At 35.7% G+C, this 72089-nt stretch overlaps 1 protein-coding gene across 1 annotated transcript; it reads left to right on the top strand.

Annotated features, from left to right (window-relative positions):
- Nucleotides 1-35031: 35031 nt before the first annotated feature.
- Nucleotides 35032-38767, top strand: LOC146170401 (uncharacterized). The gene is made up of 7 exons (XM_083388691.1): nt 35032-35065; nt 36282-36412; nt 36711-36875; nt 37187-37311; nt 37487-37560; nt 37836-37969; nt 38592-38767. The coding sequence occupies exons 1-7, from the start codon at nt 35058-35060 to the stop codon at nt 38765-38767; spliced, it is 813 nt and encodes a 270-aa protein (XP_083244817.1). The 5' UTR covers nt 35032-35057.
- The last annotated feature ends 33322 nt before the right edge of the window (nt 38768-72089 follow it).

Here is a 72089-nt window from a genome sequence, read left to right as displayed (position 1 = left end):
CATCCACAATATTGAGAAGCTGGAACTTGAGGATTGTGAGCTTTCAAATGCTGCGATACAAACGTTGGCCAAGTCAATCAAGAAACTAAAACAACCGGTTGGTGACATTTCCTTGTAACCATATATTTTACATTTACCTTATAACAATGGCGTCTATTCCTTGGGAACGAGGGGTCACGCCACCTGCGTTTAAAAACATGGGGCAACTACATTGACCCTGGCGATTATTACGTCATAACTAATATACTGCAACTGGTTCCAAGCACCGCATAACGTGCTACACTAAGCAATTGTTACGTCATAACAGTTAATTCTTGGTTATTGCACTCCAATCGTATACATACATTTGTATGAAGAGGATTAACAATATGCGAAAATTAACAACTAAAAATACCAAATATCTCTCGACAGCCTTGAGCATTAGAAAGGGCAAGCCATGTTACGCTACAAACTTGCTAGTTGCACGCCTTCTTTTTGTTGTAGCACATTAACAGTCGCTAGTCACTCTGTCACTCTGTGGTTTCGTTGTGCTTTGCTACAATCCGCAGCCCCGGCCCCGTCGCCACTCTCGGCGGCTTTGTGGGTAGCTGTCACAAGTGCATCGGCTCCCATCCTTTTCATTCACGCACATTTTATTGTGGAATTGGCGCAAAGGCGTAAAACATGTGGTATATTGTAAATATTTGCGGTGTGGAACCCGCAGCAAGCACAGGCCCAACCTCCCTGTAACCCTGACCTTTGTGGTTAATGCTTAACTGGGAACAACAAGTTTCGATTTGTTGCCTGAATCATGTTGCTCACTCCACACTTTACATCAGGCGCCGACTAACTTCTCGCATTGTGTTGCAATCTAGTAATGACGTAACACAATACAAACAGTGTTTTATTGAGCAGAACACTAAGGGACGCCCATACATTTAATAACTTAAACCAGGGGTTCCCAACCTGTGGTACGCGGAGGTTTTTTAGGTGGTACGCAAGTAGCTTCCGTTGGATTCACAACTTTATACTTTGTTTATCTGGTTTTGTTTACAAAACAATAATACCGAAGCCTATTATAATTGTTACGTAACTAATTCTGTTGTTTTAGTTGTTCTGCAAAAATTGGTACGCGTGGCAATACAGAGCGTCCAAGTGGTGCGAGGTCGCAAAAAGTTTGGAAACCCCTGACTTACGCATAATTTAGCTGTCACAAAATGTTTATTAAATCCAAAGTTTCATCTCACCCACAGATCAAATCACTCGTTCTTAGCTGTAACGAAGTTGATGATGAGAGCGCTCGTGCAATATCTGCTGCCATCCACAATATTGAGGAGCTGGAACTTGAGTATTGTCAGCTTTCAAATGCTGCGATGCAAACGTTGGCCAATTCAATCATGGAACTAAAACAACCGGTTTGTGACATTTCCTTGTAACCATATATTTTTTATTTACCTTAAAACACTGGCGTCTATTCCTGGGGAACGAGGGGTCACGCCCCATGCGTTTGAAAACAAGGGGTAACTACATTTTTAACCCCTAAGTAATATGTGTTATACAGGTCCGCGCAGGAAGAAATACGTATAGGATGCAAAGTGGTAAGAATTCGTCCGCGCCAATAACGTATAAAATACAGGTTGTTATGTGCGCAATATATGGCTTATATTTATAGTGCTGCAAATCGTGCAAGCATTTCGCAATTGTTTCTTATTAATTGTAATAAGATGTCACTGAATTTGTTTCTTATAAAACCAATGTAGCGTCGATATTTAATATTCGAATTTGATCTCCATTGAAATTTGTCGCACGTCCTGGTTTACAACAAATAATGAGGTTTACTGTTAATATATTAAAAAAATATTACAAAACAAAACTAACCTGTTTAAACACAACCACTTAATACCGCGGTAGTTTGCTACGAGATGGTAAAATTTATTATTGCGATTATTTTAGCGCTGAATTATAAAATAACTTGCGACTTCCAAACTATTTGAATTTCCACAAATTTTGGTAACATTAAAAAAAGCCGTCCTGGGCATATTTCCTGTTAAGTTTGGTTAATATTGAATTTTTGCCGTTTATTATTCTTTGAACGAATATTAATTCCCCACTCCCGAATAACTGGCGGTCGAGTCATGGCTTTTTTTGAAGACTAGGTTTTATTTTATGTGATTAACTTTCAACACACATTATGTTCAAGCAAGATTCTGACTAAATATTAATTAATGTGTAAATCAAATGATTTTTAAAAAGTTTAGTTTGCTAAATAGGTTAATTTAATATCAGCAATGTGTGAAACATTTCAGCTGGGTAGCTTTTTTACACCAAGTTCCAAGCACCGCATCACGTGCTACACTAAGTTATTGTTACGTCATAACAGTTAATTGTTAATTATTGCACTCCCATCGTATAAATACATTTGTATGAAGAGGATTAACAGTATTCGAAAATTAACAACTAAAAATACAAAATATCCCTCGACACCCTTGAGTATTAGAAAGGGCAAACCATGTTACGCTAAAAATTTGCTAGTTGCACGCCTGCTCTTTGCACATTAACAGTCGCTAGTCACTCTGTGGTTTCGTTGTGCTTTGCTACAATCCGCAGCCCCGGGCCCCGTCGCCACTCTCGGCGGCTTTGTGGGTAGCTGTCACAAGTGCATCGGCTCCCATCCTTTTCATTCACGCACATTTTATTGTGGAATTGGCGCAACGGCGTAAAACATGTGGTATATTGTAAATAGTTGTGGTGTGGAGCCCGCAGCAAGCACAAGCCCAACTAGCGATGTTCAAGACTGTAGAATATAATCGAGACCTCGAACAAAAATACGCAATGGGGTTACTTAAGGGTAAACTTAGCTAATATCCTGCAAGGTTACAAAGTAATTGCAAGCAATAATTACTCTCTACGGATAGAAGTAAGGTTGTATTTTTACAACATATTTTACTATTTAGCTGATCACGTGATACTCACCAAAAAATAAGATTTGACAGTAACCTGTTGTTTTTTTCATGTTTTTTTTAATGCAACTAGGGATGTTCAAAGTAGAATATAGGATCCTTGGTGTCAAATCCAATTTTGTTGTTGGTAAGTGGAACCAATATAAATAAGTACGATTTTCAGAAGTCCGTGTATGACGTATTTGGACTGACCGCGCGGTTGGACTTTGGACTCACGGTAGTTGTAAAATACGTTGACTTTGTTTGTATGTTAAGGTTTCGCGTTGGTGCTAAGGCATGCATCATCATTTGTTGTCAGTTCGGTTAAGAAGCACAGACAAAGTATTGACTAAGGAGAAAGAAATGCCATGTGCAAGGTTTTCAGTTGTTTGGGAACATTTTACTGCGCTGGACCAACAAAGTGATGTCACATGCCAAAAATGTGTTCAGTTTGCGTATTGCAATAGCACTGGCAGTTCATAGGGTGTTGGTCTAGAATACTACAACATTGTTGTCTACAGTAACAAAATGAGTTGTCAAAATTGAAATTGCAAAAAAGAAAACTATGGGACTGTACAAATATTTTAATAATATTTGACCCACCCAAACCCGAACGCTAACTCGCACCCTGACCCAAATACTAACCACCCGACAAAAATGTGGTAGGATTCTAGACCAGCGCCGTTTATTAAAGCCCTTTTAAAAAAACATTCACTGTTGGCTTTATCTAGCACAGCGGTTCTGTGGGCCATGAAAGCATCCTGAGGTTGGCCACAGACCAATTTAAAAAAGCTAGATATATTGAAAAATTTAGTTTTTGTGTTGCTATACTTAATTCTAAAGGATTAATGGCTTGGGGAGGAATTGAGAAGGAATGTAAATTTATTGTTCAGCAGCAAGTTTCTCACTAATCCAAAAATGAATAAATATTTTTTTTAGTATGTTCTTCTGTTTGTTGTTCCAAACCTATTTTATAGTTTTTTTCTTTCATAAAAATTTATTTTTGTGCAACAAAAATGGGCCACCAAAGATAAAAGGTTGATAACCACTGATCTAGCATAATAAAGTAGGTTAAGTTTGTGTTAATTTTGTTAAAGTGTAAGAAAATCATTGTTCTGACTTCACAGTTCAGAAGAATCAATTCAAACAACAAGTAGACAAACCAGATTGGTCCATATGTTCGCCCCAAAGTCACCCCTAAGCCCTAATCAAAGCAATGAAAATACCAAATTGATAATAAATGTGATTGTTGGAGATTTACGACCAATAAACCTTGTAGCAGGGGAGCATTTTAACATTTTGATAAAAAAATGATGGCTCCTGGTTTTGAGTTGCCCAGTAGAGCCACCTTTACCAGAAGGATAACTGATATATATTTTTTTCTTTTTCTCTTTCGATAATATTCAAATATTCCAAATAAAATGTTGTCTGTAAATTGTTGTGTTGTCATGCAGATGTCTGATATTCATAAATGGTTAAAATTCCTCAACATGGTACATAAGGAATCTATATTCTGGATTCGTTATTCTAGATCGGAAACGTATTATTCTAGAATACGTTGAGATTCTACTTTGAACATTCTAGTAGTTACTTATTACAATATCTGCAAAACTGCTTCAAACAGCCGATGATTTTTAATCTCAACCTTTGTTGTTTTTACAATATAGTTCTGTTAGGAAGCTGTTTTCAAACATATTTTTTATCACTAAATGGTACGTTATGATTAAATTCCATATAAAATAAGAATTAAATAAATTAACCAAAATATATTTGGATTCCTATTTCATATTGGAAACCTACTAACCTATAATACCCACGTATTGTACCGTGAACATCTTTACCCCAACCGTGACCTTCGTGTAAAAAAATATTCATTAAACCCAAAGTTTCATCTCACCCACAGATCAAATCACTCGATCTTAGCCGCAATAAAGTTGATGATGAGAGTTCTCGTGCAATATCTGCTGCCATCCACAATATTGAGAAGCTGGAACTTGAGGGTTGTAAGCTTTCAAATGCTGCGATGCAAACGTTGGCCAAGTCAATCATGGAACTAAAACAACCGGTTTGTAACATTTCCTTGTAACCATATATTTTATATTTACCTTAAAACACTGGCGTCTATTCCTGGGGAACGGGGGGTCACGCCCCTGCGTTTGGAAACAAGGGACAACTATATTTTATACTGACTATTATTACGTCATAACTATAAAACACGACCCCGCATAAATAAATACATATAGAATGCAAAGTGGTAAGAACTCGTCCGCTCCAGTAACGTATAGAATACAGGTTTTTATTTGCGCAATATATGGCTTATATTTATAGTGCTGCAAATCATGCAAGTATTTCGCAATTTCGTGCTCTTCATTAACTACCATCAGATTGTCACTGAATTTGGATCTTGTAAAACTAATGTGGCGTCCACATTTTGTATTGGCATTTTGCCGACTTATTACCTCGATAGTTGCCACGAGATTGTAAACGTTATTATTGCGATTATTTTAACGCCGATTATAAAATCGCTTGCGTTTTCCAAAAGATTTAAATTCCTGCAAATTCTTTGAACGAATATTAATTCCTCACCCCCGAACAACTGGCGGTCGAGTCATGTATCTTTTTGAAGACTAATATGTTTTTTTAAAAATAGTTTATTTTACAATGACTAATGTAAGAAACATTTAAGCTGGGTAGCGCTTATACTACCGGACATCGTTAAACTTGAAAGTCGCTTGCTTAGTTTGCCTGAACTTACGCTTGTTACGTCACAATGGCGCGTATATTACGTCACTGCTCCTTTTTTACACCAAGTTCCAAGCACCGCATCACGTGCTACAAAGGGCAAACCATGTTACGCTACAAACTTGCTAGTTGCACGCCTGCTCTTTGTGGTAGCACATTAACAGTCGCTAGTCACTCTGTCACTCTATGGTTTCGTTGTGCTTTGCTACAATCCGCAGCCCCGGGCCCCGTCGCCACTCTCGGAGGCTTTGTGGGTAGCTGTCACTGGTGCATCGGCTCCCATCCTTTTCATTCAAGCACATTTTATTGTGGAATTGGCGCAAAGGCGTAAAACTTGTGGTATGTTGTAAATATTTGTGGTGTGGAGCCCGCAGCAAGCACAAGCCCAACTAGCGATGTTCAAAGTAAAATATAATCGAGACCTCGAACAAAATACGCTATGGGGTTACTTAAGGTCAAACTTAGCTAATATCCAGCAAGGTTACATACAACGTAATTGCAAGCAATAATTACGCTCTACTGATAGAACTAAAGTTGTATTCTTTACAAGATATTTTACTACTTAAAAGATCACGTAATAATCACCAAAAAAGAAGATTTGACATTAACCTGTTATTTTTATCATGTTTTTGTTTATTTTTATGTATGATTTTGAGTTCACCCTTTTCTTGTTTTTGCAATGTAAATGTTGTAGAAATCTGTTTTGTGAATAAATGATTGAAAGATTTTATCACTGAAGGGTGCGATATAATTAATTTCCCTATAAAATAAAAATAAATAAATAAATAAAACTTGGATTTGGTGTTTTAGATTGGAAACCTACTAACCTATAATCCCCAGGTATTATACTGTGAACATCCTAAGCCTGACCTTTGTGGTAAAATTGTTTATTAAATCCAAAGTTTCATCTCACCCACAGATCAAATCACTTGATCTTAGCTACAACGAAGTTGATGATGAGAGTGCTCGTGCAATATCTGCTGCAATCCACAATATTGAGAAGCTAGTACTTCGGGATTGTAAGCTTTCAAATGCTGCGATGCAAACGTTGGCCAAGTCAATCATGGAACTAAAACAACCGGTTTGTGACATTTCCTTGTAACCATATATTTTATATTTACCTTAAAACACTGGCGTCAATTCCTGGGGAACAAGGGGTCACGCCCTCTGCGTTTCAAAACAAGGGGCACCAAGTGTTTGCCCGGGCTATTATTACGTTATAACCAGTGGCGTATCCAAGGGGGGGTTTGGTGGTACGGACACCCCTTTGGTAAGTAATATTAACGTTTCTTTGCTCGTTTTTGTCAGGGTTTAATAAACGTTTGGAAGCGGTAATGCTTTCAATGTAAATGGGTCACGCGTCTTAAGCTAAAGCGAAACTGAAATCAAACGCAAAACGCTGTTTTTCGTCTTTTTTTGGTCGACCGTAAACGCAAGATGTTTTATTTCTTTCGTTATTCGTTCAGGTTGGCTGATTAGCAAGTGCGTACTCGACAATTAACCACGTAAGTCAAACCTTCTTTCTTTTTTTTCTCGCTAAAATCACCAAGTTAGACGCTTTTATTGTTTCTCGCTGTTTGCAATCTATGCTAATAACCGATATTGGTGTAACGGCATTTTTTTAACGGAAGCAGATTCTTAAAAGGAGGTATAATGGAGACTGTCGTTCGCGTTTCAAAGTCGCTATTGTTAAGTTATTATAGTTGACGCAAAACTAATCTCTATAGGCGTATTCTAAAACCACGTGTTTAGTGTAAAGTTGACGCAACTTATTTTCCTCGACAGCAGCTTGTATTTTGCTGACTTGGCGCACGGCTCGGCGCAGATGTTGCGCTAATCGTGGCATACAAACTTGCTAGTTGCACGCCTGCTCTTTGTTGTAGCACATAACAGTCGCTAGTCACTCTGTCACTCTGTGGTTTCGTTGTGCTTTGCTACAATCCGCAGCCCCGGGTCCCGTCGCCACTCTCGGCGGATTTGTGGGTAGCTGTCACAAGTGCATCGGCTCCCATCCTTTTCATTCAAGCACATTTTATTGTGGAATTGGCGCAAAGGCGTAAAACATGTGGTGTATTGTAAATAGTTGTGGTGTGGAACCCGAAGCAAGCACAAGCCCAACCTCCCCGTAACCCTGAGCATGTTGCACACCAACACTCTAACACCATCAGGCGCCGACTCCCTTCTCGAATTGTGTTGCAATCTAGTAATGACGTAACACAATACAAACAGTGTTATATTGAGCAGAACACTAAGGGACGCCCATACATTTAATAACTTTAACCAGGGGCTCCCAACCTGTAGTACACGGAGGTTTTTTAGGTGGTACGCAAATAGCTTCCGTTTTTTTTTCACAAAAAATGGATTCACAACTTTATACTTTGTTTATCTGGTTTTGTTTACAAAACAATAATACCGAAGCCTATTATAATTGTTACGTAACTAATTCTGTTGTTTTAGTTGTTTTGCAAAAATTGGTACGCGTGGCAATACAGAACGTCCAAGTTGTTTTGGAAACCCCTGACTTACGCGTAATTTAGCTGTCACAAAATGTTTATTAAATCCAAAGTTTCATCTCACCCACAGATCAAATCACTTGATCTTAGCTACAACAAAGTTAATGATGAGAGTGCTCGTGCAATATCTGCTGCCATCCACAATATTGAGGAGCTGATACTTCGGCGTTGTCAGCTTTCAAATGCTGCGATGCAAACGTTGGCCAAGTCAATCATGGAACTAAAACAACCGGTTTGTGACATTTCCTTGTAACCATTTATTTTATATTTACCTTAAAACACTGGCGTCTATTCCTGGGGAACGAGGGGTCACGCCACCCGCGTTTGAAAACAAGGGACAACTATATTTTTTACCCCTATGTGATATGTGTTATACCGGTCTGCGCAGGAAGAAATGCGTATAGGATGCAAAGTGGTAAGAACTCGTCCGCGCCAATAACGTATAAAATACAGGTTGTTGTGCGCAATATATGGCTCATATTTATAGTGCTGCAAATCGTGCAAGCATTTCGCAATTGTTTCTTCATTAATTGTAATAAGATGTCACTGAATTTGTTTCTTATAAAACCAATGTAGCGTCGATTTTTCATATTCTAATTTGATCTCCATTTGAATTTGTCGCACGTCCTGGTTTACAAAAATAATATGGTTTACAGTTAATATATTAAAAAAATCTTTCAAAACAAAACTAACCTGTTTAAACACAACCACTTAATTACGCGATAGTTTGCTACGAGATGGTAAAATTTAATATTTCGATTATTTTAGCGCTGAATTATAAAATAACTTGCGACTTCCAAAAGATTTAAACCCGTACAAAATCTTTAAGCGAACATTAATTCCCCACTCCTGAATAACTGGCGGTCGAGTCGTGACTCTTTTTAAAGACTAAGTTTTATTTTATGTGATTAACTTTCAACACACTTTATGTTCAAGCAAGATTCTGACTAAATATTAATTAATGTGTATATCAAATGATTTTTAAAAAGTTTAGTTTGCTAAATAGGTTAATTTACTATAAGCAATGTATGAAACATTTCAGCTGGGTAGCCCTTATACTACCGGACAACGTTCAACTTGAAAGTCGCTTGCTTAGTTTTGCCTGAACTTAAGCGTGTACGTCACAATGGCGCATATATTACGTCACTGCTGCTTTTTTACACCAAGTTCCAAGCACCGCATCACGCGCTACACTAAGTTATTGTTACGTCATAACAGTTAATTGTTGATTATTGCACTCCGATCGTATACATACATTTGTATGAAGAGGATTAACAATATGCGGAAATTAACAATTAAAAACTAGACGGGGGTGCGGTTGTTGTATATTTTGTCAGGGGGTATATTTTCAGGGCTTGGTGTTTATTTTCAATTTTTACTTTATTTTAATGTTTTTTTTTTGTTTTTTTAATTTTTTTTTTTTTTAATATTTTGTATTGTGTACTTTATATTATATATTTTGTTTTTCATTTTCCTTAACTTGTTTCTGCAAGCAAAAACAGATATGGGCCGAAAACTTCCCCACTTAACTTATGCCTTTGATGCGAAAGGGGTTCAAATATGGCGTAGAATTTGGGGAATGTTCGAAACATATATTTGATAAATAGAATTTACGTAGATAATGCGTATGGCCATTTTATTACATTTTGACCAGCGTACGTGTTTGAAAATCAAATATTATCATTCTCTTAAAGACTAAAAATGGTTTAACGTCTATGGTTTGCTATACTTTTGCAAACTTTCACTAGGTAATTTTTTACCATGGCTTGGTCCGAGCAATCACTGTTAAAACAGGCTTTAAATCTGTCGTTTCAAACAATATGAAAAACACTATTATGTGCCTAATACGCAAACTATTAAATCGAAAGTTTTGCTAGTTGTTTAGGTCTGATATTGGTATGTTGGTTGGAGCATCATGCACAACAGGTGCTAACAGAGAGGCATACATTGCCTTAAGATTTCGCATTTAAATTTGCGGCGGTAAATACACCCTATTGACACTTGGTTATTAGGCGAAGATTATCGCAAAGTAATTGGTCGCCCCGAAAAATGCTGACGTCGCATTTAAAGCAAGGATTATAAATGAGTCGCCGATATTCTGCCTTGAACATCCCTACTCGAAATGCTTCCCTGCGTTAATTGTACGGTGGGTGAAACTTTATTCACGGCCTTACCTCTTTGTGTATTACCGCGACAATACGATGAAATACGATTTGGAGAATATTGGAAACATCGTATTTGGAGAATATTTGCTATTTGCACCTGTTCTGTATGTTACTCCAATCCAACATATCTACACACAATTATAAGTTGTGTATAATAATATAATAACTTATGGCTTTGAAGCGAAGGGGGTTCAAGTCGTAGATTTTGGCAAATGATCGAAACATACATTTGATCAATAAAAATTTACATAGATAATGCTTACGGCCATGTTATTACATTTTGGTCAGCTAGCATGTTTAAAAAGTCAATATTTTCATTCTCTCTAAATGATTTAACGTCTATGGTTTGCTATACATTTTCCAACTTTTACTGGGTAAATTTTTACCATGCCTTGGTCTGAGCAATCACTGTTGAAACAGACTTTAAATCTGCAGTTTTGAGCAATATGCAAACACGTTTATGTGCCTAATAAGCCACGTTTTATATTGAAAGTTTTGCCAATTTAAATCCAATAAACGCAAGATTTATTTATTTATGACGTTATGTTATGACGTAGCTTTGTAATGTCGTCGTTAAGAATGCGTTAAACTTAAGCTTTTTGTTGTTGCGGCCCTTGTATAATTATATTTGTTTAGGCCTGGTGTTGATATGTTTGAATGGTGCAACAATTACAACAGGTCCTAACAAAGATGTGTCCACTGCCTCAAGGATTCGCATTTAAATTTGCGGCGGTAAAATATTTTGTGTTGTAAGAGCAATAGGTTTTTTTACTTAGAGAGGCCTCTTTATGAAAGGCAAGTCGCATGCGCCTAGTTTTACTAGGCAAGCCACTTCGAACAAAAACGTTGCACGCGCAGGACAATGAGGCACAGCAGGGATGCCAGCAGCCGCCTCATCGCGACGCGAGCTGAATAAAGCAAGTGAATGAAAGCATTCTGTATTGAAGTTTTTCTGCCGCTAGATAGTAGTAGATAGCTGTTATGAACTATAACGATAACGTAACACTTTTGTTTTTGTCCCTCAATTGGAGGTGCCTAGGGGTGCAGCCTCATAAACCTCTACATAGCACCTTCATACCACTCTACGCCATGTCTGAAAATTTGAAAGTTCTACGATGTTCACTTTTTCTATAATGCTCTGGACAAAAATCGGTCTGAAACATGCCATAGCAAACCATAGCAAACCATAGCAAACCATAGCAAACCATAGCAAACCATAGCAAACCATATGAAACCAAAAAAAACAACGGCAAAAACAAGATACGTCCCGAAAATAAACTTTCTATAACGTTTCAGCTTTCTACACTTGATGTTACTGGAAACATTATCGGCAAGTCAGGAATAGACGCTTTGTCCAAGTGCAACATTGATCAGCTTGTCTTGACTTCATATGTGATCCATGAAGGCAAAATATCCAAATATGATAATGTCGTGATTGAAAATCATGAAACTGATCCGATGGAAAAACTGGTTGTGAACAAATCTAAGGTGACAATAAGCGCAATAAAGTGCAAAATCTAACTGAATTTACGTGGTTAAACAAAATACAACAATTCCACACTACTTTAAAAAGCAACTATGGGTGTAGTCTTGCCATGGTATTAATTAGAGCTAGACCGATATTTATTATTTATTAACTAAAAAAGTCGGATATAGAAATTTTTGTCCTAAAAATTAAACAATTTTCCTTTTTTTTGTCTAGCATCATGCCACGTTAATAAGCAAATGAAACTTAAATAAATATAGGTAAATTATTGAAATGTTATTTAAACTTTGTTTCAATTTTTTTCTAATTTTAACTGTATTCCATTAAATCGGTAGCGGTATCAAGTATCGACTGACAAAAGCGTTCAAAATCTTGGGCCCTGTTTGTGGTTAGTGGTGGGTAATGGGTGGATTTAAAATTATGGTTAGTATTGAAATTATTATATTAAGAGGATTTAGTGATGTTCTTTGAGGTAGGGTTTGGTGTTAGTTAAAGTAGGCCTGATTTTACCAATTAGGTATTATTCCGACGGATTTAGGACTTATTCCAATTAGGTATTATTCCGACGATTAGGTATTGGTCGTATTTTAGTCTTATTCCGAACTGTGTTTTATTCCGACGTTGACATTTTCATTCTTTTGACTGGATCCATCATGCTGTGGGCTCTTCATCACTATTGTATAATACGTCGTAACATGTCCGTGTAAATTTGCTCGTGTGATAGCCCAGGGGGTTAAGCAAATAATGGGTCGCTTGCAATCCAACACAGTTTTTGGCCATTACCGACTTACCAAACTGATTTGCTTAACCGAAATCTGAGTATACTTCCCAGTATGTGTTTTTGTAACCAAAGCGTTGTGAGCACCTTGCATTATAAAATTAAAATGTGCCAACTTAAATTTATAAAATGTTTAGATAAATGTTTGTTTGCTTAACGCGATATGTAATGAGCATTATTGTCTCTATTAATATCACATTTTTTGCAAACATAATAAACTACTTAACAAGGTTATGGCATGTTTCACAAACATTTACGATATAAACGAGCTATTATAAAACGCTTTACGCGAATCTTTGTGGTCAATGCGTTTCCTCGCCTAAAACTCCAGGCTTCTTTTCGGTGGGTCTGCAACCCCAGGAACATATATTCGTTGAAAAGGAAAGTCTAAGGTTTTTCTTTTTCTTAATAAACGTGGCGCTACACGTTACATGGATGGAATGCCATAAAATGTGATGTGTTTTTCATTTCGCGTTAATCGTGGAGCGTGTAGCCTACATTTTCAAACCTCAAAAGGCGCTGGTCGTTCCTTGACTGTTTGCCGCTGGTTGTGTCCGAATTTATCACAATTATCTGAGTGATCATAAAAATCAAAGTATTTTTTTTCTTTTGTAAAACATAATTTGTTATGAAGCAAAATAAGTGAAAAATCTGTTGGCGTAACAGCGTAAAACTTTGTAAACAAAATGATCGCAGTCCTTTGAATGACCTGGCAGTTTACAATTCAAAATTAACATATAAAGAAAACGCAATGTTTAATGTTGTGTCTGAAATGGATCAAATAATTACTCGCTATAGCGCGTCACACCTGGCTAAGCAAGTTACACACATACTTGCCCCTGAAATCGCCTGTTTGTTTTATCTGGCATCAAGTAATTCTCGTTTACTTTATGGAATTGCGAGGCTAAATATTTATGTTATTCATGTCCTATATTTATGTACAAATCTTGTCAGGCATATTTCTAGAGGTGTATATTGTGACATTTTATCTGGCATCAAGTAATTCTCGTTTATTATTTGGAATAGTGAAGCAAAATATTTACGTCCAGGTTAGAAACTCTGTCAAACATATTTGTAGAGGTACAAGTGTAACATTTTAATATTGCTTTTAGTCAAGGACTTTCAACTTTAATGAATTTGTTGTGTTGGAATCAAATCTACCAAGATCTGATGTTGTGGCAATCCTCTCTCTTTGCTTGCAACATTTTGATGAAGTAAATCTAAGTTCATCAAAAATACAAAGTGATGATTTACAAGAACTTGCTTACGCCATTGCTCGACTTCATAAACCAGTGAGTCAATAATGTTACTATAATTTATTGGCAGCTCTAATCTTTTATTCAAATTTTAAGACAACAAGTTAGCAGTCACACAACTTGATTTGCTTGTTCTTTCTTAAACATGCCTAAAGTTTTCTTCTTAAACATTAGTTAGTCGCCATATTGTGTCCTATTTAATTTATTGAAGTGTCTTGTGTCACTTCCCTGCCGTTCGTCAACCAACATGACACGAGTTCACTTGTAAAGCACACATTAGTTCGGTTTACATTTCAATATATAATAATATTTCACTTGTCTTAATTGAATGGAAATGTTTGCTACTATTCTACGCATCCTCTTAAACTGTCTTCTAAACCCCAGGTTATCCCCTAAGGTTAAGGGTTAAGTTGTGTGGTAAAATACTTTGGAAAGTGTTTCCAATGCGTTTGGTCGCTACAGTAATTTGAATATTCGCCTCATGGATCCTGGTAAGCCGCTGGCATATTCAAGTTAAAGTAGAAAAGAAAAAATCTAACAGAAAACAGGTTAAGTTAAAAAACATAAAAAAATTAAAAATACTGCAACAATTGCCTCTTTATCGCCACCCAAAGGCACCACGATGGGTGTGTCGGGGGTGTCCAACAATGGGCGCGACATTTTAAACAATTACTTGCTTTATTTGTTATAGGGGATGTCCGCCACCAGTGGGCGCTGGTGATTGTTTAAAATGTTTATTAAATCCAAAGTTTCATCTCACCCACAGATCAAATCACTCGATCTTAGCCGCAACAAAGTTGATGATGAGGGTGTTCGTGCAGTGTCTGCTGCCATTCACAATATTGAGCAGCTGGGACTTTTTAATTGCAAGCTTTCAAATGCTGCGATACAAACGTTGGCCAAGTCAATCAAGGAACTAAAACAACCGGTTTGTGACATTTCCTTGTAACTATATATTTTATATTTACCTTATAACAATGGCGTCTATTCCTTGGGAACGAGGGGTCACGCCCCCTGCGTTTAACAACAAGAGGCAACTACATTGATCCTGGCTATTATTACGTCATAACTAATATACTGCAACTGGTTCCAAGCACCGCATAACGTGCTACACTAAGCCATTGTTACGTCATAACAGTTAATTCTTGGTTATTGCACTCCAATCGTATACATACATTTGTAGGAAGAGGATTAACAGTATGCGAAAATTAACAACTAAAAATACCAAATATCTCTCGACAGCCTTAAGCATTAGAAAGGGCAAGCCATGTTACGCTTCAAACTTGCTAGTTGCACGCCTGCTCTTTGCTGTAGCACATTAACGGTCGCTAGTCACTCTGTCACTCTGTGGTTTCGTTGTGCTTTGCTAAAATCCGCAGCCCCGGGTCCCGTCGCCACTCTCGGCGGATTTGTGGGTAGCTGTCACAAGTGCATAGGCTCCCATCCTTTTCATTCACGCACATTTTATTGTGGAATTGGCGTAAAGGCGTAAAACATGTGGTATATTGTAAATAGCTGTGGTGTGGAGCCCGCAGCATACACAAGCCCAACTAGCGATGTTCAAAGTAGAATATAATCGAGACCTCGAACAAAATACGCTATGGGGTTACTTAAGGTCAAAGTTAATCTAATATCCAACAAGGTTACAGGCAACGTAATTGCAAGTAATAATTACGCTCTACTGATAAAAGTAATGATGTATTCTTAACAAACTTATTTGATTACCCTTTATTCTTAACAACTTGTTTGATTACAGATCACGTAATACTTAACAAAAAAGTGCGTTTAAAATCTGTTGTTTTATCATGTTTTATTTTTTTATGTAGTTTAGTTACCCATTAGAATTTTAGCCAAGTTGTATTTCAACAATTTGTTATTTTATTACAGTATAGTTGTGCTAGGAAGCTGTTTTGCGAATAAATGATTTTATCACTAAATGGTACCGTATAATTAATTTTCATGTAAATAAAACAAATTAAATAAAGAAAAAAATATACATGAATTCGTATTTTAAATTGGAAACCTACTAACCTATAATCCCCAGGTGTTATACTGTTAACATCCTCACCCCAACCCTGACCTTTGTGGTAAAAATGTTAAATCCAAAGTTTCATCTCACCCACAGATCAAATCACTCGATCTTACCGGCAACGAAGTTAATGATGAGAGTGCTCGTGCAATATCTGCTGCCATCCACAATATTGAGGAGCTGGAACTTGAGTATTGTGAGCTTTCAAATGCTGCGATGCAAACGTTGGCCAAGTCAATTGAGGAACTAAAACAACCGGTTTGTGACATTTCCTTGTAACCATATATTTTATATTTACCTTAAAACACCGGCGTCTATTTCTGGGGAACGAGGGGTCACGCACCCTGCGTTTGAAAACAAGGGGCAACTACCTTGACCCTTGCTATTATTACCTCATAACTATTATACAGGTCCGCGCATAAAGAAAAACGTATAGAATGCAGGTTGCTGTGTGTAATATGTGGCTCATATTTATAGTGCTGCAAATCGTGCAAGCATTTCGCAATTGTTTTCTTCGGTAATTGCAATTTAAATTGTCACTGAAATCGTTTTTTATAAAACTAATTTGGCGTCAACATTTTGTATTGGCATTTTGCCGACTTATTACCTCAATAGTTTGCCACGAGATTGTAAAGTTATTATTGCGATTATATTAACGCTGAGTTATAAAATAACTTGCGGCTTCCAAAAGATTTAAATTCCTGCAAATTTGAATAACAACAAAAATGCTGTCCTAAATATATTCCCTGCTTATTTTTTTCTACTGAAAATATTTGTTAATATTTAAATGTTTCCTTTTATTAATTTTAAACGAATGTTAATTCCCCACTCCCGAATAACTGGCGGTCGAGTCATGGATCTTTAAAGACTAGGATGTTATTCTATTTGATTAACTTTCAATACACTTAATATTTTTTATAAAGTTTAGTTTGATAAATAGGTTAATTTACTATAAGCAACGTAAGAAACATTTCAGCTGGGTATACCTTATACTACCAGACAGCGTTAAACTTTAAAGTCACTTGCTTAATTTTGCCTGAACCTACGCGTGATAATTAACAACTAAAAATACAAAACATCGCTCGACAGCCTTGAGCATTAGAAAGGGCAAGCCATGTTGCGCTACAAACTTGCTAGTTGCACGCCTGCTCTTTGTGGTAGCACATTAACAGTCGCTCGTCACTCTGTTACTCTATGGTTTCGTTGTGCTTTGCTACAATCCGCAGCCCCGGGCCCCGTCGCCACTCTCGGAGGCTTTGTGGGTAGCTGTCACAAGTGCATCGGCTCCCATCCTTTTCATTCACGCACATTTTATTGTGGAATTGGCGCAAATGCGTAAAACATGTGGTATATTGTAAATAGCTGTGGTGTGGAGCTCGCAGCAAGCACAAGCCCAACTAGCGATGTTCAAAGTAGAATATAATCGAGACCTCGAACAAAATACGCAATGGGGTTACTTAAGGTCAAACTTAATCTAATATCCAGCAAGGTTACATACAATGTAATTGCAAGTAATAATTACGCTCTACTGATAAAAGTAATGATGTATTCTTAACAACTTATTTGATTACTTAACAGATCACGTAATACACAACAAAAAAGAACGTTTAAAATCTGTTTTATCATGTTTTATTTTTTTATGTAGTTTAGTTACCCATTGAAATTTCAGCCAAGTTGCATTTCAATAATTTGTGATTTTATTACACTATAGTTGTGCTAGGAAGCTGTTTTGCGAATAAATGATTTTATCACTAAATGGAACGGTATAATTAATTTCCGTATAAATAAAACTAAATAAATAAAAAAAAAAATATACATGGATTTGGTGTTTTAAATTGGAAACCTACTAACCTATAATCCCCAGGTGTTATACTGTTAACATCCTAAGCCTGACCTTTGTGGTAAAATTGTTTATTAAATCCAAAGTTTCATCTCACCCACAGATCAAATCACTCAATCTTAGCCACAACAAAGTTGATGATAAGAGTGCTCGTGCAATATCTGCTGCAATCCACAATATTGAGAAGCTAGTACTTCGGGATTGTAAGCTTTCAAATGCTGCGATGCAAACGTTGGCCAAGTCAATCATGGAACTAAAACAACCGGTTTGTGACATTTCCTTGTAACCATATATTTTATATTTACCTTAAAACACCGGCGTCTATTTCTGGGGAACGAGGGGTCACGCCACCCGCGTTTGAAAACAAGGGGCAACTACCTTGACCCTTGCTATTATTACGTCATAACTATTATACAGGTCCGCGCATAAAGAAAAACGTATAGAATGCAGGTTGCTGTGTGCAATATGTGGCTTATATTTATAGTGCTGCAAATCGTGCAAGCATTTCGCAATTGTTTTCTTCGTTAATTGCAATTTAAATTGTCACTGAAATCGTTTTTTATAAAACTAATTTGGCGTCAACATTTTATATTCGCATTTTGCTGACTTACTACCTCAATAGTTTGCCACGAGATTGTAAAGTTATTATTGCGATTGTTTTAACGCTGAGTTATAAAAGAACTTGCGGCTTCCAAAAGATTTAAATTCCTGCAAATTTGAATAACAACAAAAATGCTGTCCTAAATATATTCCCTGCTTATTTTTTCTACTGAAAATATTTGTTAATATTTAAATGTTACTTTTATTAATTTTAAACGAATGTTAATTCCCCACTCCCGAATAACTGGCGGTCGAGTCATGGATCTTTAAAGACTAAGTTTTATTCTATTTGATTAACTTTCAATACACTTAATGTTTCTGACTTTATATTAATAATTGTGTAAATTAAATATTTTTTATAAAGTTTAGTTTGATAAATAGGTTAATTTACTATAAGCAACGTAAGAAACATTTCAGCTGGGTATACCTTATACTATTGGGCAACGTTAAACTTTAAAATCACTTTCTTAGTTTTGCCTGAACCTACGCGTGATAATTAACAACTAAAAATACAAAACATCGCTCGACAGCCTTGAGCATTAGAAAGGGCAAGCCATGTTACGCTACAAACTTGCTAGTTGCACGCCTGCTCTTTGCACATTAACAGTCGCTAGTCACTCTGTCACTCTGTGGTTTCGTTGTGCTTTGCTACAATCCGCAGTCCCGGGCCCCGTCGCCACTCTCGGCGGCTTTGTGGGTAGCTGTCACAAGTGCATCGGCTCCCATCCTTTTCATTCACGCACATTTTATTGTGGAATTGCCACAAAGACGTAAAACATGTGGTATATTGTAAATAGCTGTGGTGTGGAGCCCGTAGCAAACACAAGCCCAACCTCCCCGTAACCCTGACCTTTGTGGTTAATGCTTAACTGGGAACAACAAGTTTCGATTTGTTGCCTGAATCATGTTGCTAACTCCACACTTTACATCAGGCGCCGACTAACTTCTCGCATTGTGTTGCAATCTAGTAATGACGTAACACAATACAAACAGTGTTTTATTGAGCAGAACACTAAGGGACGCCCATACATTTAATAACTTAAACCAGGGGTTCCCAACCTGTGGTACGCGGAGGTTTTTTAGGTGGTACGCAAATAGCTTCCGTTTTTTTTCACACAAAAATGGATTCACAACTTTATACTTTGTTTATCTGGTTTTGTTTACAAAACAATAATACCGAAGCCTATTATAATTGTAACGTAACTAATTCGTTGCAATATAGTTGTTTTAGTTGTTCTGCAAAAATTGTTACGTGTGGCGATACAGAGCGTCCAAGTGGTGCGAGGTCGCAAAAAGTTTGGAAACCCCTGACTTACGCATAATTTAGCTGTCACAAAATGTTTATTAAATCCAAAGTTTCATCTCACCCACAGATCAAATCACTCGATCTTAGCTACAACAAAGTTGATGATGAGAGTGCTCGTGCATTATCTGCTGCCATCCACAATATTGAAGAGCTGGGACTTCGGGATTGTAAGCTTTCAAAAGCTGCGATGCAAACGTTGGCCAAGTCAATCAAGGAACTAAAACAACCGGTTTGCAACATTTCCTTGTAACCATATATTTTTTATTTACCTTAAACACTGTCGTCTATTCCTGGGGAACGAGGGGTCACGCCCCCTGCGTTTGAAAACAAGGGGTAACTCCATTTTTAACCCCTAAGTAATATATGTTATACAGATCCGCGCAGGAAGAAATACGTATAGGATGCAAAGTGGTAAGAACTCGTCCGCGCCAATAACGTATAAAATACATGTTGTTGTGCGCAATATATGGCTTATATTTATATGGCTGCAAATCGTTCAAGCATTCCGCAATTGTTTCTTATTAATTGTAATAAGATGTCACTGAATTTGTTTCTTGTAAAACTAATGTAGCGTCGATATTTAATATTCGAATTTGATCTCCATTGAAATTTGTCGCACGTCCTGGTTTACAACAAATACTGAGGTTTACTGTTAATATATTAAAAAACTATTACAAAACAAAACTAACCTGTTTAAACACAACCACTTAATACCGCGGTAGTTTGCTACGAGATGGTAAAATTTATTATTGCGATTATTTTAGCGCTGAATTATAAAATAACTTGCGACTTCCAAACTATTTGAATTTCCACAAATTTTGGTAACATTAAAAAAAGCTATCGTGGGCATATTTCCTGTTAAGTTTGGTTAATATTGAAATTTTGCCGTTTATTATTCTTTGAACGAATATTAATTCCCCACTCCCGAATAACTGGCGGTCGAGTCAGGGCTTTTTTTGAAGACTAGGTTTTATTCTATGTGATTAACTTTCAACACACATTATGTTCAAGCAAGATTCTGACTAAATATTAATTAATGTGTAAATCAAATGATTTTTAAAAAGTTTAGTTTGCTAAATAGGTTAATTTACTATAAGCAATGTGTGAAACATTTCAGCTGGGCAGCCCTCATACTACCGGACAACGTTCAACTTTGAAGTCTCTTGCTTAGTTTTGTCTCAACTTACGCGTGTACGTCACAATGGCGCGTATATTACGTCACTCCTGCTTTTTTACGCCAAGTTCCAAGCACTGCATCACGTGCTACACTAAGTTATTGTTACGTCATAACAGTTAATTGTTGGTTATTGCACTCTGATCGTATACATACATCTGTATGAAGAGGATTAACAATATGCGAAAATTAACAACTAAAAATACCAAATATCTCTCGACACCCTTAAGCATTAGAAAGGGCAAGCCATGTTACGCTACAAACTTGCTAGTTGCTCGCCTGCTCTTTGCACATTAACAGTCGCTAGTCACTCTGTCACTCTGTGGTTTCGTTGTGCTTTGCTACAATCCGCAGCCCCGGGCCCCGTCGCCACTCTCGGCGGCTTTGTGGGTAGCTGTCACAAGTGCATCGGCTCCCATCCTTTTCATTCACGCACATTTTATTGTGGAATTGGCGCAAAGGCGTAAAACATGTGGTATATTGTAAATAGTTGTGGTGTGGAGCCCGCAGCAAGCACAAGCCCAACTAGCGATGTTCAAAGTAGAATATAATCGAGACCTCGAACAAAATACGCTATGGGGTTACTTAAGGTCAAACTTAACTAATATCCAGCAAGGTTACAAAGTAATTGCAAGTAGTAATTACGCTCTACTGACAGAATTAAGGTTGTATTTTTACAACATATTTTACTATTTAGCTGATCACGTGATACTCAACAAAAATAAGATTTGACAGTAACCTGTTGTTTTTTTCATGTTTTTTTTTAATGCAACTAGGGATGTTCAAAGTAGAATATAGGATCCTTGGTGTCGAATCCAATTTTGTTGTGGGTAAGTGGAACCAATATAAACTAGACGGGGGTGCGGTTGTTGTATATTTTGTCAGGGGGTATATTTTCAGGGCTTAGTGTTTATTTTTAATTTTTACTTTATTTTATTTTTTTTATTTTATTTTATTTTTTTTTATTTTTTTTTTAATATTCTGTATTGTGTACTTTATATTATATATTTTGTTTTTTATTTTCCTTAACTTGTTTCTGCAAGCAAAAACAGATATGGGCCGAAAACTTCCCCACTTAACTTATGCTCTTGATGCGAAAGGGGTTCAAATATGGCGTAGAATTTGGGGAATGATCGAAACATATATTTGATAAATAGAATTTACGTAGATAATGCGTATGGTCATTTTATTAAATTTTGACCAGCTTACGTGTTTGAAAAGCAAATATTATTATTCTCTTAAAGACTAAAAATGGTTTAACGCCTATGGTTTGCTATACTTTTGCAAACTTTTACTCGATATTTTTTACCATGGATTGGGCCGAGCAATCATTGTTAAAACAGGCTTTAAATCTGTAGTTTTAAACAATATGAAAAACACTATTATGTTCTCAATACGCAAACTATTAAATCGAAAGTTTTCCTAGATGTTTAGGCCTGATGTTGGTAGTATGCTGGTTGGAGCAAGATGCACGACAGGTGCTAACAGAGAGGCGTAGACTGCCTTAAGTTTTCGCATTTAAACTTGCGGCGGTAAATACACCCTATTGACACTTAATTATTAGGCGAAGATTATCGCGAAGTAATTGGTCGCCAGAAAAAAAAACTAACGCCGCATTGAAAGCAAGCATTATAAATGATTCGCCGATATTCTGCTTTGAACATCTCTACTCGCAATGCTTCCCTCCGTTAATTGTACGGTGGGTGAAACTTTATTCACGGCCTTACCTCTTTGTGTATTACCGCGACAATACAATGAAATACGATTTGGAGAATATTGGAAAAATCGTATTTGGAGAATATTTGCTATTTGCACCTGTATAGTATGTTACTCCAATCCAACATATCAACACACAATTTTAAGTTGTGTAGGCCTGGTATTGATATGTTGGATTAGAGTTGCCACCAGATTTCGCAATTAAATTTGCGGCGGTAAAATAAGTTGTTTCTTAACAGCATTAAGTAATTTTACTAAAGAGAAGCCTCGTTTTAAAATGCAAGTCGCACGAGCCCAGTTTAGGACGTGCCACTTTGCACAATGAAAGTCTCACGTGCGGGACAATAAAGCCCAGCAGGCGGTAAGTCGCTTCGTCACTTCACAAGCTGGACAAAGCAAGCGCATATGAACGAATTCTGTATGAAAGTTTTTCTGCTGCTAGATGGCAGTCGTTAGCTACAAAGTGCTAAAACGCAATATTTCAGGTTTTTACCCCCCAAGCAAAGGCCCCTGGGGGTGCAGCCTCATAAACTTTTGTAAAGCACCTACATTCTACTCTACGCCATGTCTGAAAATTTGAAGGTTCTACGTTGTCTACTTTTTCTATAAAGCTATGGACAAAAAGCGGTCTGAAACATACCATAGGAAACCATAGAAAACCATAGGAAACCATAGGAAACCATAGGAAACCAAAAAAAGAATAACGGCAAAAACAAGATATGTCCCGAAAATAAATTTTCTGCCCATATAATCACGGCAAAAACAAGATATGTCCCGAAAATGAATTTTCGGCCCATATAATAACGGCAAAAACAAGATATGTCCCGAAAATAAATTTTCGGCCCATATAATAACGGCAAAAACAAGATATGTCCCGAAAATAAATTTTCGGCCCATATAATAACGGCAAAAACAAGATATGTCCCGAAAATAAATTTTCGGCCCATATAATAACGGCAAAAACAAGATATGTCCCGAAAATCAATTTTCGGCCCATATAATAAGTACGATTTTCAGAAGGCCTTGTGTGACGTATTTGGACTGACCGCGCGGTTGGACTTTGGACTCACGGTAGTCGTAAAATACGTTGACTTTGTTTGTATGTTAAGGTTTCGCGTTGGTGCTAAGGGGTTAAGAAGCACAGACAAAGTATTGACTAAGTAGAAAGAAATGCCACGTGCAAGGATTTCAAATGTTTGGGAACATTTTACTGCGCTGGACCAACAAAGTGATGTCAAAATGTGTTCAGTTTGCGTATTGCAATAGCACTGGCAGTTCATAGGGTGTTGGTCTAGAATACTACAACATTGTTGTCTACAGTAACAAAATGAGTTGTCAAAATTTAAATTGCAAAAAATAAAAACTATGGGACTGTACAAATGTATTTTAATAATATTTGACCCACCCAAACCCGAACGCTAACTCGCACCCTGGCCCAAATAATAACCACCCGACAAAAATGTGGTAGGATTCTAGACCAGCGCCGTTTATTGAAGCACTTAACTAAACATTCACTGTTGGCTTTATCTAGCACAGCGGTTCTCAACCAGTGGGCCATGAAAGCATCCTGAGGTTGGCCACAGACCAATTTAAAAAAGCTAGATATATTGAAAAATTTAATTGTTGTGTTGCTATACTTAATTTTAAAGGAATAATGGCTTGGGGAGGAATTGAGAAGGAATGTAAATTTATTATTTAGCAGCAAGTATCTCACTAATCCACAAATAGAATAAATATTTGTTTTAGTATGTTCTTCTGTTTGTTGTTCCAAACCTATTTTATAGTTTTTTTCTTTCATAGAAATTTATTTTTGTGCAACAAAAATGGGCCACCAAAGATAAAAGGTTGATAACCACTGATCTAGCATAATAAAGTAGGTTAAGTTTGTGTTAATTTTGTTAAAGTGTAAGAAAATCATTGTTCTGACTTCACAGTTCAGAAGAATCAATTCAAACAACAAGTAGACAAACCAGATTGGTCCATATGTTCGCCCCAAAGTCACCCCTAAGCCCTAATCAAAGCAATGAAAATACCAAATTGATAATAAATGTGATTGTTGGAGATTTACGACCAATAAACCTTGTAGCAGGGGAGCATTTTAACATTTTGATAAAAAAAAGATGGCTCCTGGTTTTGAGTTGCCCAGTAGAGCCACCTTTACCAGAAGGATAACTGATATATATTTTTTCTTTTTCGATAATATTTAATTATTCCAAATAAAATGTTGTCCTTTAAATTGTTGTGTTGTCATGCAGATGCCTGATATTCATAAATGGTTCAAATTCCTCAACATGGTACATAAGGAATCTATATTCTGGATTCGTTATTCTAGATTAAAAATGTTCTATTCTAGGATACGTTGGGATTCTACTTTGAACATTCTAGTAGTTACTCATTACAATATCTGTAAAACTGCTTCAAACAGCCGATGATTTTTAATCTCAACCTTCGTTGTTTTTACAATATAGTTCTGTTAGGAAGCTGTTTTCAAAAAAATGTATCACTAAATGGTACGTTATGATTAAATTCCATATAAAATAAGAATTAAATAAATTAACCAAAATATACTTGGATTCGTATTTCAGATTGGAAACCTACTAATTTATAATCCCCAGGTATTATACTGTGAACATCTTTACCCCAACCCTGACCTTTGTGGTAAAATGTTCATTAAACCCAAAGTTTCATCTCACCCACAGATCAAATCACTCAATTTTAGCCGCAACAAAGTTGATGATGAGAGTTCTCGTGCAATATCTGCTGCCATCCACAATATTGAGAAGCTGGAACTTGAGGGTTGTAAGCTTTCAAATGCTGCGATGCAAACGTTGGCCAAGTCAATCATGGAACTAAAACAACCGGTTTGTGACATTTCCTTGTAACCATATATTTTATACTTACCTTAAAACACTGACGTCTGTTCCTGGGGAACGAGGGGTCACGCCCCCTGCGTTTGGAAACAAGGGACAACTATATTTTATACTGACTATTATTACGTCATAACTATAAAACACGACCCCGCATAAATAAATACTTTTAGAATGCAAAGTGGTAGGAACTCGTCCGCTTCAATAACGTATAGAATACAGGTTTTTATTTGCGCAATATATGGCCAATATTTATAGTGCTGCAAATCGTGCAAGCATTTCGCAATTTCGTGCTCTTCATTAATTGCAATCAGATTGTCACTGAATTTGGATCTTGTAAAACCAATGTGGCGTCAACATTTTATATTCGCATTTTGCCGACTTGTTACCTCAATAGTTTGCCACGATATTGTAAAAGTTATTATTGCGATTATTTTAACGCTGAATTATAAAACCACTTGCGGCTTCCAAAAGATTTAAACCCGTACAAAATCTTTATACGAATATTAATTCCCAACTCCCGAATAACTGGCGGTCGAGTCATGGATCCTTTTGAAGACTAATATGTTTTTTTAAAAATAGTTTATTTTACAATGACTAATGTAAGAAACATTTCAGCTGGGTAGGCCTTATACTACCGGACAACGTTAAACTTGAAAGTCGCTTGCTTAGTTTTGCCTGAACTTACGCTTGTTACGTCACTGCTGCTTTTTTACACCAAGTTCCAAACACCGCATCACGTGCTACACTAAGTTATTGTTACGTCATAACAGTTAATTGTTGATTATTGCACTCCAATCGTATACATACATTTGTATGAAGAGGATTAACAATATGCGAAAATTAACAATTAAAATACAAAATATCTCTCGACACCCTTGATCATTAGAAAGGGCAAGCCATGTTACGCTACAAACTTGCTAGCTGCACGCCTGCTCTTTGTTGTAGCACATTGACAGTCGCTAGTCACTCTGTCACTCTGTGGTTTCGTTGTGCTTTGCTAAAATCCGCAGCCCCGGGCCCCGGCGCCACTCTCGGCGGCTTTGTGGGTAGCTGTCTCAAGTGCATCGGCTCCCATCCTTTTCATACACGCAAATTTTATTGTGGAATTGGCGCAAAGGCGTAAAACATGTGGTATGTTGTAAATAGTTGTGGTGTGGAGCCCGCAGCAAGCAATTACTTGCTTTATTTGTTAGAAGGGATTTTTCCACCAGTTGGCGCTGGTGATTGTTTAAAATGTGTGTTAAATCCAAAGTTTCATCTCACCCACAGATCAAATCACTCGATCTGAGCTACAACAAAGTTGATGATGAGAGTGCTCGTGCAATATCTGCTGCCATCCACAATATTGAGAAGCTGGAACTTGAGTATTGTGAGCTTTCAAATGCTGCGATGCAAACGTTGGCCAAGTCAATCAAGGAACTAAAACAACCGGTTTGTGACATTTCCTTGTAACCATATATTTTATACTAGACGAAATACCCGGCGTTGCCCAGGTTAAATAGAATATTTACCGATTATTCGTAAGATCTTCGTAAATGACATAAATAATGCAAACATATTTTTGGAAATGTCATAACAAATTTGCTTATGCCTAAACGTTTGAACTGAGTGTCACTACATAGAAATTTCAAATCATGTGATGTGAAGTCGGTTAACTATAGCGCACAACACTTGGCTAAGCATGCAATAAATCTTTTAAGTAACGAAAACCTGTGACGTTAGTCAATTGAGAATAACTCCCAAACGTGAAACACCACACACCACACACCACACACCACACACCACACACCATACACACCAACACCAACACACACAAACTTTCTCTTTTATTATGTAGATTTACTCCATAACCATTACACACGAGACCGCGCAAAGAAATACGCATAGAATGCAAAGTGGTAAGAACTCGTCCGCGCCAATAACGTATAGAATCCAGGCTTTATGAGCTCAGTATATCGCATATTGGTTTAATTTTAAAGCTAAATTTTAATTAATCAATTTATTCAAGTGAGGGATTTTTTAATACTAGGCTGGTATCGTTACCGATCCGATAAAATATTATTTTTTTATCGGTCATGTTTGTGACTCATGGCAAGCCTCGGGGTAGTTATAGTGTTTTTGTGGAAGATGTTTGAAACTGGGGTATCATTTAGATGTTTTGGGCAAACATTACGGCCATCCAAATCAATACATCTATCTATTTACGCAATTTACAAGTGAGGGATTTTTTAACTGTTACAACCAACAAAGTGGCATCGGCAGAACACTTCTGTTTGATTGAAACGATTAAGTTACGTTGTATTTCCATTTGTGCGTTGTTGGCCACAGAACGAAATGAAAAGCTTTTTTGCAAACATTTTATGTATTTTAATAATATTTTGTTTACAAAGTTTAACTAAGTTTATAATATATAAGAACGTAATTTTTGCTGTCTGTTAAACAGAAATTGCTGATATTCATTAAGTATTTTCTATCGTCTTCTCCAAACCCTATTTGTGGTGTTTTATTGTGCAAGGATCGCGATGCCCGTCGCTCGACGTCCTTTGTTCCACACGATTATTACCTTCGTATCCCGAGCGCCGAATTGTGTTTCCTCAGTAAGGTGAAATAACGTAAAGCGACGCGTTTATGCTCCGTCTCATTCCAGACAGAGCAGCGATCGTTCGCCACACCAGCCTACGCGTTTCTCTTGCAACGAACATACAGAACACAGAGACACAAACTTTCGCTAGTTTACAAATTATAGTTTTGTTTGTATCTAGATGAAGCTGCTGGATCTGCTGTTCAATAATGTCGATGAAACAAGCGCCACTTCACTCGCTCACTGCTTGCACAATATCGAGTTGTTGAAGATTGGTGGGTTGTGGTGGCACTTTTCTGACATAAGCAAAAACATCCTCAAGTCGAAACTACGGGAACTCAACTTACCTGTGAGATCAAGTTTGTTTCAACTTTTGTTGATAACTTACAATCTACAAAGCATTTTACCGTCAGCCGCTGTTTGAAATCCAGTAACAAGATTTTATTGTTGCAGGAGGAAAGAGTCCGTTTCTGATAGAATCCTGAATGTTCCACATTTCACTCATTGCTGTCAACATTTATTTCAAGTTGTTTCAGTTTAATCACTTGCTGCATTTTTTTGATCTGGTTTTATGTTTCAATATCCTTGTAAAATTTCTTATTTCTTAAATTTATTTACCCAACTTTTTCACGATTCTTGATTTCTGTTCGATGTTAAACTTCTTGTTTATGCACTCTATGACGTGCAGCTGTAGGGGAAGCCCCGATAAGTACTTCCCCGTAATATTAACAAACGTCACTTGTTCCACTGTAGTCGCCCGTAATTTAGTTCTTCAATCGCCAATGTCGCTAGTTTTATGCATTCCACATATAAATCCGTTATTAATTTTAAATGTGCTTAATTTTTACATCATTAGTTTTGTATTGTTTGAATAATATTTGTAAATATGCTTTTTAATTTTATTTTGATATGCATTATATTAAAGATATGTTGTTTTGTAAATATTTGTTTATTACCTTTTATAATATATATTTGTAGATTTATTACATCCTTTTAAATTTTTACATTTGTTTTGTTAGTGTTACATTATGAACATTGTCAAGTTTCGTTACAATTATTACTTGTTACTTTTTACTTGTTAATGTTGAGGTTTGTGATTTCCCTTCCTGGGTCTGATCTGTCCTGTGGGCCACAATCACTCATTATCGTTTTTATGCAACGCATTGCTTTGCCTTATTGCCATCTCGCCTTTCCTTTAATAACGCCAAAACTGCGCTGGTCGCTTCTTTCATTCCTGCCACGTCATCGCCTGACGTCACTCCCCACGATTGTACTGAGTCACTTGCTGGATATTGCTGCGTCATGGTTATTGTTGTGTTTTTATTAAACGAATTTTAAATTCACTTTATTCACTTTGTGAACTTTAAACTGCTCACAATGTTTCTTAAATAGGTTACAATGAAATCGTTTACTTATTACAGAGGTCTTTTGAAAATGTTAAACTAGATTCTTGTAAGTTTTTTTTTTATGATTTGTGAAAGATTCGGCTAATGTTGGGTCTTAGTGGGAAACCCCCTTTACCCCCTTACTATAAGACCCACAGGGAAAGTCCCCCATTTTAAGAACCACTGGTAGATTACTTTGTGACTTCCAATGTATTTGCATGAGGCGCCTCAAAAAATACTTCAGTGCTCCACAGCGCAACCGCGTGAGGTCACTTGTAGATCGACCTTGAGCCAACCACGTGTTGACATCCAACGCATGCCAACTTCATTCGTATAAATCAATCATTGACAGTGAAGTATTACTCAAGGGAATTACCCTAATATGATGACGTAGCATGTTACTCCGGTCTGAGAATTACAAACAGCTGTGACTCTGAAACAGGCAGGAATCTGGTGCAGATTTATCATGGTCGGTAAACAAAGTAAGATGCATTGTTGCTCATCTCTATGAGACTGTTTTTAAATTTTTCAAAATTCACTCCAAGGAAACTCATGACATTTAGATGATGTCACCTTTCTAAATATATATGTAATAACAAATTGTAAAACGTACAACGTGATCGTTCAGGAAAGTCGGTGGATTTTGGGTTGAATATTGCTCATAGCAAATGAAATAGATTGTTCTAATAAAGTTAAACATTAAATAGCGCCAAAAGGGGGAATGTGGGGAGAATATGTGTACGTGAGGATGGCACTGTGGTTCTAAGAATACATTTTTCTGTTGGCACACTTTGGTTGCTCTTTTGGCATCGGGGTTAGATGTGTTGCGGGTTAATGAAATCCGCAATGGCAAATGGCGTTGCGCTCAAATAGTTGTCCGCAATCCATACATCTTTCAAATGAGCTGTAGCATAACATACGAGCACTCCAATTGGTTCCTTGAGTAACAGACAAGACTTTATTTGATACGGATCTTCATAATAACGAATTGAATATCCCCTATCTGCTTCAGTCACAAAAGCACTCGAATTTCTTGTCTGAGTAAAAGCCGTTGTGTATTGATTGAGCACGCTATTTATAGACGAGAATCAGTTAGCAAAATTTCTGTGAACAAAAGAAGGATTTACGTCATTAATTCTTACAATACTTAACAAACTATCACGTGACAAAAAGGGCGTTAACTTAAACCTTTTTCACACTTATTTCTGACGCTAAACATACAATTTTACGTCAAAACGCGATTGCGAAACAGCTTCTGACTTCAGTCAAATGACAACAAATGAATATCACGCGACCGGGGAAAACTAATCTATGTTTACACCGCGGCGCGGATCGGCGTTTTGAAAACATATGCTAAAACGGAAAACATTATTTTAGAAAATGCTCTGTATATAGCGCTTCGGGAAAGTATTGTTTTACAGGATTTCACTGTGACCAAAGGTCAACGCCCTGGACCTTTCCATCGTGCAACTTTAGCCAATTATACCTAGTTAAAAACATTCTACGCTTATAAATACAGTATTCTGTTTTGTCAAATACGCAATTTTTTGCGATTCGCGCGCAGTCTCATTATCACATTATACTTCTTGACGATGCTTTTTGTCGTCATCTTTAAACATTTCATGCCCCGGCCTTACGAAAATCGTTGATCGCTCCTGGCACGCATGTCGCATATATAGCCTGCTTTATGTGGCCCGACAAGTATATCAGAGAAATATTGTGGCCCGCGATGCTGTCAACCTTGAACCACCCTGCTACAGACAACGTAGGCCCTATAGCAAACTTTATGTTCGTTACAGGAAAGTCGGTGATATTTTGGTGGAAATATTCCTCATATATATTTTGTTTAGTCAGATTTTAACCAACATTGAAATGCAAGCATCGTTCGTAGTTGGCAAATGGAAATATGTATTGCGTTAAATAAAACAAATTAGATCTTCTGCCAAACACGCTTGTTTCGCAAAATATTGATCGTAATTCATTGCATGAAGCAACGATTCGGAAACTAGTTAGCAAAAGAGATAAATTAAAACGTTCAATAGTAATTTCTAATGTTTTTTCGGCAAAATATTTCTTTAGCTTTATAGTTACCGGTACCTCTAGTTGTTAACTTAATATTTTTTGACAATTTTACCTTTTAATGTAGAATCGCTGTATTGGATCGCTAACATGGCTTGAATTTCCATATAATATTTAGATATCAGACCGGCTCCGATTGAGATCGCCCCGAGAAAACTTGGGTTAAGTTGATGTATGGCCAAATCCAAATGCATTAAAGAATAAATCAATGCGAAATAAGCGATAACAAACGAAAATGTGTTCAAACAGACAGCATATAGTAACCTTCCGTGCTTATATCTAAGAAATGCGTTCTTTTAAGAATGCGTAGTTTATGTTGTGTCTGATGTATTTCGTTTGCAACTTGCAAGGCTCGAGTCCATCTTTGCCCGGGATCGCATTTATCGCATTTTCTTGCAAGTTTGCATTGTTGATTGTTTAAACTGTGAAAAATATGAAACTTCAACGCATATTAGCCTTTAATTCGCAAAAAGACATTTTTATATTTTTATATTAAGTAACAGGCGCTTCAAAAAGCATACCGTGATACCGTGGTTTAAGATGATATTTTAAACTTTATAACTAACTTTGCGTCACATAATAAACATCCACAACTGTGTTAAAAGAGCATGCAGCGGTCAGCAAAAGGTTGATTTCCGTTCTGTTTGTGACTGCGATCCTTTAAAGATATGCAATGAAACCTATTGCGACCTTTCTTTGATAAATAATCGTGTCCTTTGGAAGGCTGTCGTCAAAAGGTTATTATGGGTCAGGTGGGACAACAGCTTAACTTATTGTGCGGACGTAAATTGACGTAATAAACTAATGTAAGATTGCTTACAGTTGGGCTTTTATTATCGAAGTTGGTTTAGATGCTTAATGTAGCATAATATTTGTTAGAACTTTAATTTCACAAAAAGTCTGTAAGGAAACATACAAATCATTTTTTTAAGGTTCTTCGATTTTTAGGAAAACCTTTATTGTTTAATTGACAAGCAAAGGTAGTCTACTTAATGCTAATTACGTACCGGTATTCTAATTTATTAAAAATGAAAAATTCAGTATTTTTTCATTTGTTTGAAGTGTTTACGGTGTGTTTGGTTCTTGGATACAACATCAGGCCAGGGAACGGTAAGTTTTCACTGATATTATAAAACATTGCATTTTAAATTGTACACATTTATAAAGCTGCCTAGTTAAACTAAAGTGTACACATTTTATGTTAAACTAAAGTGTACACATTTTCTGTACACTTAAAAACAGCACAAAATATATTTTAGATATATCAATATTGATAAACTATATTTTGGAGTACAGACCTCAACAAAAATAAATGTGGTTGCTTAAATTGCGGTCTTGACTGTTCTTTATTACGGGGAATTTAAACTTGGGAAATAACTCTTAGGGGAATCCCAAAATCCAAATTTAACTGTTTCAACGTGTTTTTTTTACGATTTATCAAAATAATGTAATTACCGCTCGCAGGAATCGAACTAAAATAGAGAGATCAAAAACTATGCATCCAAATCGAACCGCTTGTTGTATACGTTTGCTACATAACAAAAAACTATTTATATATGCTTCACTTCGCAAATGTTAAAGTTAGTTGGATCTATTGTAAAGAGAAATGCAATAAAAGTTATTAAATCTGCTCCAAAATTCTGATGGTTTTAAACTTTACTGGCAATTTAATACAAAAAAGTCAATTTATTGTCTAATGGCTAGCTGAAAAAGTATTTATATGGAGTAATTTTAGAAAACAATTTGCAACAAAAAATGTAATGCTACAGTTTTGCAACAATTTTTTTGTCAAGTTACAATTACAAAGATTGTGCTAGGTAGGCGTACTATTAGTGTTTAGGAGAATTGTGGTCAAATTCAAGAGAATTGTGAAGGTTTTACCATTTGATTTATTTTGCAATATGGAAAATTGTGGATATTAATTTTTAAATTCTTGTCGGAATGCTAGCATCATTTTTATTATGGGAGTTTCAATATGGCATTTAGGCCTAAATTTGGTGGCCATATATTAGGATTAAATGTGAAGCTTTGTTTCTCTGTACTGGTTATAAAGTAACAAAATCCCGATATTTTATTGATTATTTCTGTTTTCACAGGTGCTTGCATTACAACAACAAACCTTGTGAGACAAACAAGTGGAAATGGCCACACTTGGGCTACAAACTATGTGGGGCCTCTTTATAGTGGCTCCTTTCAAGATACAGCCAGCAATAAAGTTGTGGGTTGGGTTATTTACTTCAATTCCGGTTATTCCATCATTGCAATTCGTGCCGATGAATGTGGAACGCCCTCAAGTGATGACCAGTCAAAGTTTAGTGCGAGTTGTTCGATAAGTGGAAATTGGGTTTCACTTTCCATCAGTGCAACTTCTCCACTGACAACTGAAATCGTTAAACTTGAAGTTATTGCATCTGGAACATCGTGCATCGATCTAACAACGTTTATTTCTGTGCAAGGTAGAGGTTTTGTTTTATCATATGTGAGTTAGTTCACATAACATTTAAATGTCGCTGGTCCAGAATCCAACCTCATTTTTACAGTAAAGCAACAAGTTGTCAAATTTGTAATTTCAAGACAGAAATATAAATGGGAGAATAAATATAACATTACTTTACCCACCCAAATCCAAATGCTAACTCGCACCCTAACCCAAATAATAAAAGCAATATAAACCCGCAGACAAATATTCTAAACCAGCGCTCAACTAAGTTATACAGTAAAAGTGATTTTAAAATAATTCAGTACACAATTTATTTATTTGCACCATTTTGAATAGTTCTGTTTTTTTTAATATTCTAAACTTTGATCAACTTGAAAATAAAAGTCTAAAATTGGAAAAAAATAGTTATATCTACATCCTCTTAATCAAGACATTTAGATGCGCGTTTCATTCAGTTAATGTGACTTACATCTATTTAAACTTCACTTATGCAAGGTGGAGCATTCCTTATCATCCGCTGTTTGTTTAGATTGTGGGAGTCCAGGTCTTACTGGTGTGGAACCACCGCCAGCAAATAGTGTTTACGGCGACTCACACACTTTTAGCTGCGATACAAACCACAGTGGTGAAGCTGTGAATGCAACTTGCAAAGCTGATGCCACCTGGAGTTTAACAAATGATACTTTCTGCTCAGTGAAAGGTTTGATTTATAACAAATATTAATTTACAGACCAAGGGCTAAATCTTACCCGCCAGTTTGTTTATTATAAAGTTTGTGTTGTGCCAAATCAGCATTATAATGCAAAATTTTTAATTGTTAAAACATTCACTTAAAAAAGACTTGCTTGCCGCTGCATCACACAAAAATTTTTAAAAATGATAGATTGTAGGTCAATGTGCTTCCATGCAAATAATATTGTAATATTGCAAATGCCTAAACCACACATTGTGTCTCTTTTTATGTTTTGCGATGTTGTTGTTTGTCACCATTATATATTGCTGATTTTTACTGACACTTTTATATTTTAGAGGATTAATGGGATATATATGTAAGTAAAAACGAATATTTTTTAGTTAAAGGATTCTGGATCTATCCAAGCCCCACCCAAGTTGTTGGTGGACTAGTGCACTTTGACATTGATCTTGCAAAGAACAACTTTGAAATCTACTTTGTAATCGATGGAGATGTAAGTTTTAACAACTTTATTAAATGATTCTTATGTAAAAGGTTACAATATTGGCTAAATGTATTCCACTTATTGAACAAAGGCTGTTTTTCTGATTTGAGCAGCTATTTTTTTTTTTTTTTCTAATTTGTTTCAAAACATTCTTATATTCTTGTCATTAAGTTGTTAGAGCTACAAAAATATATTTTGTTATGACTATTTTGTTATTGAAACATGTGCTCGCATTCTGATTCAGTAAATGTTAGACCCTGATATTTTCAGATCATCTCTAACTTCTAATTTTGAACATTTGCAAAAACAGGAAGTACAGTGGTTGATATAGTTGAGTCCGACGATGCAGCGTAGTATTTAATATTTTTTATTATTTTTAAAGCATGTGAATACCTAATGTTGCTGACGCTAAGCTGTCTTCTAAAACTCTCATGATTGACTGTGAACTCACGGTGATTCTAATCACACCCAAGTTGTTTCTTTAAACCAGGAGTGCGAGTCAGTTAAACAAAAACAGGGTTTGACGCTACAGCCTAAGAATCAAACTCTACAGCCTGATAAAACTATTTCTGTAATTAAAATAAGGTAAATTCTGAATATACAACAATCCTCTCATAGGGCTGTCATATAGTTCACTCGCCAAAATATGTGATTTAAAAATATTCTTTGCAGTTAGTGTCCTTAATAGTTCTGAGTTTGCATCGCATGTACACGTCCGACTCGGAACTCAGGTAGTCTTATTTGAATCCAAAGCCTGACCCTAGCAAAATAAATATGCTAAAAAATAAACATACTGAAATAAGGTTGTAGCATATTTGTTTAAATAATTGGTGATTGACTTCCCCAAATAGCCGTAAAAAAAAATGCAATCCTTGCTGAATCCTTTGTAGTCAGCTTTGATTCTACACTTAACATTTAGATTGCCTCCACATGTCGCTACCATGTTTCCTCCACATGTGAATGCACCCAAAGGATTGGAAGCATTTACAACAACAGAACACATAGGTTGGTTTGGTTTGATGGTATCCATGAAATTACAGCATAGTGTTTTCATTTCCTGCATTTTTACGACGAATTCAAAAAAATATGGATTGGTTATATTCACTCATAAGATAAACAATTAAATTTAGTTGACAGACCTCAGTTGAACGTATTGTAAAATATTTTACCCAACCAACCGAGACAACCTGGTCCACAAAAGAAGAAATGTTCTTTTGTTTTCCAGCGGTTGTTCGATTGGTAGCTTCTTTGTACGCAATTACATTAGATTGGAGCCACTCATTTCAAAGGATAAAAATATTTCTGTCACAACGACTGATGGTATTACCCTTCAAAATTTCAATCTTGATGTACGATGTAAGTTTTTTTTTTCTTTATTTTTTTATAGCCTTTGTGGATTAAAAAATACAACTTAGTATTTATAACAACTTATAAACCACGCTGATAAAATATTCATCTACTATACAGCTATACCAACAAAAATATATTCCTAAAAAAATGCACTCCTTGATTTTTCGTTTAAGTTATTGCAAGTGTCAGCTGATTAAAAAAAGATCAATAATAAAATAGAATTACGATTTTAGTTAAGTGCATGTTATTTGAAAGATGGGTGACTGTTTTTGACTGTGGCAAAAAATCCAATCTTTCAATTCAGATTGTGGAAATGTGACATCGGATGGAGTTATCCAGGATGTTCCAGCCAACAAGGGACATGGGAGCAGTCACAAATTTACATGCATGAGTGGATATAGTGGCATGAACCTACAGCCATACTGTGATTATGATGCTCAATGGTTGGGAACACCTTTGTGTATATTTGGTAAGAAAATAATTCTTCCTTGGTTTAAACAGCTTTTTTATAAACCTAAACAGAATGTTGTCAGCATAAAATGTAAATGCTTGACTTTTTTATTATTGGTTCTTGTGGAGCCATAAGCAGCTAGATTGGGATGATGCAATGATGCATACACTTTGAGAGTTTTAGAAGTGGATTTGACCTTATTCAGACACACATTTTATTAATATTATACTGGAAAGTCTTGGATTATTGCTTTTGTTGCATTATATTTTATTTACAACAATTCTCCCTAAAGTTTAGTTGTAGGTGAATGACACTTTATTTCTTTTCAGTTAAAATCCCCCTAACCCTTGAAACTCCACCAAATGGATTTTTACCAGGAAGCGAAATAACTGCATCCATATCACTTGTGACCAATTCTACAGCTTTTCGCTTTAAATGGTTCATTTCCGAACTTGTAAGCTTGATTCATGCGTCTTTATATTTTAATTTTCTTCTTTAATATTATTATTTTATTTATGTTTACTTTTCGCCACTGTTTTAACATATTCCTACTTAATGCATTGCCTTGCCTGTGTATTTGTGATACCCGGTTAAGCATGCTTAAATGAATATTTTTTCTCTTGTTTTAGGAGGTTGGAGATTGCTCTTCGCGTGAATGTTATGAAAATTCAGGAAATGTTTATCAAAGTCAAGTTTTATTGAAGTAAGTAAGAATTTAACATTTGCTTCACTGATGAGTATGTTGTATGTCACTTTAACACCAACTGATTGTTATATATTGTTTGTTTAACCTGCTGTTGCTTGTTTAACCTGTTGTTGCATCTTTAAACTCCTTAAGCACACCGAACACAAACAATTCATTTACTTTTAACTGTGCAAAAATAATAGAAAATATGTTTACTGTTTGAAATTTATTGTTATTTTCTCTATTGTCTATTTTTAATTTCATGTTATAAATATAAATGTTTTAATTTAAAGCATTGTGAGAAACGATAGCTCAGTTTATTTATCGATGATATTCCAAACCAATGCTACTTCTGCGTCGCACAACATAAGTCTTCAAGATTACTACGATTCCTCATCTTTCGGATATTTGGAATTTTCAACTGCAAGTGAGATATTTGTTGTGTTGTTTTTTTCTAACATTTTAGGTTTAATTTTTTACAGAATAATTCTTTATCTTTGTTATCTGTTTAACACACACTTATAGTTCTTGATTTGTCCTAAATTTATTTACAACTATTTCCGTAATTTAAAATCAAATGATGCTCTAAATCAAAAAAAAAGTACATCACTGCCCAATTTCTTGTTTGTTAAGATAGACCAAACATAAGTAATATTCTCAATGTTGTTTTCAACTTACTAGTTTCAAATTGTTTGCAGAACTCAAAACTAGGCCATTTACCGCATTTAGATAACCCAAAGAATAATTGTACATGAATGCGTTGCATTGAATGTACATTGTACACGCAAGCCACTTGAGCTTTAAAAGTCCACATTGTGCACAAAGGAATCAAAACCCTGTGTCACAAAGTATTAATTATGTCTTATTAGTTTCAAATTATTTCTTGCAGAACTTACAATCACTACTAAACTAGGTCATTTACTGCGGTTAGATTGTCCATTATTTAACTATACATGAATCCGACACACAAGTCATTTCAGTTCCACAAGGTTTACATTGTAAATTAAAACACTTTTCCACAAAGTATCAATTATGTTGTGTGTTGTAAGGATGTGGAAATCCGAGCCAAGTTGGTGTGTCAGCAGCCCCAGCAAACAGTGGGTTTGGAGCGAGCCACACATTCACCTGCACCACTGGCTACACAGGGACAGCTACCGGGCTCTCAACCTGCCAAGCTGATGGTACTTGGAGCTTGGAGGGAATACCAACCTGTGTTACAACATAAGGTGGGCTGAACATTACACGCTAGACACTTATGCTCCAGTTACTTTACTTTGTAAGTACAAAATGTTTTTTTTTTACTTTACTTAAACCAGCGAGATATCGCTAATCACTTGCTATCCTTACCATTTGTTTAAAACTCACATGAAAAAATAGTTCACTAAAAATTTAGTGTCACCTGTACTATGTGCATTGAGGTAGTGGTAGTTTTCTGTTAAAAATATTATGATTTATGTCATAATATTTTTAACGCGTCTTTGTGTAGCAATTTATTTGTTGGATGTTTTAGAATTGTCGCTTTATTGCTTTCTTTCCTTTGATTAGTTATGACGCAAATATGCATAGTACGATACACATCACTAGTCTCCATTAAAAAAGTGCATTTACAATATTCAACCATAATATCAAAAAAATAACCATTATACAGATCCAGGGTTTGTTGTTAATACGTTTTCTGTCATTACAGAAGTTTGTCCAACAACTACGTCTTTGTAGTTGCCAGATACACCCATGCCAGTTTTGGATAACTTTTAATTTGCTCACTTAACTGGATTGAAATAAGTTAATATTTTTACAGACGTATCTATAATTCTTCGTATATTTGTAAAAATCCGGACTTATGATAACTCTATTTAAAAAAAAAAATAATCAGTTTAAAACCAGGCAAAGCGTTATTAGAGTTTGTTTTTGTGAGCGCGTTCCTCCAATTTCAACAGCATTTTAGCAACGACAACAGCAGTTAAGCGAAATCAAGCAACGAAAATGAATAATTTCGTCTTTTTCAACGTGTTATAATCCTGCTTCGCAAAAACAAACGCTATTAACGCTTTGCCTGGTTTTAAACTGATTATTACTATTTTTTGAAATAGAGTTATCTTGTCTTCACGCGTTCAACTATAAAATCAAATTGTATTTTTTCTTGTTTTTGCGTTATTTTTTCAACCTAATTGGCCGCCTAAAGCTGTAATAAAATGAAAAGAAAATAACGTCGTTTTGAAAAAAACTTTTGTTAGCGACGCAATATTTTCTGCGTTATTTTGTTAATGCTAGCTTGTAGAGATGTCCGATACTTTTGAGTTTCGATATTTTTGTGTTTTTACTTTCTTGATGTCTATCATTTGATTCTGCTTGATAGTTTTTCCACCTAAGAAAGCGCAGCAAAACGATTCCTGTTTAAGGTTTGTCCATAAATGCTAATTGTTCATTACCGCTGGGGGAAATATTGCTCATTACATAATCGACGTTTTACTGTTGTATTGCGATTATGTTTGATTTTGATTGTACTATTTTACTATTGTTCTATTAAAATGTTACACGTGGTTTTATTTAAATTCTAGTAATAAATGTATTTGCGTCATTAATGCTACATCGAGGCAATTTCGTATGAGCTTATTTGCAACACACTACTTTTGATCTGAGACATTTGATCTGAGACAGTCTCCGTAGTAAAGCAAGTTGATACATAAACCCAAGCAGCAGGCAATTGTGCTATGGTTGGGTTAGGGTTAGGCACTGTTGACCGCTGCTTGGATTTATGGCACTTTTTGCAACGTTAACATTTCTTTTTTTAATCTCACAGTTGCATAAGCTTAAAATGTTCTGGTTGTAGTTCCGAAAAATTCATCTTATTGAGGCTCAACAACCTAAAAAAGTTACACATTTGAACTTATTAATTAAACCAATAGTGCCCGTTTGATCTTAGTTATGACGTAGTTTAGTGGATTGCGTATTTATTGCGCAAAATACGGGACACTTTTTTTTTTTTAAATGGGGGCACTTTTTAAAATGCCTTCAAAATGTGCGAACATTTTTAAGTTAAAGTTTAAAGTTAGAGTTAGATTTGAGTCAGAGTTGAGTTTACATTACCTATCTCAAAATGTGCGCACATTCTAAAAACCCTAACTTTAACGCAAACTCTAACTTTAAACTCTAACTTAAAAATGTGCGCACATTTTCAAGGCAGTTTAAATGTGCGCACATTTTTACACACATTGTGCAAAACAACGCCCCGTCCCCTGTTGCGCACAAAATACGTTCTCTTAAATACTAGCTTTGCCGTAAGAATTCTTACATTGAATTCGAACGTAAACGTACAGATACGTTAAAATAACGACGGTGTACAAGGAAAAAGTTTAACACGAATGGACTAAAAAGCTTTTCAGTAATTCTTTGTATTTTGTAAAATTCTATGATGAGAAAAACAAAACATTTTGAAACTTATAATTATACCGCAACTGGTTAAACGCAAACCTGAGGTTATCGTTTGATATCGTGCGCAAATTTGCATCTGAGATCTTAGTCTAATTATATTAAAGGAGATTGCGACATGTTTAAAGCGAACTTGTATTTTTCCAGTATGTTTTTCAGGCTTACTATCACCACTGGTTTGAAGTAGTTATCATAAAATGCGAGAGACGATAACTATTAGAAAGTTGGGTGCAACTATAAATGTTTTAAACCTTTGCATCAAGAATATTTAGTGCAAAGTATGACTTAAAATGCTGCGTAGCCGGATTCGGGACTCGACTTTATTTTCTAGGACTCAGGTTGTTTTGAACTAACTCCGCAGCCCTGCTTTAAACTTCGTGGCCTGTTCGTGGCTTTCGTGGTCAGCCCTGCTTTAAACTTCGTGGTAATTTTGCAAGACAGTTTAAGTAAAACCTAAGCTGTAATTATTTTGCTACAAAAGTTTAATAATTAAAAGTAAGTTGTTTCGTGACTTAAAAGTTCTAAAATAATAAAAACTTAACGTTATAAGCCTGACAAGTTTTCAGATTTCAACATTATCACACAAGTCTTAATGTTCCAGAACACCGCTAACGTTATGCTTATGAGCTCGCCAAGTTGTCAGCCTCTGTGAAGCAAGCCGACGTTGTTCGCTAGAGGCGACAGAGAGCTAAATTACAGTCTGTTGTTACAGTCTTGCTCGCAAATAAATCCAGGCTATTTTTTCTTTTCATAATTTAAATAAAACTCCATGCGGCCATAACCACTTTTAAATTGTATTTTTTAAGTATATTAGCAAATTTTGTCGCGGTCCGCACGTTTTTGTTTCAATCTTAGGGAATATTTTCTTTTTTAACATACTGTCCGCCAATATAGTGAATATTATTTGGCTAGTGCGGTTAAACTTAAAAGTGTAATATTTAATTTAAGTTGTAAAGCTTGCTGCTAGAAGCTAAACTTACACATTTTGGGTAGGGCTTATTTTTCACGTCGACTTTGGGCTCGTTTAAAATCCGCCACACCCGACCGTTGTCCGAAGTGATTTTGGTAATCTTAATGAACCGCTTATCTCTTTAGAAATACCGAGAAGTTATCAATCATTTTCATGAAAGCATAAATGTAAATAAACAGTTCTTCGTTAAATAGGATTATAATGTTTAAATCAGGGCTGCCCATCTGTGGGTCGTGCAAGTGTTTTAGGGGTGCCGATTAGGCAGACATTAACTGCACTAATGCGTGCAGAACAGCAGACAACTAAAATATTTTGTTTATCGCTGTAAAATGTAAAGGTTGTCGATCATGGGAAAATAAGAGACAAAAAAAAACAGACAAAAAATTCTAAAAACCCTGGTTAAACCAATAAAACATGCTGAAAAGCTTTTGCTGAGCTTTTGTAATCCCATAAAAAAATGCTAAACTATTTAGCTTCTTACTATTCGTGGAATCCGAGTTTCGAAATCATACAAAAATTACCAACCCAGACAATAACACTTAAAACGACGCAACAGCAGAGTTTCGCGTAAAGTAAGCGGATAATTAAATATATGACCCACTTGTGCATTTGTAAGGATGAAGGTCGTGTTTGTTACCCGCGCGATAAAAAGGTTCGCCATCGCTGGTTTAGAATAAAAACATACATTTTATTGCGAACTGCGACCGCAAAGGGCCCTTTTTTACGAAAATGCGGTATTTTGTGTTATTTTCATCAGTCAACAACATGTCCTTCTACGTCCCCCATATATCCTTTGCAGGGAACCAATGCCTTGTGATCCCAGCACGGATGTGGTTTTGTATGGCAGGGTTCGCAGAATGTGGTCGGTTCGCGACCAACTGATGACGTTCGAGCTTTTCTCAACTTTGCTGTTTACGGAAACACGAGAAAACACTAAACCGCGAAATATCTTGAAAGTAAAAACCTGCTTTCGGTAGCGGAAAAGTAATATTTTACTTTGACGCTTTCGGTTAGAATCGAGGAAATTTGCCGTTAACGCTGGCGACGCGTTATATATGAACTGGGCGACGTACGCCAGACGTTAACGCGGCTAGTGTGAACCAGCCTTAATAATTTAAATTGAAAATGAACGTGAAAGCAAAAAACGTTGAGTAATTGGACAGCATCTTAAAAAATGCCTTTCGATACGCACTTGTATCGTCATCAGTTATATTGACATTACCTTTCAAGCTGCTTTACAAATACGTCGTTAGCCATCCTACTTGTCCTAAAGTTTGTTGTTATTACGATATTTGATCGTTTTTTAAAAGTACGGTCGTCAGATCCGATGTCAATTGCGTCTATCTATCAGGGATTTAGGCCTAAGGCTGTTTAATAGATACGGGCCTAATTTTCCAAGCCAAACACAAGTATTAAATGTAACCAGTATTCGTTTTTAAGCAAAAACTGTCCTTACACTGGGTCTGTATCACTATCAGCTATACAAAACATTTACCTTAAAAAAATTGAGGGCCGAATTTTTCCAGGGCCTAAGGATAGACTTAGAAGCCTAATGGTTGAACCGACAATGCTATCTATACAGTGCTGCAATGACTTATGGTTAATGACTTGATGTTCCAGACAGCGCTAACGTTATGCTAAAGAGCTCGCCAAGTTGTCAGCCTCTGTGAAGCAAGCCGCAGTTGTTCGTTAGAGGCAACAGAGAGCTGAATTGGATTCCAAATTCCTCGTGATTGTTGCGCTGTGGCGCTAACGTTATGCTTCTTGGCTCGCCAAGCCACCGTAAAGTTTCCGAAGCTACATATTTGGTCAAGAGGCGCAGCTAAGCGAGATTGTGGTTCTCGAATTTAAAAACTTCCCGAAATATTAGCAGCTTTTTGGTTTTGTTCACGTGGCATTGGAGGAGGGGTCGTAACTTTTTCACCAAAGCAGTGACAAGGTGTCACCGAATCAATACAGGGTGTTATGGAATATTATTAATATATTTACTCTCCCATATTAATTTCTTTCATGAAATTATAATTTTGACAATTAGTTTCGTTATTGTAAATCGATATTAAACCTTTTGTGAATGTATTTTGTATTTTCGTGTTTCTTTTCAGTGGCGAATTGTTAATTAGCAATTAATATTCTGTGTTGGTATGGACAACCGTCACGTGCATAAAGACGCCAAGTTAAGCAATGCGAGTAATAATAATTAATAAAGGCGACTGTTGACACCTACATTTTATTAATAATGTTAAACCTTTGTAAATGTATTATGTCTTTCTAATGTTTATAATATGTGAATATTTTAAATAGATTAACACATTTTGGCGCTGGTCTAGAATCCTACCACAACGCGCATTATTTGGGTTAGGTTGCGGGTTAGCGTTTGGGTTAAGGTGGGTCAAGTATTATTATTAAATAAAGAATATAATAATACTTGACCCACCCACACCCAAACGCTAACCCGCAACCTAACTCAATTTTGTGCCTTGGTTTCATAACTGTGGTAGGATTCTAGACAAGCGCCCACATTTTATATGAGAATGGTTGTTTTTAAATTGCTACATTAGGTTTGTAAACATGTTAATATTTTACCAATTTGTTGGGGGGTAAAAACCTGAAATATTGCGTTTTAGCACTTTGTAGCTAACGACTGCCATCTAGCAGCAGATAAACTTTCATACAGAATTCGTTCATATTCGCTTGCTTTGTCCAGCTTGTGAAGTGACGAAGCGGCTTACCGCCTGCTGCGCTTTATTGTCCCGCGCGTGAGACTTCATTGTGTGAAGTGGCACGTCCTAAACTGGGCTCGTGCGACTTGCATTTTAAAACGAGACTTCTCTTTAGTAAAATTACTTAATGCTGTTAAGAAACAACTTATTTTACCGCCGCAAATTTAAATGCGAAATCTGGTGGCAACTCTAATCCAACATATCAACATCAGGCCTACACAACTTAAAATTGTGTGTTGATATGTTGGATTGGAGCAACATACTATACAGGTGCAAATAGCAAATATTCTCCAAATACGATTTTGCCAATATTCTCCAAATCGTATTTCATCGTATTGTCGCGGTAATACACAAAGAGGTAAGGCCGTGAATAAAGTTTCACCCACCGTACAATTAACGGAGGGAAGCATTGCGAGTAGAGATGTTCAAAGCAGAATATCGGCGACTTATTTATAATGCTTGCTTTCAATGCGGCGTTAGTTTTTTTTCGGGCGACCAATTACTTCGCGATAATCTTCGCCTAATAATTAAATGTCAATAGGGTGTATTTACCGCCGCAAGTTTAAATGCGAAATCTTAAGGCAGTCTACGCCTCTGTGTTAGCACCTGTCGTGCATCTTGCTCCAACCAGCATACTACCAACATCAGGCCTAAACATCTAGCAAAACTTTCGATTTAATAGTTTGCGTATTGAGAACATAATAGTGTTTTTCATATTGTTTAAAACTACAGATTTAAAGCCTGTTTTAACAGTGATTGCTCGGCCCAAGCCATGGTAAAAAATTACCGAGTAAAAGTTTGCAAAAGTATAGCAAACCATAGGCGTTAAACCATTTTTAGTCTTTAAGAGAATAATAATATTTTCCTTTCAAACACGTAAGCTGGTCAAAATTTAATAAAATGAACATACGCATTATCTACGTAAATTCTATTTATCAAATATATGTTTCGATCATTCCCCAAATTCTGCGCCATATTTGAAACTCTTTCGCATCAAAGGCATATTTTAAGTGGGGAAGTTTTCGGCCCATATCTGTTTTTGCTTGCAGAAACAAGTTAAGGAAAATAAAAAACAAAATATAAAATACATAATATAAAATATACAATAAAAAATAAAAAATAAAAAATAAAAAATAAAAAATAAAAAATAAAAAATAAAAAATAAAAAATAAAAAATAAAAAATAAAAAATAAAAAATAAAAAATAAAAAATAAAAAATAAAAAATAAAAAATAAAAAATAAAAAATAAAAAATAAAAAATAAAAAATAAAAAATAAAAAATAAAAAATAAAAAATAAAAAATAAAAAATAAAAAATAAAAAATAAAAAATAAAAAATAAAAAATAAAAAATAAAAAATAAAAAATAAAAAATAAAAAATAAAAAATAAAAAATAAAAAATAAAAAATAAAAAATAAAAAATAAAAAATAAAAAATAAAAAATAAAAAATAAAAAATAAAAAATAAAAAATAAAAAATAAAAAATAAAAAATAAAAAATAAAAAATAAAAAATAAAAAATAAAAAATAAAAAATAAAAAATAAAAAATAAAAAATAAAAAATAAAAAATAAAAAATAAAAAATAAAAAATAAAAAATAAAAAATAAAAAATAAAACAAGCCCTGAAAATATACCCCCTGACAAAATATACTACAACCGCACCCCCGTCTAGTTAGCAATTAATATTCTGTGTTGGTATGGACAACCGTCACGTGCATAAAGACGCCAAGTTAAGCAATGCGAGTAATAATAATTAATAAAGGCGACTGTTGACACCTACATTTTATTATATGGGCCGAAAATTTATTTTCGGGACATATCTTGTTTTTGCCCGAAAATGTTTCAGACCGATTTTGTCCGGAGCTTTATAGAAAAAGTAAACATCGTAGAACTTTCAAATTTTCAGACATGGCGTAGAGTGGTATGAAGGTGCGATGTCGAGGTTTATGAGGCTGTACCCCTAGGGGCCTCTGACTGGGGGGCCAAATACTTAAAATATTGTGACGTCATCGTTCTAGCTCTTTGTAGTTATCTACTCCTACCTAGCGGCAGAAAAACACGATACAGAATTTGTTTATATCGCTTCCTTGGTTCAACTCGCGAAGCGACTAAGTGGTTGATGACATCACGCTGCGCTTCATTGTCCCGCGCGTGCAACGTTCATTGTTCGAAGTGGCTGCGTTAGTAAAACTTGGCGCGTGCGACTTGCATTTAAGAAAGAGGCTTCACTTAGTGAAATAACCTACTACTGTTACGAAACAACATATTTTACTGCCGCAAATATAAATGCGAAATCTCGGGGCAGTGTACGCCTCTCTGTTTGCACCTGTTGCGCATTTTACTTTAATTAAACATATCAACACCAGGCCTAAACAAATTAAAATTGTCCAAGGGCCGCAGCAAGCAAAACATAAAGCTGAATGCGGACCAAACCAGGGTAAAATATTACCGAGTAAAATTGGCAAGAGCATAGCAAACTATAGGCGTTAAATAATTTTAAGAGAATTATTATATTTAAACAAGTTACCTCGTCAAAATTCAATAACATGACCGCACGCATTATCTACGTAAATTCTATTTATCAAATATATTTCTCGATCATTTCCCAAATACCTTGCCGTATTTTAATTTATTATCGCGGTATTACATGAAGAGGCAAGGCCAAATAAAGTTTCACCCATCGTAAAGCAGGGAGGCATTGCTAGAAGCTTTATTTATATGACGTTCGTGAACTATGTCGCCAGATTGAATCATAATTTAAAAAAGTTTGAAAGTTTTCTTGAAGGTAAAGCTTTCAGGCGTCAAGTGCCAGTTTGCCATTGTCTCTGGAAATAGAATTTTTGTTTTGTAGCGGCAAAAATGAAAAAAAATAAATAAATAAAATATTTTGATTGCAAAACGATTCTTAAATTAATTTTGCATAGTCTTTACCAAACTAACGGATAATAAAATGAAACCCTGGCAACTACCCCTATCACATCTAAGACATACTATATATTTAAAATTAGGTCAATTAAAAAAATATTAAAACATAACAAATAAAAAAAATAAAAATTTAAAATAAAAAAAAATAACACTAAACCTTGAAAATACACCCCCTGACAAAATATACAGCAACCGCACCCCCGTCTAATTTATCTTAATTTTGAAAGATAAAACAATTCAATTGCTGTATGTTGCGTTTATGTTATTTTTTACTTGAGATTTTGCTCATATTCGCACGAGTTTACCAGTTTTAATGTTTAACGTTTACTTTATAGACAAGGATTTCACTTCAATTTGACATGCTCTAATAAACCAAATTACGGATATTCCTAAACTCAAGTAAATAAGTCTAATGGAGTTATTATCATTGCGCCAGTGAAGCAACTAAACTAACTATAGAACAATGAGAATACGCATTTCTATGCAACCGAAATTGAAGCTGGGGATTTTTTTACCTTTACAATAGCTCGCGTGATTTCCAGACAGGAAATGAGTAAAGGCGTTGGAGGCCAAACTAAATGGATGGAGCCCTAACGTCATTTCCTTTAGAACAAGGAAATACCAGTCCGCCTTCAACAAAGAGCTAGCGTTTGGTTGTTGTCTGCGACTTGGTGCAAGCGCCTTACTGCTGTACTGAGGTAAATGTGTAATGTTGTGTAGGTATATGAACAGGAATGTCAGGTAAGTTTATAACATCAAAACCTTAAATCAGTGGATCTCAAACTTTTCCTGCCACACTCCAATCTGTGGTGTTTTTAATGTCACTTCGAGCTACCTGGTTTCAAAAGAAACCATTTTTACTCAAGTTTACTTAGATTTAATAAGCCAAATAAAGAATAAAGAACAACTATTTTGAGCGTTAGCCGTACATTTAAGATTATGGGTCGTCTTGCCGCAATGCCGCAATGTACTTGCGTTCATTTCTATAAAACTTCGATTGCAGCCAGAAAGCTGTTCGCGTAACATTGGTCCGTGTGCTAAAGGTTGACAATCACTATTGTACGAACAAGATCCAGCAGGCAACGCTGCTATAATTATCGTCTCACGACTTGCTCCCACTGAGCCTGTACCTCTGTACCTGGTATAATATTATGTGTATGTCAATCGTTGGGCAGTGCTAGTTCAACAGGGTTAGATCACAGATATCACAGTAGGCTATATACCCATGCTGTCATTAACTTTGTATCTTGTTTCATTTTACAGACTGTATTTGGTAAAAAAAACTGTATCAACCAATCAAGCACAAGGAATGACATGGCCGATACTCCAAACCAAAACCAAGTAAGTTTTTGTCGTATAAAATAATAAAAATCTTTGCTGCTTTGGATTTTTAATTCCATGTCACCATCCTCATAAATCTGTCTAGCACTGGTATTTGACAAAGTGAACTTATCTTATTAACTTCACAATACACACATTGCATATTTTCTGAAAAATGGCAAAATTGTTTTTAATCATGCCTGTATAACATACGACCTTGTAATGCGTCTATACTAACTCTTTCGGTTTATTAGTTCGATTTTAAATAGCTTTAATGAATATTATAAACTAATGTTAAACCATTTAGCTTCAAAAAAGGGTTTATAGTGACATTTTGGGAGGTTAGGTCTCACTAATCTCGCAACTTTAGCAAACAGCAGCAATTACCAAACAAAACGGTATTTAGTTTAAAAGTACCTATTTAAACAGAGATTCTGTCGCAGTGTTTAAACAAGGGGTTCTTAAACTTTTTTTATCGCGGCCCCTAAAAGTTTTTGGGGACTCGCGTGGACCACGGTAGGCAAAATGACGTTATAAAATGACGTCACAATACAAATAGACTTCTTAAATCTGCTGTTTTCGGTCCAAAAATGTGAAAATAAAATGAGTCTTAATACATTCAGTGCAAAACCGTTTTATTTTTAAATAAACTGTTTCGTTTGATGAATTGATTACTTCCTAAATATACACTAATATTTCAATTAGACCTTCATGGACCCCAGTTTTAAACTGTACGGCAATATAAAGCCCGTAGTTCAGCTGCGCTTCTATACAAACTGAACGCATTTAACAAACATAACTATATCTTTAGTTTTACAGTTGCTACCGAACAGCGATCAACCTTACTTTGGAACTTAGTATAATCCGACAAAATCTATTTTACAAAAATCAAGTATAATTAACAAACTGTTTTGAACATTTACAAAGAATCGCACAGCGGGGTTAATATTTGTAATCTTGCAACTTTAGCAAAACTGCCGGCGCCACATCATTCTCGGGATGCTTTAGTAAATAAGCGCTAACCTAATCGGCTTCAATGTGACGACATTTCGTGATATGTATATCGATCGGGAATAACTAACAAACCTAAACCTTATTTTTTTTAGTTAAAACGACTAAATACCCAACGGCTAAGCACGTCAAACATCCTTTACGTAAAAAAACAGTGACATATATCAATAGGGAACCACAAACGTAAAACCTTAAGTTGTAGCAGCCAATGTTCGCATTGCGTGATATTCAGCAAATACGTAATCCTGGTGCCATACTGCCTTTCTAGCTAACGACTGCCATCTAGCAGCAGATAAACTTTCATACAGAATTCGTTCATATTCGCTTGCTTTGTCCAGCTTGTGAAGTGACGAAGCGACTTACCGCCTGCTGCGCTTTATTGTCCCGCGCGTGAGACTTTCATTGTGCGAAGTGGCACGTCCTAAACTGGGCTCGTGCGACTTGCATTTTAAAACAAGGCTTCTCTTTAGTAAAATTATTAATGCTCTTAAGAAACAACTTATTTTACCGCCGCAAATTTAAATGCGAAATCTGGTGGCAACCCTAATCCAACATATCAACACCAGGCCTACACAACTTAAAATTGTGTGTTGATATGTTGGATTAGAGTAACATACTATACAGGTGCAAATAGCAAATATTCTCCAAATACGATTTTCCAATATTCTCCAAATCGTATTTCATCGTATTGTCGCGGTAATACACAAAGAGGTAAGGCCGTGAATAAAGTGTCACCCACCGTACAATTAACGGAGGGAAGCATTGCGAGTAGAGATGTTCAAAGCAGAATATCGGCGACTCATTTATAATGCTTGCTTTCAATGCGGCGTTAGTTTTTTTTTCGGGCGACCAATTACTTCGCGATAATCTTCGCCTAATAATTAAGTGTCAATAGGGTGTATTTACCGCCGCAAGTTTAAATGCGAAATCTTAAGGCAGTCTACGCCTCTCTGTTAGCACCTGTCGTGCATCTTGCTCCAACCAGCATACCACCAACATCAGGCCTAAACATCTAGCAAAACTTTCGATTTAATAGTTTGCGTATTGAGAACATAACAGTGTTTTTCATATTGTTTAAAACTACAGATTTAAAGCCTGTTTTAACAGTGATTGCTCGGCCCAAGCCATGGTAAAAAATTACCGAGTAAAAGTTTGCAAAAGTATTGCAAACCATAGGCGTTAAACCATTTTTAGTCTTTCAGAGAATAATAATATTTGCTTTTCAAACACGTAAGCTGGTCAAAATTTAATAAAATGACCTTACGCATTATCTACGTAAATTCTATTTATCAAATATATGTTTCGATCATTCCCCAAATTCTACGCCATATTTGAACCCCTTTCGCATCAAAGGCATAAGTTAAGTGGGGAAGTTTTCGGCCCATATCTGTTTTTGCTTGCAGAAACAAGTTAAGGAAAATAAAAAACAAAATATATAATATAAAGTACACAATACAAAATATTAAAAAAAAAAATAAAAAAAATAAAATAAAGTAAAAATTGAAAATAAACACTAAGCCCTGAAAATATACCCCCTGACAAAATATACAACAACCGCACCCCCGTCTAGTTCTTTTTTGGTTTCCTATGGTTTCCTATGGTTTCCTATGGTTTCCTATGGTTTCCTATGGTTTCCTATGGTTTCCTATGGTTTCCTATGGTATGTTTCAGACCGACTTTTGTCCGAAGCTTTATAGAAAAAGTAGACATCGTAGAACCTTCAAATTTTCAGACATGGCATAGAGTGGTATGTAGGTGCTTTGTAGAAGTTTATGAGGCTGCACCCCCAGGGGCCTTTGCTTGGGGGGTAAAAACCTGAAATATTGCGTTTTAGCTCTTTCTAGCTAACGACTGCCATCTAGCAGCAGAAAAACTTTCATACAGAATTCGTTCATATTCGCTTGCTTTGTCCAGCTTGTGAAGTGACGAAGCGACTCATCGCCTGCTGTGCTTTATTGTCCCGCGTGTGAGACTTTCATTGTGCGAAGTGGCAACTGGGCTCGTGCGACTTGCATTTTAAAACGAGGCTTCTCTTTAGTAAAATTACTTAATGCTGTGAAGAAACAACTTATTTTACCGCCGCAAATTTAAATGCGAAATCTGGTGGCAACTCTAATCCAACATATCAACACCAGGCCTACACAACTTAAAATTGTGTGTTGATATGTTGGATTGGAGTAACATACTATACAGGTGCAAATAGCAAATATTCTCCAAATACGATTTTTCCAATATTCTCCAAATCGTATTTCATCGTATTGGCGCGGTAAAACACAAAGAGGTAAGGCCGTGAATAAAGTTTCACCCACCGTACAATTAACGGAGGGAAGCATTGCGAGTAGAGATGTTCAAAGCAGAATATCGGCGACTCATTTATAATGCTTGCTTTAAATGCGGCGTCAGCATTTTTTGGGGCGACCAATTACTTTGCGATAAGCTTCGCCTAATAATCAAGTGTCAATAGGGTGTATTTACCGCCACAAACTTAAATGCGAAATCTTAAGGCAGTCTACGCCTCTCTGTTAGCACCTGTCGTACATCTTGCTCCAACCAGCATACTACCAACATCAGGCCTAAACATCTAGCAAAACTTTCGATTTAATAGTTTGCGTATTGAGAACATAATAGTGTTTTTCATATTGTTTAAAACTACAGATTTAAAGCCTGTTTTAACAGTGATTGCTCGGACCAAGCCATGGTAAAAATTTACCGAGTAAAAGTTTGCAAAAGTATTGCAAACCATAGGCGTTAAACCATTTTAAGTCTTTAGGAGAATGATAATATTTGGTTTTAAAACACGTAAGCTCTGGCAAAAATGTAATAAAAGTGCCATGTACATTATCTACGCAAATTCTATTTATCAAATATATGTTTCGATCATTCCCCAAATTCTACGCCATATTTGAACCCCTTTCGCATCAAAGTGGGGAAGTTTTCGGCCCATATCTGTTTTTGCTTGCAGAAACAAGTTAAGGAAAATGAAAAACAAATAATGAAATATATAATATAAAATACACAATACAAAATATTAAATAATAAAAAGTATAAAATAAAAAAAATAAAATAAAAAAAATTAAAACAAAATAAAAATAAACACTAAGCCCTGACAATATACCCCCTGACAAAATATACAACAACCGCACCCCCGTCTAGTCTTTTTTGGTTTCCTATGGTATATTTCAGACCGATTTTTGTCCGAAGCTTTATAGAAAAAGTAGACATCGTAGAACCTTCAAATTTTCAGACATGGCGTAGAGTGGTATGTAGGTGCTTTGTAAAAGTTTATGAGGCTGCACTCCCAGGGGCCTTTGCTTGGGGGGTAAAAACCTGAAATATTGCGTTTTAGCACTTTGTAGCTAACGACAGCCATCTAGCAGCAGAAAAACTTTCATACAGAATTCGTTCATATTCGCTTGCTTTGTCCAGCTCGCGTCGCGACGAGGCGGCTGCTGGCATCCCTGCTGCGCCCTATTGTCCCGCGCGTGCAACATTTGTGTTGGAAGTGGCTTGCCCAGTAAAACTATGCACATGCGACTTGCCTTTCATAAAGAGGCCTCTCTAAGTAAAAAAACCTATTGCTCTTACAACACAAAATATTTTACCACCGCAAATTTAAATGCGAATCCTACAGGCAGTGTACACATCTCTGTTAGCACATGTTGTAATTGTTGCACCATTCAAACATATCAACACCAGGTCTAAGCAAATATAATTATACAAGGGCCGCAACAACAAAAAGCTTAAGTTTAACGCATTCTTAACGACGACGTTACAAAGCTACGTCATAACATGGCGTCATAAATAAATAAATCTTGCGTTTATTGGATTTAAATTGGCAAAACTTTCAATATAAAACGTGGCTTATTAGGCACATAAACGTGTTTGCATATTGCTCAAAACTACAGATTTAAACTCTGTTTCAACAGTGATTGCTCAGACCAAGGCATGGTAAAAATTTACACAGTAAAAGTTGAAAAAAGTATAGCAAACCATAGACGTTAAATCATTTAGAGAGAATGAAAATATTGACTTTTTAAACATGCTAGCTGACCCAAATGTAATAACATGGCCGTAAGCATTATCTACGTAAATTTTTATTGATCAAATGTATGTTTCGATCATTTGCCAAAATCTACGCCATATTTGAACCCCCTTCGCTTCAAAGCCATAAGTTATTATATTATTATACACAACTTATAATTGTGTGTAGATATGTTGGATTGGAGTAACATACAGAACAGGTGCAAATAGCATATATTCTCCAAATACGATGTTTCCAATATTCTCCAAATCGTATTGTCGCGGTAATACACAAAGAGGTAAGGCCGTGAATAAAGTTTCACCCACCGTACAATTAACGGAGGGAAGCATTTCGAGTAGGGATGTTCAAGGCAGAATATCGGCGACACGTTTATAATGCTTGCTTTAAATGCGGCGTCAGCATTTTTTGGGGCGACCAATTACTTCGCGATAAGCTTCGCCTAATAATCAAGTGTCAATAGGGTGTATTTACCGCCGCAAGTTTAAATGCGAAATCTTAAGGCAGTCTACGCCTCTCTGTTAGCACCTGTTGTGCATCTTGCTCCAACCAGCATACCAACATCAGGCCTAAACTTATCTAGCAAAACTTTCGATTTAATAGTTTGCGTATTAGGCACGTAATAGTGTTTTTCATATTGTTTGAAACGACAGATTTAAAGCCTGTTTTAACAGTGATTGCTCGGACCAAGCTATGGTAAAAAATTACCTAGTGAAAGTTTGCAAAAGTATAGCAAACCATAGGCGTTAAACCATTTTTAGTCTTTAAGAGAATGATAATATTTGATTTTTAAACACGTAAGCTGGTCAAAATTTAATAAAATAGCCATATGCATTATCTAAGTAAATTCTATTTATCAAATATATGTTTCGATCATTCCCCAAATTCTACGCCATATTTGAACCCTTTTCGCATCAAAGGCATATTTTAAGTGGGGAAGTTTTCGGCCCATATCTGTTTTTGCTTGCAGAAACAAGTTAAGGAAAATGAAAAACAAAATATATAATATAAAGTACACAATACAAAATATTAAAAAAAAAATTAAAAAAAAAAAAATTAAAATAAAGTAAAAATTGAAAATAAACACTAAGCCCTGAAAATATATCCCCTGACAAAATATACAACAACCGCACCCCCGTCTAGTTCTTTTTTGGTTTCCTATGGTTTCCTATGGTTTCCTATGGTTTCCTATGGTTTGTTTCAGACCGAGTTTTGTCCGAAGCTTTATAGAAAAAGTAGACATCGTAGAACCTTCAAATTTTCAGACATGGCGTAGAGTGGTATGTAGGTGCTTTGTAAAAGTTTATGAGGCTGCACTCCCAGGGGCCTTTGCTTGGGGGGTAAAAACCTGAAATATTGCGTTTTAGCACTTTGTAGCTAACGACAGCCATCTAGCAGCAGAAAAACTTTCATACAGAATTCGTTCATATTCGCTTGCTTTGTCCAGCTCGCGTCGCGACGAGGCGGCTGCTGGCATCCCTGCTGCGCCCTATTGTCCCGCGCGTGCAACATTTGTGTTGGAAGTGGCTTGCCTAGTAAAACTATGCACATGCGACTTGCCTTTCATAAAGAGGCCTCTCTAAGTAAAAAAACCTATTGCTCTTACAACACAAAATATTTTACCACCGCAAATTTAAATGCGAATCCTACAGGCAGTGTACACATCTCTGTTAGCACATGTTGTAATTGTTGCACCATTCAAACATATCAACACCAGGTCTAAGCAAATATAATTATACAAGGGCCGCAACAACAAAAAGCTTAAGTTTAACGCATTCTTAACGACGACGTTACAAAGCTACGTCATAACATGGCGTCATAAATAAATAAATCTTGCGTTTATTGGATTTAAATTGGCAAAACTTTCAATATAAAACGTGGCTTATTAGGCACATAAACGTGTTTGCATATTGCTAAAAACTACAGATTTAAACTCTGTTTCAACAGTGATTGCACAGACCAAGGCATGGTAAAAATTTACACAGTAAAAGTTGGAAAAAGTATAGCAAACCATAGACGTTAAATCATTTAGAGAGAATGAAAATATTGACTTTTTAAACATGCTAGCTGACCAAAATGTAATAACATGGCCGTAAGCATTATCTACGTAAATTTTTAGTGATCAAATGTATGTTTCGATCATTTGCCAAAATCTACGCCATATTTGAACCCCCTTCGCTTCAAAGCCATAAGTTATTATATTATTATACACAACTTATAATTGTGTGTAGATATGTTGGATTGAAGTAACATACAGAACAGGTGCAAATAGCAAATATTCTCCAAATACGATGTTTCCAATATTCTCCAAATCGTATTTCATCGTATTGTCGCGGTAATACACAAAGAGGTAAGGCCGTGAATAAAGTTTCACCCACCGTACAATTAACGGAGGGAAGCATTTCGAGTAGGGATGTTCAAGGCAGAATATCGGCGACACATTTATAATGCTTGCTTTAAATGCGGCGTCAGCATTTTTTGGGGCGACCAATTACTTCGCGATAAGCTTCGCCTAATAATTAAGTGTCAATAGGGTGTATTTACCGCCGCAAGTTTAAATGCGAAATCTTAAGGCAGTCTACGCCTCTCTGTTAGCACCTGTTGTGCATCTTGCTCCAACCAGCATACCAACATCAGGCCTAAACTTATCTAGTTCTTTTTTGGTTTCCTATGGTTTCCTATGGTTTGTTTCAGACCGACTTTTGTCCGAAGCTTTATAGAAAAAGTAGACATCGTAGAACCTTCAAATTTTCAGACATGGCGTAGAGTGGTATGTAGGTGCTTTGTAAAAGTTTATGAGGCTGCACTCCCAGGGGCCTTTGCTTGGGGGGTAAAAACCTGAAATATTGCGTTTTAGCACTTTGTAGCTAACGACAGCCATCTAGCAGCAGAAAAACTTTCATACAGAATTCGTTCATATTCGCTTGCTTTGTCCAGCTCGCGTCGCGACGAGGCGGCTGCTGGCATCCCTGCTGCGCCCTATTGTCCCGCGCGTGCAACATTTGTGTTGGAAGTGGCTTGCCTAGTAAAACTATGTACATGCGACTTGCCTTTCATAAAGAGGCCTCTCTAAGTAAAAAAACCTATTGCTCTTACAACACAAAATATTTTACCACCGCAAATTTAAATGCGAATCCTACAGGCAGTGTACACATCTCTGTTAGCACATGTTGTAATTGTTGCACCATTCAAACATATCAACACCAGGTCTAAGCAAATATAATTATACAAGGGCCGCAACAACAAAAAGCTTAAGTTTAACGCATTCTTAACGACGACGTTACAAAGCTACGTCATAACATGGCGTCATAAATAAATACATCTTGCGTTTATTGGATTTAAATTGGCAAAACTTTCAATATAAAACGTGGCTTATTAGGCACATAAACGTGTTTGCATATTGCTCAAAACTACAGATTTAAACTCTGTTTCAACAGTGATTGCTCAGACCAAGGCATGGTAAAAATTTACACAGTAAAAGTTGGAAAAAGTATAGCAAACCATAGACGTTAAATCATTTAGAGAGAATGAAAATATTGACTTTTTAAACATGCTAGCTGACCAAAATGTAATAACATGGCCGGAAGCATTATCTACGTAAATTTTTATTGATCAAATGTATGTTTCGATCATTTGCCAAAATCTACGCCATATTTGAACCCCCTTCGCTTCAAAGCCATAAGTTATTATATTATTATACACAACTTACAATTGTGTGTAGATATGTTGGATTGGAGTAACATACAGAACAGGTGCAAATAGCAAATATTCTCCAAATACGATGTTTCCAATATTCTCCAAATCGTATTTCATCGTATTGTCGCGGTAATACACAAAGAGGTAAGGCCGTGAATAAAGTTTCACCCACCGTACAATTAACGGAGGGAAGCATTTCGAGTAGGGATGTTCAAGGCAGAATATCGGCGACACATTTATAATGCTTGCTTTAAATGCGGCGTCAGCATTTTTTGGGGCGACCAATTACTTCGCGATAAGCTTCGCCTAATAATTAAGTGTCAATAGGGTGTATTTACCGCCGCAAGTTTAAATGCGAAATCTTAAGGCAGTCTACGCCTCTCTGTTAGCACCTGTTGTGCATCTTGCTCCAACCAGCATACCAACATCAGGCCTAAACTTATCTAGCAAAACTTTCGATTTAATAGTTTGCGTATTAGGCACGTAATAGTGTTTTTCATATTGTTTGAAACGACAGATTTAAAGCCTGTTTTAACAGTGATTGCTCGGACCAAGCTATGGTAAAAAATTACCTAGTGAAAGTTTGCAAAAGTATAGCAAACCATAGGCGTTAAACCATTTTTAGTCTTTAAGAGAATGATAATATTTGATTTTCAAACACGTAAGCTGGTCAAAATTTAATAAAATAGCCATATGCATTATCTAAGTAAATTCTATTTATCAAATATATGTTTCGATCATTCCCCAAATTCTACGCCATATTTGAACCCCTTTCGCATCAAAGGCATATTTTAAGTGGGGAAGTTTTCGGCCCATATCTGTTTTTGCTTGCAGAAACAAGTTAAGGAAAATGAAAAACAAAATATATAATATAAAGTACACAATACAAAATATTAAAAAAAAAATTAAAAAAAAAAAAAATTAAAATAAAGTAAAAATTGAAAATAAACACTAAGCCCTGAAAATATATCCCCTGACAAAATATACAACAACCGCACCCCCGTCTAGTTCTTTTTTGGTTTCCTATGGTTTCCTATGGTTTCCTATGGTTTCCTATGGTTTCCTATGGTTTCCTATGGTATGTTTCAGACCGAGTTTTGTCCGAAGCTTTATAGAAAAAGTAGACATCGTAGAACCTTTAAATTTTCAGACATGGCGTAGAGTGGTATGTAGGTGCTTTGTAAAAGTTTATGAGGCTGCACCCCCAGGGGCCTTTGCTTGGGGGGTAAAAACCTGAAATATTGCGTTTTAGCACTTTGTAGCTAACGACAGCCATCTAGCAGCAGAAAAACTTTCATACAGAATTCGTTCATATTCGCTTGCTTTGTCCAGCTCGCGTCGCGACGAGGCGGCTGCTGGCATCCCTGCTGCGCCCTATTGTCCCGCGCGTGCAACATTTGTGTTGGAAGTGGCTTGCCTAGTAAAACTATGCACATGCGACTTGCCTTTCATAAAGAGGCCTCTCTAAGTAAAAAACCTATTGCTCTTACAACACAAAATATTTTACCACCGCAAATTTAAATGCGAATCCTACAGGCAGTGTACACATCTCTGTTAGCACATGTTGTAATTGTTGCACCATTCAAACATATCAACACCAGGTCTAAGCAAATATAATTATACAAGGGCCGCAACAACAAAAAGCTTAAGTTTAACGCATTCTTAACGACGACGTTACAAAGCTACGTCATAACATGGCGTCATAAATAAATAAATCTTGCGTTTATTGGATTTAAATTGGCAAAACTTTCAATATAAAACGTGGCTTATTAGGCACATAAACGTGTTTGCATATTGCTCAAAACTACAGTTTAAACTCTGTTTCAACAGTGATTGCTCAGACCAAGGCATGGTAAAAATTTACACAGTAAAAGTTGGAAAAAGTATAGCAAACCATAGACGTTAAATCATTTAGAGAGAATGAAAATATTGACTTTTTAAACATGCTAGCTGACCAAAATGTAATAACATGGCCGTAAGCATTATCTACGTAAATTTTTAGTGATCAAATGTATGTTTCGATCATTTGCCAAAATCTACGCCATATTTGAACCCCCTTCGCTTCAAAGCCATAATTTATTATATTATTATACACAACTTATAATTGTGTGTAGATATGTTGGATTGGAGTAACATACAGAACAGGTGCAAATAGCAAATATTCTCCAAATACGATGTTTCCAATATTCTCCAAATCGTATTTCATCGTATTGTCGCGGTAATACACAAAGAGGTAAGGCCGTGAATAAAGTTTCACCCAGCGTACAATTAACGGAGGGAAGCATTGCGAGTAGAGATGTTCAAAGCAGAATATCGGCGACACATTTATAATGCTTGCTTTAAATGCAGCGTCAGCATTTTTTCGGGCGACCAATTACTTTGCGATAAGCTTCGCCTAATAATCAAGTGTCCGCTGCAAATTTAAATGCGAAATCTTAAGGCAGTGTACGCCTCTCTGTTAGCACCTGTTGTGCATGTTGCTCCAACCAACCTACCAACATCAGGCCTAAACAACTAGCAAAACTTTCGATTTAATAGTTTTCGTATTGAGAACATAATAGTGTGTTTCATATTGTTTAAAACTACAGATTTAAAGTCTGTTTTAACAGTGATTGCTCGGACCAAGCCATGGTAAAAATTTACCGAGCAAAAGTTTGCAAAAGTATAGCAAACCATAGGCGTTAAACTATTTTAAATCTTTGGGAGAATGATAATATTTGTTTTTCAAACACGTAAGCTGGCCAAAATGTAATAAAATGGCCATACACACTATCTACGTAAATTCTATTTATCAAATATATGTTTCGATCATTTCCCAAAATCTACGCCATATTTGAATCCCTTTCGCATCAAAGGCTTAAGTGGGGAATTTTTCGGCCCATATCTGTTTTTGCTTGCAGAAACAAGTTAAGGAAAATGAAAAACAAAATATATAATATAAAATACACAATACAAAATATTAAAAAATAAAAAGTATTAAATAAAAAAAAAATGAAAATAAAAATAAAAATAAAACATAAAAAATGAAAAATTAAAACAAAAATCAAAAAAAACTAAATTAAAAAAATAAATAATAAAAATAAAAACATTAAAAAATAAAAATATTGAAAAATAAAAATAAATAATTAAGTCAATCAAAAATATTAAAAAAAAAAATTGAAAAAAAAAAAAATTTTAAATTAAAAAAAAATAACACTAAACCTTGAAAGTATACCCCCTGACAAAATAAACTACAACCGCACCCCCGTCTAGTTCTTTTTTGGTTTCCTATGGTTTCCTATGGTTTCCTATGGTTTCCTATGGTATGTTTCAGACCGAGTTTGTCCGAAGCTTTATAGAAAAAGTAGACATCGTAGAACCTTTAAATTTTCAGACATGGCGTAGAGTGGTATGTAGGTGCTTTGTAAAAGTTTATGAGGCTGCACCCCCAGGGGCCTTTGCTTGGGGGTAAAAACCTGAAACATTGCGTTTTAGCACTTTGTGGCTAACGACTGCCATCTAGCAGCAGAAAAACTTTCATACAGAATTCGTTCATATTCGCTTGCTTTGTCCAGCTTGTGAAGTGACGAAGCGACTGACCGCCTGCTGGGCTTTATTGTCCCGCGCGTTAGACTTTCATTGTGCGAAGTGGCACGTCCTAAACTGGGCTCGTGCGACTTGCATTTTAAAACGAGGCTTCTCTTTAGTAAAATTACTTAATGCTGTTAAGAAACAACTTATTTTACCGCCGCAAATTTAAATGCGAAATCATACACAAAGAGGTAAGGCCGTGAATAAAGTTTCACCCACCGTACAATTAACGGAGGGAAGCATTGCGAGTAGAGATGTTCAAAGCAGAATATCGGCGACTCATTTATAATGCTTGCTTTAAATGCGGCGTTAGTTTTTTTTCGGGCGACCAATTACTTCGCGATAATCTTCGCCTAATAATTAAGTGTCAATAGGGTGTATTTACCGCCACAAGTTTAAATGCGAAATCTTAAGGCAGTCTACGCGTCTCTGTTAGCACCTGTCGTGCATCTTGCTCCAACCAGCATTCCAACATCAGGCCTAAACATCTAGCAAAACTTTCGATTTAATAGTTTGCGTATTGAGAACATAATAGTGTTTTTCATATTGTTTAAAACTACAGATTTAAAGCCTGTTTTAACAGTGATTGCTCGGCCCAAGCCATGGTAAAAAATTACCGAGTAAAAGTTTGCAAAAGTATAGCAAACCATAGGCATTAAACCATTTTTAGTTTTTAAGAGAATAATAATATTTGCTTTTCAAACACGTAAGCTGGTCAAAATTTAATAAAATGGCCATACGCATTATCTACGTAAATTCTATTTATCAAATATATGTTTCGATCATTCCCCAAATTCTACGCCATATTTGAACCCCTTTCGCATCAAAGGCATAAGTTAAGTGGGGAAGTTTTCGGCCCATATCTGTTTTTGCTTGCAGAAACAAGTTAAGGAAAATAAAAAACAAAATATATAATATAAAGTACACAATACAAAATATTAAAAAATAAAAAATAAAAAATAAAATAAAATAAAATAAAAAAAAGTAAAAATTGAAAATAAACACTAAGCCCTGAAAATATACCCCCTGACAAAATATACAACAACCGCACCCCCGTCTAGTTCTTTTTTGGTTTCCTATGGTTTCCTATGGTTTCCTATGGCATGTTTCAGACCGATTTTTGTCCGAAGCTTTATAGAAAAAGTAGACATCGTAGAACCTTCAAATTTTCAGACATGGCGTAGAGTGGTATGTAGGTGCTTTGTAAAAGTTTATGAGGCTGCACCCCCAGGGGCCTTTGCTTGGGGGGTAAAAACCTGAAATATTGCGTTTTAGCACTTTGTAGCTAACGACTGCCATCTAGCAGCAGAAAAACTTTCATACAGAATTCGTTCATAATCGCTTGCTTTGTCCAGCTTGTGAAGTGACGAAGCGACTTACCGCCTGCTGCGCTTTATTGTCCCGCGCCGCGTGAGACTTTCATTGTGCGAAGTGGCAAGTCCTAAACTGGGCTCGTGCGACTTGCATTTTAAAAAGAGGCTTCTCTTTAGTAAAATTACTTAATGCTGTTAAGAAACAACTTATTTTACCGCCGCAAATTTAAATGAGAAATCTGGTGGCAACTCTAATCCAACATATTAACACCAGGCCTACACAACTTAAAATTGTGTGTTGATATGTTGGATTGCAGTAACATACTATACAGGTGCAAATAGCAAATATTCTCCAAATACGATTTTTCCAATATTCTCTAAATCGTATTTCATCGTATTGTCGCGGTAATACACAAAGAGGTAAGGCCGTGAATAAAGTTTCACCCACCGTACAATTAACGGAGGGAAGCATTGCGAGTAGAGATGTTCAAAGCAGAATATCGGCGACTCATTTATAATGCTTGCTTTCAATGCGGCGTTAGTTTTTTTTCGGGCGACCAATTACTTCGCGATAATCTTCGCCTAATAATTAAGTGTCAATAGGGTGTATTTACCGCCACAAGTTTAAATGCGAAATCTTAAGGCAGTCTACGCGTCTCTGTTAGCACCTGTCGTGCATCTTGCTCCAACCAGCATTCCAACATCAGGCCTAAACATCTAGCAAAACTTTCGATTTAATAGTTTGCGTATTGAGAACATAATAGTGTTTTTCATATTGTTTAAAACTACAGATTTAAAGCCTGTTTTAACAGTGATTGCTCGGCCCAAGCCATGGTAAAAAATTACCGAGTAAAAGTTTGCAAAAGTATAGCAAACCATAGGCATTAAACCATTTTTAGTTTTTAAGAGAATAATAATATTTGCTTTTCAAACACGTAAGCTGGTCAAAATTTAATAAAATGGCCATACGCATTATCTACGTAAATTCTATTTATCAAATATATGTTTCGATCATTCCCCAAATTCTACGCCATATTTGAACCCCTTTCGCATCAAAGGCATAAGTTAAGTGGGGAAGTTTTCGGCCCATATCTGTTTTTGCTTGCAGAAACAAGTTAAGGAAAATAAAAAACAAAATATATAATATAAAGTACACAATACAAAATATTAAAAAAAAAAAAATAAAAAATAAAATAAAATAAAATAAAAAAAAGTAAAAATTGAAAATAAACACTAAGCCCTGAAAATATACCCCCTGACAAAATATACGACAACCGCACCCCCGTCTAGTTCTTTTTTGGTTTCCTATTGTTTCCTATGGCATGTTTCAGACCGATTTTTGTCCGAAGCTTTATAGAAAAAGTAGACATCGTAGAACCTTCAAATTTTCAGACATGGCGTAGAGTGGTATGTAGGTGCTTTGTAAAAGTTTATGAGGCTGCACCCCCAGGGGCCTTTGCTTGGGGGGTAAAAACCTGAAATATTGCGTTTTAGCACTTTGTAGCTAACGACTGCCATCTAGCAGCAGAAAAACTTTCATACAGAATTCGTTCATAATCGCTTGCTTTGTCCAGCTTGTGAAGTGACGAAGCGACTTACCGCCTGCTGCGCTTTATTGTCCCGCGCCGCGTGAGACTTTCATTGTGCGAAGTGGCAAGTCCTAAACTGGGCTCGTGCGACTTGCATTTTAAAAAGAGGCTTCTCTTTAGTAAAATTACTTAATGCTGTTAAGAAACAACTTATTTTACCGCCGCAAATTTAAATGAGAAATCTGGTGACAACTCTAATCCAACATATCAACACCAGGCCTACACAACTTAAAATTGTGTGTTGATATGTTGGATTGCAGTAACATACTATACAGGTGCAAATAGCAAATATTCTCCAAATACGATTTTTCCAATATTCTCTAAATCGTATTTCATCGTATTGTCGCGGTAATACACAAAGAGGTAAGGCCGTGAATAAAGTTTCACCCACCGTACAATTAACGGAGGGAAGCATTGCGAGTAGAGATGTTCAAAGCAGAATATCGGCGACTCATTTATAATGCTTGCTTTCAATGCGGCGTTAGTTTTTTTTCGGGCGACCAATTACTTCGCGATAATCTTCGCCTAATAATTAAGTGTCAATAGGGTGTATTTACCGCCGCAAGTTTAAATGCGAAATCTTAAGGCAGTCTACGCCTCTCTGTTAGCACCTGTCGTGCATCTTGCTCCAACCAGCATACCAACATCAGGCCTAAACATCTAGCAAAACTTTCGATTTAATAGTTTGCGTATTGAGAACATAATAGTGTTTTTCATATTGTTTAAAACTACAGATTTAAAGCCTGTTTTAGGAGTGATTGCTCGGACCAAGCCATGGTAAAAAATTACCGAGTAAAAGTTTGCAAAAGTATAGCAAACCATAGGCATTAAACCATTTTTAGTCTTTAAGAGAATAATAATATTTGCTCTTCAAACACGTAAGCTGGTCAAAATTTAATAAAATGACCATACGCATTATCTACGTAAATACTATTTATCAAATATATGTTTCGATCATTCCCCAAATTCTACGCCATATTTGAACCCCTTTCGCATCAAAGGCATATTTTAAGTGGGGAAGTTTTCGGCCCATATCTGTTTTTGCTTGCAGAAACAAGTTAAGGAAAATGAAAAACAAAATATATAATATAAAGTACACAATACAAAATAAAAAAATAAAAAATAAAAAAAATAAAAAAAATAAAAATAATAAAATAAAGTAAAATTTGAAATAAACACTAAGCCCTGAAAATATACCCCCTGACAAAATATACAACAACCGCAACCCCGTCTAGTTCTTTTTTGGTTTCCTATGGTTTCCTATGGTTTCCTATGGTTTCCTATGGTTTCCTATGGTATGTTTCAGACCGAGTTTTGTCCGAAGCTTTATAGAAAAAGTAGACATCGTAGAACCTTCAAATTTTCAGACATGGCGTAGAGTGGTATGTAGGTGCTTTGTAAAAGTTTATGAGGCTGCACTCCCAGGGGCCTTTGCATGGGGGGTAAAAACCTGAAATATTGCGTTTTAGCACTTTGTAGCTAACGACAGCCATCTAGCAGCAGAAAAACTTTCATACAGAATTCGTTCATATTCGCTTGCTTTGTCCAGCTTGTGAAGTGACGAAGCGACTTACCGCCTGCTGGGCTTTATTGTCCCGCGCGTGAGACTTTCATTGTGCGAAGTGGCACGTCCTAAACTGGGCTCGTGCGACTTGCATTTTAAAACGAGGCTTCTCTTTAGTAAAATTACTTAATGCTGTTAAGAAACAACTTATTTTACCGCCGCAAAAGCGTTAAACCATTTTTAGTTTTTAAGAGAATAATAATATTTGCTTTTCAAACACGTAAGCTGTTCAAAATTTAATAAAATGACCATACGCATTATCTACGTAAATTCTATTTATCAAATATATGTTTCGATCATTCCCCAAATACTACGCCATATTTGAACCCCTTTCGCATCAAAGGTATAAGTTAAGTGGGGAAGTTTTCGGCCCATATCTGTTTTTGCTTGCAGAAACAAGTTAAGGAAAATAAAAAACAAAATATATAATATAAAGTACACAATACAAAATATTAAAAAAAATAGTAATAAAAAAAAAAAAAAAAAAAAAAAATAAAGTAAAAATTGAAAATAAACACTAAGCCCTGAAAATATACCCCCTGACAAAATATACAACAACCGCACCCCCGCTATGGCATGTTTCAGACCGATTTTTGTCCAGAGCATTATAGAAAAAGTAGACATCGTAGAACTTTCAAATTTTCAGACATGGCGTAGAGTGGTATGAAGGTGCTGTGTAGAGGTTTATGAGGCTGCACCCCTAGGCACCTCCAATTGGGGGACAAAAAACAAAAGTGTTATGTCATCGTTTTAGTTCATAACAGCTATCTACTACTATCTAGCGGCAGAAAAATCAATACAGAATGCTTTCATATCACTTGCTTTATTCAGCTCGCGTCGCGACGAGGCGGCTGCTGGTATCCCTGCTGCGCCCTATTGTCCCGCGCGTGCAACATTTGTGTTGGAAGTGGCTTGCCTAGTAAAACTATGCACATGCGACTTGCCTTTCATAAAGAGGCCTCTCTAAGTAAAAAAACCTATTGCTCTTACAACACAAAATATTTTACCACCGCAAATTTAAATGCGAATCCTACAGGCAGTGTACACATCTCTGTTAGCACCTGTTGTAATTGTTGCACCATTCAAACATATCAACACCAGGTCTAAACAAATATAATTATACAAGGGCCGCAACAACAAAAAGCTTAAGTTTAACGCATTCTTAACGACGACGTTACAAAGCTACGTCATAACATGGCGTCATAAATAAATAAATCTTGCGTTTATTGGATTTAAATTGGCAAAACTTTCAATATAAAACGTGGCTTATTAGGCACATAAACGTGTTTGCATATTGCTCAAAACTACAGATTTAAACTCTGTTTTAACAGTGATTGCTCAGACCAAGGCATGGCAAAAATTTACACAGTAAAAGTTGGAAAAAGTATAGCAAACCATAGACGTTAAATCACAATATAAAATATTAAAAAAATAATAATAAAAAAAAAAAAATAAAAAAAAAAAAAAGTAAAAATTGAAAATAAACACTAAGCCCTGAAAATATACCCCCTGACAAAATATACAACAACCGCACCCCCGTCTAGTTAATAATGTTAAACCTTTTGTAAATGTATTATGTCTTTCTAATGTTTATAATATGTGATATGTGAATATTTTAAATAGATTAACACATTTTATATAAAGCAACTTGTTCGTTGGTACTTTTATTTCGGCGCTCTTTCACTATTGTACGTAAAAAATAATAAAAAATTTTTTTTCTTCTAATGCCGCATACCACAACACATATTGTTTGGGTTAGGGTGCGGGTTAGCGTTTGGTTGAGGGTGGGTCAAGTTATTATTAATAATAAACATAATATTACTTGACCCACCCTCACCCAAACGCTAACCCTAACCCAAACAATATGCGTTGTGGTATGCGGTATTATTATTATTTTTTTTTTGCATAACTTTTCACGTACAATAGTGAAAGAGCGCCCTTATTTCTTGTGGCAAAATGATAGTTTTTCTTCTGGGTTGTAATATATTGTCATACTAAAGTTCAACTGTCAATTTTAGCACAAAATTTTACTTAATTACATAATGCAACAATGTAAACAGAACATTGATATATACATTAATTGTTTTTCACTTAAAATCACCAGGGAGTCAAACCTTTTGGCTCTACCGGTTCGGGTTCAGGGATTTTTAGGAATTCGGTCTTTAAAGGTCCGGTTTTGCTTAAGAGCAATTAGTAAGATCCGGTTCAGTATTGACCATTGTTGTTTGGAGGTTACATTAAACGTGAAAATGTAGTTCAATAAATGTAAAGAACAATTATTGAATTGATTTACTTCTGTATGGCCTTTGATATTCTTATTGTAGGTCTTACTACAACCTCCAAACATTATGCTCCAAAAATTAATGAATTGCAATTCACTAAATTCCAGTTTTGCGACATATATATTAAAAAGAAATCAGCTAATACACCATAATATAATCACTAAAATTAAAACATCTTAGAAATTAGAAAGCTATATATGAATTTGGTTCCGTTCTGGTTCTGCTCTTTACAATCTTACAAAAAACTATTCAGGTTCTGTTAAGGTTCAAGGAAAAAGTGGCTTGAAACTGGTTTATAAAGTTCCCTTTTGGGTTTAGTTTGACCCCCTGTTTGAAATTTCAAGGTGTGCATAGCTCTTTATAATCTTGATTTTAATTTATGTTTCAGCATGAATCTGCTGGACAATCAAGAGCAGGAACTTCCGACCAAGGTAATTTATATTTAGTGTTTAAGTGCTGTTAGTTGTTTGAGTTCAATTAATCATTGATTTAAACTCTTGTACTTCTGTTTAGGATCAAGCCCTGGTAAAGATATTTCCTCTTGTGGCTCCGATAATAATCCCTCCACCAGTCAACATCCGGATGCAAGGAGCAAGAAAAAGGGGGGTTCCCCACCAAGCAATCGCTCAAGAACAAGTTCCAAGAAACTAGCAAAGGCTGCCAGAGCAAAGAAGGAAAACAGAGAAAAAAAAGGTTAGTTTTGGGAACAACTTAACTATTTTAATCGATTTTCTAAAATTTAGAAGCATTTTCGGCCCAAATTTAGCATTTTGTTTGCACCAAAAATGCTTTAATCACTTTATTTGAGCTAAGTATGAACAAAAGAGTTCCCAAAATATTTTGTCCGGGTTACGTAAAATGAGGCAATGTTGTGTGTTGTGACTTACATGGATCGACTAAATGACAGCCGGAATTTATGTCATTATAAACAGAAAAGGCGCGAGGGCAAAATCCCATAGTTAGACAAAGATGCTTTGTTCAATGGCAAGCAAACAGTGATTAGATAATCTATCATGTCACATTGGGAGAATCGACGCGCGCGCATATTAGCAGACTAGGTCTTCTGCAGAGCGTATTTGAGAACTTTTACGTTTAATAAATTGCACACTAATTCCCGGCTTTTGTGCAAAATGTTGGGCATCTGCGCCTGTAGTAAAAAAATAGAGGGAATGTCGTTTATCAGTATCACAAACAAAACGTTAACTGGGAACCATCAGCACTTCTGAATATTATTATCAAACTATGATTTAAGTCTGTTGGAATTGAGTCATAATAAATTACAAATGCGCTCTTTAATAGAGAACATTTCAGGAATATTAAGAAAGCTTCTTAAGTATCAAAAAGATTTTAAAATATCTCAAGGCGCCCTTGAGTGTTCGAAACTGTACCCAGGTTGGAAGCGACTGGTCTAAGTGCTGTTTGTCAGTGGACACTATATAACTCATTACTAAGCTGGGCATTTGACTGGTCAAATAGGTCAAATACTATACACACTATTAAAAAATCAATTCAAGTTAAAAATAACTTTGATTTTAACTTTAAATAAAATATATGAAGGTTTTAACTTAAGTACAATGGTTTGTAAGACAAACAACTAGGGTACACTATGCACGGATCTGTAATGTAGATTGGTTAATGTGGAACACTAACTGTATATGATACAAGTTCGTATCGAAACGTCTTAATCAAGATGATGTCGATCTACTCGACCTTTTTGGCTTTGCATTATCAAAAACAACTATTTTTTTAAACATTAATAAGAATCTTTGCAAAACCATGCCCATCTTACAAGCAATACTATAGCAGTTGCTGTAGAAATTTTTACCACTACTACAACCACCAAGTTTAGCCAACAAGTTTATTAACGAAATTTAACAAACTGTAAATGTATTAAGAAAAAGTATTTTTTACTCCTCATCACAACTTTTGTCACTATCTGAATTTTCGCAGTCATCACCAATATCTGAATTAGCATTGAGATTGTGGTATACACCCTGACTGCATTCCATAATTTGCGGCCGCCAAAGATTTACATCAAATTTTTTCTGGGGTTGAAATTCTACTACGCCAATGTAAGACGGTTTATAACGCCAAATGACGTCACTGGCGTGATTTTGGGCAAGCATATCATGCCAAACATCTCTGGCGGGAAGGTAGTTGAATGCAATCAGGGTATACACCAACTAGTGTTTTCTTTTATGACAAACACGATTCATCGTATACCATTGTGATGTCACAGTAAAATAAAGCCAATGAGTTTATACTGTGTGGTGCAACTAAAAAAAAAACAGACTGGGAGGCTCAAAAAAGACGAAACTAAACAAAATAAATCTACTTTGCTATTCCAAACACTTTGTTATTACCACAGAACATGATTGTGTTTGCATCAGGTAGACCCGACCATTTCATATTTGAATTCTTTAAAAAAGTTATAAAAAAGAACTCATATCACAAAACAAGCCTGATAAAAATTACAACATTTTCCTCCAATATGAGTATTCGACTGTTCAAAACGAGTGCTTGCCAAACCTACTTATTACACATTTATTTTAAAGCAATTCTCAATTATAATGGTGCTTAAGTTATACGACAAAGTCGTAAAATACTTAAAGACCTTTTAAGTAAAGTGACTTCCAATTTTTTTGTGACATACTCAGATTTTGTTTAATTGCTTTAATTTATAACATAAGCCTCATCGATTCATTATACTTAAATAACTGAATGAAAATTTGTTTTATGTTGGTTGCGATAGATTAAAAGCACATGATTTGGATTGATGTTTTATAATCATATTGAACGTCAAAATCGTATATCAGCCTATAAGCTTGACCTATTTCAGGGTTCGGAAACTTTTTATGTACGCCTATGAAAACCAAACCCTGAAATGTCTCGGCGGGTCTGTAATAAACTATAATTGATAATCGTTTTTTGCAATTGAAAATGGGTCTAATTTAAATAAGAACGCATTCCCACTTTTTGGTTTTCTGGCTGATTCTTTGACCAACATGATTGTCAAACTGTGAGCATTCTCTGATACTGGCCAACACATCTGCACCAAGGAATAATGTAGTACAGTATTTTATCCCAACAGTAAAGGTTTTGTAAAAATGTTTGCAGGAAGTGGCAAGAATAACAGCGATGGAAGCGACCAATCGCAAGACGCGGAAGAATCGGAAACACCCGGAACCTCGGTGAGTACTGCTGTATTAATTCCACTAAAAATCCTAAATTAAAAGTGTATTAAGCTCTTCACTTCATGATAATATTTAAATCTACCAAGTGGATTTTATATACACTAGTTTTTAAGCAAACCAATTTGTTTTAACTGTTTATTTTGCAATTTACTTACAACTACTACTTGTATGTTTGCTATAAGTTAAAATCAACTAATTTAGACAAACATTTAAATTGATAAAGTTGTCTAGTAAAGCTGTCTAGTTGGCACTTAATATACTTAATATTGTCCAGACTACATATTCTGTCAAAACTTATCGACAACCCCATCACCAAAATCGCCAACGCTCTTTCGATTTACGCGAGGTGGAAAAAGTAGAACAAGAAGGTTGGTTTAATTATTTTTTTAGTTCTGTTTGTTAAATAAGACAAACTTATTTATCGGCTCATATTCCTTTCTTACCAATATATCGGTATCAGTAATTTTCAGCTTATATTTTTGCCTATAAGTTGATTTGAAAATAACATATCTATATAGTTTTCCTGTAGAAATAAACAAATATTGCATTGCAAATTTGTCCTTCGTGTTTTTTGATCTAAAAAATTGTTTTAAAAACATTTTGACCTATTAGGAAAAACTTGATTTAAACCACGTATTGTTGTATAAAGTTGATATTTTTGGAATATCAAAAAACTAATAACCATAAAATACCAAAGAATAGCGACGTTGATTATTTTAGAAAATTGTTTAGCTAACAGGGTTGGTAGTAATTTAAGTTGAAAAGAGCAAAAAAATTACAAAATATGATTTTAACCCAAAGTAATTTTAACAAATTTAAACTTTTTAAAGAAATCATGCTAGTTATAAGTAATAGAGATATTTAGAAATCAGTACATCAGAGAAATAAACTCGGCTTGTTAGTATTGATGACAAAGTATAGTTTAA

Source organism: Ascidiella aspersa, chromosome 1 (assembly GCF_963924565.1).
Source record: "Ascidiella aspersa chromosome 1, kaAscAspe10.2, whole genome shotgun sequence".
Lineage (NCBI taxonomy): Eukaryota > Metazoa > Chordata > Ascidiacea > Phlebobranchia > Ascidiidae > Ascidiella > Ascidiella aspersa.
This window is presented reverse-complemented; position numbering and strand designations above follow the sequence as displayed.

Coding starts and splice junctions, on each gene's coding strand:
- LOC146170401 (XM_083388691.1), top strand. Junction 36,876..37,186: donor AACACCTTTGTGTATATTTG/GTAAGAAAATAA, acceptor ATTTCTTTTCAG/TTAAAATCCCCCTAACCCTT. Junction 37,312..37,486: donor AATGGTTCATTTCCGAACTT/GTAAGCTTGATT, acceptor CTCTTGTTTTAG/GAGGTTGGAGATTGCTCTTC.